Raw genomic sequence first — 72,089 nt, 5'->3', positions numbered from 1 at the left:
GAATAGTTTATTTGCTGTCTAAAAGTAAAGATCTGAGCAGCACAAATATTAGCAAAGAAACATTTCTTAAACAGCTTTATTTAATAATATATGTACAGTGTTGTGTAGCAATACGATGTTTAGTAAGACAAAGGTTATTTGTGTTTAAACACTCATTTTCAGATTTGCAGTATCTCCTAAAATCTTCTTGTGTGCATGAATGGCAACTGGCTAAGAGATGGCACATTGCAAAACTTATAGATAAATTATCTAATTCCAAAATGAACAAAAAACTGTATTGCTACTGTTGAAGCGAAAAGATTATTAGATATGTCAACAGCAATATGACGAATGACAGGAGAATTGTACCTTTTGCCAGAAGATGGCAGCAGCGAAACATGCTGTGCTGAGGAGAAACTAATTCTGCAGGATGCCCTGCTCGCAGCTCTTGGCTTTAGGTAACAGGATTTATGATATAAAATACAAAACTAAATGACTGTTCTACCGACTTTGCTCTTAGGCAGCCTGTTTAAATATGTGTGATGGAATTCAACCAGACTGTAAGCCAGCATAAATTGATTTCAATGTGCTTTAATGATTATCACCAAGTGAATGAATGGATGTTCCTGCTTCATTTGAAGTTTGTTGGAAGAAAATGTGGTCAGAAAGTTGGATTGGAATTGCAATGTCATTTGGCTTATATTTCATTTGAGAAAACTAAAAATCAAAATTAAATAAAAATTAAATAAAAATTAAAAGAATTCATTTTTTAAATGATTCAAAATTTAGAAAATAAAATCTGAAAAAAAAAAAGCTAATCAGTATTTTTAAAAGGAGAAGAGAGTAAAAATGAGTGAGAAACAAAAAGAAAATGAACATACAAGGAACCTGGGAAGGGGAAAGAGATGATATTTTAAGAAAAATATTCTGCAACTTGTAACACATCTACGCCATTTACTTGCACCGGCTGCTCTAAGGAAACCCATCTAATGATATAGTACTGGCCTTTCTGGTAAGTGTCTGGGTTTGTTTATATTTGGGATACATCAACTCTATTCACTGTAGAGTATTTCCTAACTTTGCAAACTCCCAGCTAATTTGAAAATCAAACTGTATGAAAGCCACCTGTTCACATCAGGGTTCAAAATATACCATCTGAATTCAAGTCCCAAGGGATTTCCATATACCTACATCAAGCGAAGAGCTATCGGGTCCCCTCACAAAATCATGCAAATGCGGGAATCTCAGCTTTCGGAATTGAAATATTTCTGTGCAGTTTTCTGCTGTATTAATTTCACTTGGGCTGGTACAACAAAGCACTAGTCTTCTTACAAGTCCAGTCTAGCAAGATTAGAAACGTAGATTCAGAAATTTAACAACACGTGAAGTTAAATACAAAAATAAAGAAAGTTGACATTAAGTTCAAATACCTGTGAAATTAACTGAAGTCCTGATTCAAACTGGAACATGCTAGGAAAACTGAATCTAGGCCCTGGGTTTTGATACTTTTTCACATTGTGTGGCCTTATTATTAAAATAAACCAGCTATCGTTTTAGGAAAAAAAATCCTGATATTTCTTGCAAAGGAGGAAACTGGTTTTATTTTGTTTCTGTATCCATGATGGCTTCATGTACAGCCACTACGGTGTGTAGTCCAGTAGCCTTCATAGCGCCAAGGGGTTTGCCGGACCTACCAGGCATTTTTCTGCTTCTTCCAGCAGAGGTGGATTCTTCTGCTTGCTATGGAGAAAATCCTTACTAACGGCAGAAATCCCACTGATGTTTTGTAGATTGGAAGCACACCCTGCACAGTGACAGCTTTGTCTCACCTGTGTCCCAGGGTGCAGGTCCTCTTCAGTTGCCCCTCTTGCCACCACTTCTTCATACCTGCAACTGTGGAGATGATGCATTCAAATTACACAGATTCCATTTGTTCTCTATGACCAGGTTGTTTTTTTGAGTAAAACACAAGTTTGTGTTGGGTCAAATGTAGGAGACATCCAGCTTCAGTGTTCATAGTTACAAATTCTAGGTGAAACTTAAAACCAGGGTTCACTCCTTGACATAAGATGAGCACCAGATGAGCATCAAACTCCTAGTAGGAATCCTTGGGCCTTTTAAAGAACTGAGATATTCAGTGATTGCAGGGTTTTTTTTTCTGTAATAAGGCTAGATTTGACTTTCTGCTTCTTTGTAACAAACATACCAATGTTAACTCATGTCTCATATTTCCCCTGCATCTCCAGATTTACCCTACTTTCACTTGGCTAAAAAGTTTTAGCATACTTGTAGTTGAGTCAACAATATTTTGTTATCTCACATCATGAAAAGTAGTAGGTGTGCATACACTCGATTAAGGTCAGATCTTTCCTGTGTTCTTTTCACAGAGTTCATACCTGTCATTTGGGGGGGCACATCATTTACCTCAATGATGTGCCTAGGATTAAGATAATTTTCCAGACCTTTGCCTCTAGGATGAACTGCTCCCTCTTCACAGTATTACAGCAAGTTACTCCTATTTTTTGGTAAGATTTGCACTTGAAAACATGAAACCATTGTTTGTTTTTCATTTAAAATGCTTTTTTGGATGCTGGTCTCAGAAAAGTATGTGCTGTCTGCAGTGGTGTGGATCTGTGACTCCTTACTCTGGTCTCCACCCTGAATCTTGTGACTGGGCTGTGAGATGCAGATTCAGAGCTCCTGCCTTCTGTTTCCTATTCTTTGGTTAAGATAAAACAGAGAGACAGCAGTCATTTAAGAAGGCAAATAAAACGTTAGCAATTTCATATACTTAGGAGGAGGGGTGATAAACTGAAAAAATTAAAATCACATGTTGTTAACTGTCCTTAATCACAATCTGAACTATTACAATGAAGTAATGTTAAAAATCCAAGTGATACAACAATTTTTGCAGACTTCTGGCTCTTGGACACACCTTTGGGTTTTGTACCTAAATTTAAACTAGCTTTTATTATAACTGAGCATCACCAAGCTCTTCTACTACATAAAACTTTTTGCCCGTTTATGGAATTTTCCAGTATCCAGAACAACTTTGTGGTAACCTTTTTTCCTTAACAAATAACTATTATGGCTCATTTTAGTGTGTATTTCAGAAGTTAAAGTCTGAGACTGTGGTTTATTTCAGATAATTTTGTAATAATGGAATTCCAGTTTCTGAAGAGCTTTTTTTCCCTATCGATATCACCGATAGTTTTAACCTGAGAATAGTCTTTTCTGTGCCTGTAACAGCAGACCACAGATATATTTAGCTAATGTCTATACACTGAAAGTTAAATTTCATAATTTATGAAATTCAAAAAATAATTAGCATGATCAGTTATTCTTCCTGATACTCTTACCAGAAAAAGTAATGGTTTGCACATTACGGAGTTGTTCCCTCATCTTCTCTTTGAGCAGAGTCCTCCGCACCATGGCATGATGTGGCACATGGAGGATTTTCCTACATAACACAATTAGAATCAAGAAATTCATTTACGAGTCATTCATTTGCTGTAGTCCATAACCATGAATTTTCCAAATTCAGTTTCTTACTCCAAGCAATCTCCATGATACTCCATAGCACTGGAAATTATCTCCAGGTACCAAAGGGCAAAACATTTCTTGCACTAGCTTTTACTGCAAGTGCTCCGTCAGGCAGTTTTTTGGGAAAAAGCAGAAAATACAGGGAAAGCAGACGTTGCATTCTAGGGTTTTGTTTCCTTTGACCATATTTTTCATTGCAGTTATGACAATTTCACACATTTCCAGTGAAATTTATTTTATTTGAAAAGTATGTTCTTGATTTCTCTTTTTAGCCATGACTCAAATGTTCTGGTGATCTTCTCATTAACATCCCTTTTTAGTGATGTTTCATGGACACAATCCAATAGCATTGCTTCAAATAAAGAGACACATAAAAGCTGATGAAAACAGGGACATCAAAGCGCTTGTGACAAGTTATATAAAGGCTTTTTTCATTGTGTCCTTTTCACTTGGAAGTATTTGGAATCTTACTAAACATAATGCTAAACTGTTAAATCATTTCAAGGTTTTATAACTAGGGGGATAGAGGACAGAAAACTCTCCTTAGTTAACAGTATCTGCCAGAAGATGGATTCCTGAGGGACTCCATTGTTAGATGCTGATTAGAGGAAAAAGATATTCTGAGGAGAGATACAAAGTTTTATTTATTCAGTTTACCTGGAAGAATGGGATGGGACATCTTGACAATAGCATGGAACAGAAAAAACAGCTGATCACTATCTTTAAAACATCTGCTTTATATGGAGAGACCACAACATGTCTTTTCAGTCTTCTATTTCTAGACTAAGCAAAATTGACTTTTGAACCTGTCTCAAGGGGCCAGGCTCTTGTTCTTCCCCTCTGAACTCTCCGGTTTGTCTGTTTTTGTCTCAAAACAACAATGCTCGAAGCAAACATAATACTCCAGCAGAGCAGAGAGGACTATTGCTCAGACCTGGCATACAGCACTTCAGCAAACATAACAGCATCATTTTCCTCACTCGCATTCAGTTTGTGGCTCTTTACGATGAGCAGAATCTTTTCTGCAGTGCTATTCTGTGCTGTATTCTGCTTTTCTGTACACTTTCCTGAAGGGCAAAGCACTAGACATTATTGGATTTATTGTTTGACTTCCAACTACCTCTCTGGCTTGTTATGATTATCAAAATCTTAAAGTGTTTGTCGGCTTTCTTTCATCTTGACATGTTCACAGATTTTTAACCTGTACTCTTTTCTCCTTCATACACCTAATGACATTTTGGACAAGAACCCAACACGGGATAGAATCAGCTTGAAATATCCTTCTGGTTTAGCACAAGCTGACTGATAGCTGCTGTCTATTTTTTTCAAACATTTATGCCAGTTTAATCTAATCAAGCAAGTGTTCAGTAAACTAGTGCAGCCTGTACTAATACAGACCTTTTACTTTCAATAAAGTCATTACTGTCATGGCTAGCTGCACTTCTCATTGCTCTCATGTCTCTCTGACACCACCCCATTTGTTGGTCATAGTTCTGGGTCTATCTTCACGTGATTCTCTTGTAGCTGGAGAGCACTGCATAATTCATTGTGTGCAGCAAATACTTACACTGCCTGTGTACATAGATTCTGTATATAAATCTTTCCTTTCACAAACATCATAGGGTCAACCACCCCTTTAAACAACGGTACCATTTAATGTTGGCACCATGGGTAAACTACAAGAAAAGGAAAAATGGTACAAAAAGGTATTGTCTTCGTACATGTTTATTTTATCCTCTAGATCACCTGAGCCACATGTGCCATCTTGGGTGCAGCTGTTGGTGACTGCAGCTCACCTGGAGCCATTTTCTCTGCTACTCCAGAAAATATCACCCCCTCCAGTCTCTTGGCATTTGTTGAAGTGGAGCAGCTTCCTAGCCCAGTCCTGTCAAATGACCTAGTTTAGCAGAAACACCATTTACACTCAAATCATACTGACAGAATCGGGGTAAGTAGCAGTTACGCATGCAGTTGTGCTGGCATACCGGGAAGAGCAGTAAAGTCCGGCAGCAGGACCCAGACAGCTAGCTAAGGGCTGGAGTCCAGTCTCCAGACCCCCTTCTTTCAGATCAGCTACAGCCAGAATGGTTGTGACCTCAAGCCATTTTTTCCCCCCTTTTTTTCTGATTCATGGCAGTCCAATTGATTTTGGCAAGAACAGTTGTACACAAAAATCAGAACAGTCACACATCAGCTACGAATTACATTGGAATCTTGCTCTGCTAGGTCCTACGTTGGAGCAGCTCCTGGCTGCCTTTGAACAAGTTGATCAGCAAAGTTGGTCAAACTCATCTTCCTAAAAAGATCTGTCTGGTATCTAAAAAAAAAAATGGTGTAACAATTGAAAAAAAGAAGGCTTGAAACCTGATATTTTATGTCCTTGTTTTCTTATGTGAAAACTGCTGGGAAAATTTAAGAGGAGAAGTGTAAACCCACTTACTTATCCAGAAAGAGATCTAATCTCTGCTAACATTTATGCAATTGCATATGTTAGCACTTTCTGTCTGCTTTGGCAGGAAAATACATGGAAGAGGTTGGGGTTTTTTTTAAATATAAGAATTGTTTCTGTCCTTTTGACCTTAGTCTACAAGTCCACATGGAGCAGAATGAGTTACATGTTTTCCAGCAGTAAGTTTGTGTGTTTGTGTGTATATATGTCATAAAAACATTTACTCATGCTGTCAGCAAAAGCAAAATAACAACTAAAAAGAAAGAACAAGTTGGCTCTTAGGAAATATGCGGTGAACTGCACGCAAGGAACACGTCACTTCCTAGAGGTCTCTGTTGTCAGTGCGCAAATGAAGCCACACTTGCAAAAGACCTCTCTGTCTTTCCAGAGGGGAGGAGAACATCCCCATTTCCTCTTTCTCTGCTTCCGAAGAAGCGATCTGTTCTGCACTGCCTAATTCCTGCCCTCTGTCAGGAACTAGAACTTGTGAACCTCTGTGCCTTTTGTTTGTTGACCCATCTTAGTCAAATTAAATGACATTAACTAATGCATGAAATGGCCACTTCTTCATTAAGTGTAAGATCTCCTCTTTTTACTTGTTTTGGTGTGTAACACTTCGTTGACTACTGCTATCCCACTTTTTGCTCCATGCTGCTTTCATTACTCTGCTATGGATTCCTCCATCCATCCATCTGTTCCTGGAGCCTTTGTCCTTCTTTCTCAGAAATCTCATTTGTTGCCATTCCAGTGATGTAATGACAAATGACAAATGTGTATTCCACCAGGACCATACATTCTTTTTTGGCTTTAATAAACTGAAAATGACAGAACCCCTGAAGCACATTTTTATTTCTAATTAAATAGTTAAATATTTTAAGTCACTACCTGTTGCTTTAGCAGAAAACTTTATTTCTTACAGTAGAAGCTATTTTATTTCATACTTTCATGCATGGGTAACAATAATATCTAAATCTTCAGCAAACTTCTGAATTAGGGTCTGAGGGCTTTTGTGGAGGTTATACAAACAATTTGCATCTGCCAAACAGGGCTCTGAGCATACAGTGCACAACTACATGATGATCTGTTGGGCCTACATCTTGATACCTTGTGTATCAGTCCTTCATCTGAGTCTCATGTCATGGCTGAAAGTAGCACAAGAACAGTCCTATCTGCACAGTTCTAGCTCTCCAGGCCACCAGCCTGGCTGGGAGCTAAAATACAGATGTTTCACTAAGTTGTACTAATAAAACCAGAGTTAGACACTATGAAGCTCTGTTTAATGTGACTTGACATGGTTTTCCCACATTAATCTCTTGAAAGTTTATGGAAATCCAACCTCCTCCTGTGTAGAGATACATGAAATGATATTACTTCTTAATGCATCTGGAATGACATTTGATAAAATGCCATGCAGCACATTTACCAACAATTAAGTAGGGGCTTTTCAGCTGAAGAAAGAAAAAGGACCTGATTCCTTTTTTGCTTTCATATGAACTGAATTCACAGACAGTTCCTGTGAGTCAGAGTGCTGTACTACAGAAATTCCTTCCAAAAGAGAGGATGGCTGGTCAAAATAGAAGCTAGTTTTAAAATAGAGCTGGATCCATCTGTAAAAGACACTCTTCAGATGCATTTTTTGTATGGAGGAGCATATGACTGCTGCAAATAGCAGAGTGAGAAGTGTGATGAGCTTGGAGACTTTTTCATCTCTGTTTCCTGAAAAGACTTTAAAGTGTTTCTCTTTCACTCAAAAGCCAATGATAGCTCAAGAACTTGTAACATGATATCCCAAAACCAAGAAAGAGAAAGGTCAAGTCACTGGAACAAGATCTGTCAACAGTGTTAGAAGTGGAGTTTCCTCCCACTCCATGTTTCCCCCATAATTTATTCATTAATTAACATGTAGGAAAAAAGATACATGGAGACCTCAGTGCTAACAGCAGCGCTAAGAGTTTCCTGCCTCCCTTCTCTGGTGGCTTGCTGCTATCCCTTCACGTTTCTCGCTCTGCCATGTCAACACAACCACAAACCATATCAATGAACTCATCTGGCTTAAAAAATAATCCACATTTTCACTCATATTATTCTTAAAGATTAATCAGTTCCTGGGCTGATATTACTATGTAAACTGATACTGCCTCTTATGCTGAATACCCAGCCAAAGCATAGATGTCTGGTTTCTTTGTGTCATGAGACTTCTGTTCTATTGATATGGGAATACATGTAAAAGTTACACATCAGAATATTGGCTGTTTTGAGTTTATACATTACAACAATCCAGCCCTTTGGTTGACAGTGGATCCGAGATGTCTGATCCCAACTCTTTTTTTTGAGAGACACCATAACGATATTTCTAACATTTCTTTTACAAGCAATATTGTACCTACTGTAGAGTTACTAAATCTTGAGCAGAAATGATCTTTGCCCTCTGAAGACTTTTAAGTCCTCTGGACAGAATTGTTGTGGTGTTGGTAAGGCACAGTAGAGGTTTGCATTTCAGCACTCGTTCCTTATCTCAAACTATGATGTGGTTCTTTGATGGACACAAATGCACACAAGGAGCAAGGTGGCCATTGTTCTGTGCACTTCAGCAGTGACCACCCAAGGCAGAACTGAGCCCAGGAAAGAGTCCAAGATATTTACATTAGTAAAATTCAAGGGGAAAATTTTGCAGGTGTTGTTCTAGGACGTGGAAATGAAAATGAAAGTGAAAATCACAGCATCATTTTGATCCAAACCAAGACAATTTATCCTTCTAATTTAGTTCAGTTAGCACAAAGGGTCAGTTCTATACCCAGGTATTATCTATGCCCAGATATTATCTATAAATACAGAAATTGGTTGCCTAAAGAAAACGAATATTTTCCAATGTAGCCTAGTCAGAAGAGGAAGGTGCATTTTGGAGAGAGGCAATATGAATCAAGAGTACTTTATAAGGTTACGCTTTTTAAAAAATGCAATAATTGCTTTCTAAATATTTCCCTCATCTCTGAAAGTACTTTGAAAAACAGAGCAAGTGTGAGGATATTTTGTTTAATTGAAAAAAAACCAAAAACATTACTTCTCTTTGAAATAAAAATTATCTTGAAGGTTTTGCTGTCAACTTATGATCCATGTGTCCTCCCATAGGCTTCAGTGGAACCATGCATGTGCTGTGAAAGACTGATGCCTAACATAAATAACATTTTATGTGTATAAAGCTGCATTTTTGCCATGTTTTATGCTGTCTGGGGAGCCAGGCAGGAGACAAGAAGTATTATTCCTCCTCGAAAGCCATAACAGGAAGTTTAATCTTTACTAATTGTGGAGGAGAAAGGAAAGATAACTTTCACTCTATGAAAATCCAACACTTACAAGGAGTAACCTTGTAGAGCTCAAATTAAGTCAGTGGAGACTGGTGAGCTGGCCTCTCATTTCTGTGGAGATGCACTTTGTTTACTGGAGGCACCTGCTTCAGGTTCAGCATATGAATTCCTTTTTTTTACAGAATGACAACACAACTTCTGCTGTGCACCACATTTCGCTGTTGTTTAGGGATTTTTAGAGCAAAAGACAAAACAGACACAGTTTTCCACCTAGCAATAAGAACTAGACAAGTTTTCATCCGAAGTATAATGTGGTAATTCCTTGTAACTCATCACTGCTCTTGAAGTTTTGGGCATAGGTTTAGTTCGTGGACCCATAAGCAAGGACCTTCTCTCACAAAGACTTTCAAGGAAAAAATTCCACATTTTAAAGGGCTTTTTAAAAATTTTTGTCTTGCTGTAAAAAGGTAGCACTCAACTGTTTTGTCCTTTTTGGGAATTCTGTTCCTTTTTTCTTGAAGTATGGTTGATGACAAATCACTTGCTCAGGCATAGCTTTCCAATTTACCACATTACGAAATTTCCAAGAGATAAAGCAAATCAAAATCCTGAACTTTGTTGGTGGTTGAATTTATATTTGGATTACACTTAGAGTTTTACAAGTAATGCCTATAAAAATAAAGAAAAAACTTAATTGACCAATGCCTGAAACTGGCTTAAAATTAAGGTCTCTATTTTATAGACTCTATTAACTGTTTTCAGCATCACTGCAAAGCAACTTTCACAGTACAGCATTGTGTTACTCAGAGATTTGCAATAAACCCAAAAGATCACTGGCTTTTGTTTGTATACGGTACAGAAATGACACTTGCACCACATCAATAACCGTGCTATACAATCCATGCACTTTTTCATTTGTGGATTTATGAGTAGTGCCATACTCCATTGCCCTTGAGGCCTCACCCTCTTATTTCCACTTGTGACCTGGGTTATGCTCAGCATCGTCATTCATTTCACATTTCCTCTTTTGTCCTTCAGGAAAGCTTGCAAGTGTTGCACCGCTTCTGAGCGTTTGTCCACATTGCCTGGCTCCGTGTTTGGCACCAGTTCAACACCGTGCAAGCTCTTCTGCAGCACAACACACACACACACAAGCCACCTGCTGAGTTTTATGGTGAGAATGGAATGACTTGCATTTGGATGGGTGTTCTTGGCTTTTCTTGGCAGCTAATAACCTTCAAAGTTGATGCTGGCAATTGGTGCTCAGCTGGTTCTTTTTAATAAGGCCATATTAACAAATAAGTCCATGATTTCTGGTTGGCCTTTGAACTCTCACACTTCTACTTGTTCTGTTTCTTGCTGCAAATATAATTTCAGAAGCTACAGTTTGCAGATGCTGGATTGAGATTGAGTTCAATTACTAAGTTCTCCCTAGCACGGTTTTATAATTAAAATACCAAGCAAATATAGCCTAGTTTGTTATTATTAATCAGAACAATTTCAAAAATTGGTCCAAACTGAATGTTGTCAAGACTGACTATAAAAGGTAAGGATTGGTTCCTCTTACTCTGTGTGGTTTTTTTTCCATGAAGCAGTGAAGTGCTTTGGGAAATCTGTGGTAGGACACAGGTAGGAATTGCTGTGCCTGGCTGTTCCCAGAGAATTGCCAGTGCTGCGGTGTCTCAGGAGAAGGCAAAAAAATCCCTGGACTATTCAAAGGGCTCCTAGTGTTATTTCTGGTACCCTCATCCAGCAGTCTGCAGCAGGTGAGGTCCCTCAAAGCCCTGGCCCAAAGCAAGTGTATTGATCCCTGTGGTGCTGCGTATATGCCATCGGATCACTGGAAGGGTAAAGGGCTGGAGTGGGGACAAAGCTGAGTTGCTGGGGATGGACAGTGCAGGTACAATGTGATATGCAAGCTGCAAGGGGGTGCACATAGGGGAGATTAAAATCTTCAATTTGCGCTGCTAACCTTTTGCTGTTTGTAGGAACACGAGTCTTTCTAACCGTAGAATTCATACCTGGATAAATGCAAACACATTTTCATGTGCCTGTCCCTCACGCACAGGGCACCCTCCTACCCCCAAATTGAAGGGCCAAAGTCAGAAAGAACTCGCCACAGTTTTTTTGTAGACGTAAGGCAGTGAATATTTCCTTAATCTCTTGAGAAATGGCCAACTTTTCCCACTGATGTTAGGATAAGAACAACAAAAAAATGCTGTGGTAGGCACATGTTCTAAAAACTTGAACCCGGACTGTTAATGTTCAACTAAAATGATAAGCAACTGAAAACAGTGTCAGTTTATATATAATGTCTGTGTGTAATGCCATTGTATAAAGGACAATACAGTAGCTAGAGCTAGCAACACTATTAGTGGCTAAGATATCTTATTGCTGTGTTTGTTGAAAACTATGGGCTTTTTCTGTAGTCATATTCTTTTTAGCTTTCTTTCATTTTGGAAATGAAAAGCATAGGTGTGGCAAACTTATTGTTGTAGCTGCAGACATGCCTTGACTGCAGAAGTACAGGTAACTGTTTTTTCATTAATTGTGGTCATAGGGAGGGACAGAAAAATATGCTTTGTAATAATCACTAAAGCAACTACTTGATTTGGAAGTGGTAGGACTACCGAAGAGAAATTAACTTCCAATAGAAGTACAATCTTGTGCACACTGGTCTTATTTCAAAACACTTCAAAAGACGATTTTTCCCTGTCCCCTGTAGAACTTGCAGTGTTTTTTCCTGCAGTTATCAGAGGATAACCTTCCTGAGGCAGCTGATGAGTTATTAGAAACTGAAAAATGGTGTGTACAATTGGTGACAATTTTAGTGGCATCATGGAAATGAAAAACTATTTCTCCATATTTTAAAATTAACATTAATCTGAATGAGGCCTGTGTTTCCTTGGCAACGTATCATGTATTTAGACACATTTATTACTAAGGTGGACAGTTTATTGTTCACCCAGACTAGAGAACTAATTGAAAAGGAAACATGGAATGTAATTCTGACGTGCTGTCTTGACAGGCTGCTACTGTAAAATAGGGTTATTCTCACAACTTCACAAGCAAATCTATTGCCTATCTTCAGCTTGTTTTTACATAAAATATGTCAGAGCTGATTTATCCCTGCTATAATGCCAGACAGATTGACTTGAAAAGGAGCGGGGGAAGAAATAAGGTGACTGCAAGTGTATGATGGAACAGCTAATGAGACATCTCTAGTTTAAGGTTGTTAATGTTGTTCCTGCATGCAGTGCAGGACATTGCTTCAGGGAGTCTCCAAGTTCTTCTGATGGCAATGAAGGTATGGATCCAGCTCCTTTGCTATAACTATATGGGGAGCAGAAATAAGACTGTTATAGGACACACTTGCTGACTGTGATTTATACTGCATCAGCCCCAAGGTGTTGATTTGGATCCACCTGAAGTTGTTCTAACTCGTACCAGTTGCCAATAATCTAATTTTGATAAATCAGGGTGTGTCCCTAACATGCATATCTATCATAATTGGTATGCCAGGCTGGGGCCTCCTAAAACAATTCCAAGCGCAGGATTTTTCTATAAGCCATGGCAGCTCTCCTGCATTTTACCTTGGTTGTTGTACCTCCGCAAAGATTTCCTGATTTGTTGTCTTTCACTTTATTACCTCACATTCCTGTAGATGTGAGGAAACATAGCAAGTACTGATTGGGTGTCATTGGGTTATAAGGCTGGGTTTTAGCCTGATAATTTGTATGCTTTAAAGTATGTGCTTTGGAAATACTCCCTAGGAACATGAACAGAACCTGTGACTAATTGGGGGAGGTCTGTCTTTTTCATCCCAGCATCTGCTTTCATTGATACATAATGAATGGCACATCTCTAGTGGGGCTGCTTGTCAGCTCACCTTTCAGTATTGGTGGGAAAGGATGGGTAGCTGTAGCGCTGTGTGACTCTTGGGGACCATCAAGCTGTGATTTGAGCAGCAGTAGTGACGATAAGCCATGTAGTGGAGGGATGATCTTGAGACAACCCTGGGCCTTTGGGACATCACAGTTTGCCTTCCCAGGTTCTGTTCTCCTCATTTGTAAAATAAAAATGACATCCACCTGCCCGCCTTTACCTTACTTTGTGCTGTGAAGTGGAAGCTGAGCAGTGAGATCTGCAAAGTGTTATTACTGTATGTATTTATGCGTGCTCATGTTTTGGAAGTGTGGTTTTGTCATCTTGTAGTTCTTTTATACATATCTACACAGAAGGTGGTGTCAATTAAAAGAAGAATTAGTAAATATGTCCCCTTTGCATTTATTTTTAGCATCAGATCAGCTCATCTTAAGTTTCCATGCTGTAATACTTTCACCTAAAAGCTACGTTGCATTTTTACATAATGTAAATATATGAGGGTGAGACCACAAAGCACAAAAAGTGACACCCAGACACATCATGTCACAGTTAGAAATCCCTTAGGTGTGTTGCAGAAGAGTATATATTACTTGAAATAAAGAGAGAATAGATTTCTCAAAAAACAAGGAAAGAATTTGAAAGTCTAAATAGCAGGGTAAGTTTGCAGTACACATGATGTTAAAATATTTCATCGTTTCCACCTCTAGGGGGGACTATGTTTTCAGCGAACCTGTCTGTGAACAACTTTCTTAATCTGCAGCAGGCAGTTCAGACTGTTGCTCATGATAGCTGGAGCAAGTCAAGCAATTCTTGATTTGTGTATGAGTTATTTCTGGGGGGAAAGTGGCCTGTGTCTGAAATGACCTTAGTCCTAAAGGGCCAGCCTGAAATCTCTGCTCTTGCTGCAGTCTACAGGCATTCTGCCTGCTATAGATTCACAACTGCAGGATTTGTTCCTACTAAAAAGCATTTATACAACTGAAAAAAATAATGTCTGTGAATAAATGCTGAATTTATACCTATAGAAAATACTGTAAGTGAACTAATGATGAGGTGGATTAAGCGACATTTTGAATTGGTGTTAACAAGTAAATTCTTGTGCATAACTTTCTGGCTTGGAAAAATAAATCAATCATAGGCTGATATTCTTCTTTATCAAACCGCTTAGGCTGAAGGGGAACAGCTGAAATATTCATGACACTTTGGGCCCACAGAGTCACCACAACTCCTGTAAGGCTGAATGCAATTGCTCAGGTAAGTAAGGACTGCATACTGTGGGCCAAATCTTTTTCTAAAATTGGTCTTGACGCTACTGCTGCTACACAGGACTGCCTAGATGGCTTTTGTTTCTTTTTCCCCTCATGTTGGCCCTGCTTCTCCCACTTTTATTCATTCCCAGCAGTACTTTACCTCACAAGGAGCAGCCCGTGTGGAGGGATGGCAGCCCTGTGATTTATGAGCATACTATCTCTTCCATTGTGTTTAGACAGCTTATGCTCAAATAAGACAGCTAGGAGAGTATGGAGCTCACACATAAAATGAAAAAGATATTCTGGTGGGGGAAGGAGGGAATCAAGAAAGATCCATCCAGATTTCGGTGTTGTAAACACATCTGTAGGGTCACCATAAAGCAGTGACTACAAAGGTCAGCATTTCAAAATGTGTCTTAAGAAAATGTTTTTGCAAGCTTTGTGGTGAAGATGGCTGGCGTGTTGTATATTGTAACATTCTGCTTAATCTCCACTATGTTATACGGAGTCATTTACAACAAAAAATGCCTGACATAACTTACAGTACAGGAACATACAAAACCAGCTTCACCAGGGTGGATGTTTATGTAATCTTCAAGAACACTCTGAAGTTCAATTCAGTAATCAAATAAAACTACGTGAGAGACACATTTCTTTCCCATCTTTGAATTTCTGAGCTTCTTTATTTTACCAAGTCCCGTTAGATAAATGCTCTCCCCCAAAAATACTTTTTTGGCTATTATTTCTATACATCATGTTGTCTGCTGTTTTCATTCCACTTCTCGCTTGTAATTGCACAAGTGCTCCCAGCTTTCTTTTCTTTTTAATTGAAGCGTCTTAAAGGTGAGCAGATGGTCACCCCAGGAGCAGAGCTCTCCCACTCATAGACTGCACAGTGAAGGCAGCAACAAAAGTTTACACATACTGCCCTGACAATGACCTCCGTGCTGAACTAAACAACCCCTTCTGTAAAGCCAGGAGCAGTTCACTCACCTTTCATATGCAAACCTGGCACTCTGAGTAACTATAAAACATCAAAACACGCAGCCCTGCTCTGGGTTTGAGGATGTGTGCAGTTACAGGACACAAAAAACTCCAAAGATAGACATACTCTAAGATTTTGCTGTCAAAATGCACCAGATATTCCAAAGCCTCTTCCACAAATCATGTTGCATATTTCACATTGACTTTATTCTTTATCCCAGAATAACAAAATCTTAAGCATAGCAACTTTACAGACAGTACGTAGAGCTGAACAGGGATGCATTTAACAAGCTCTGATTAGGCAGCGGTGTCAAGGTAATTTTAAAAGTTAATTTGCTTTTCTTTTTTTTTTTTTCTTTTTTTTTAATTTTTACCCCCAAGAAAACAATCTCAGAACAGGACTAATTCTCTGCTGCTCAGGGCATGAAATTGTGCCTTTGTGACAGAGTGGGTGGGAAGTGACAGAAAACTGCATCTGGGCCCTTTTGGCATGAGGGTCTAAGACGCCAAAGGGATACAGGCAGGGGCCAAGGATCCAGTGCAGGCTTCCCCATGGGGCTGTGCCGACCCTGAGCACGGGCACCCTTCTGGGTGAGGAGGTAGGAGCCGGGTAGTCCTGGTGGTACCCTACCACAGCGCCCTTCAGGGTGCTGCCTGCGCCTCTCAGTGCTGATGCTGCGACCCCCCACACCCCCAAATCCCCCAGTCCTGCCGAGCACCGACCCCTGAGCCCTCGGGGGGGGGCGGCTCAAATGCTTCTCTTATGCAGTAAAGTGCAGCTTAACCAGGTTGAAGCAACCCCCCAAAAATATATTTAAAAAAAAAAAGTCCAATGGGATCTTTTACTCGCGACCCTGCTTGCAGGGACTCGCTTGGCAGGGAGGGCAGCAGCCGAGCAGGAAGGTACATACATGCATTACATACATAAACGTTATATATGTGACAAGGACACCCCCGCCCCGCGGTTTCGGCCGTCTCTACGCTCGGAGCCCCGGCGGGCAGCGGAGTGCGGGGGGGGCGGCCGGAGGGGGCGGGCGGGGCGGGCGGGAGCGGCCGGGCCGGCTCCTCCCTGCGCACAAACCCGGCCGCGCCGCGCAGGGCGTGCGGAGAGCAGCCGCCGCTCCCGCGCTACTTAAGCGGGGAGGGCGCAGCCCGGCAGCCCCAGAGGGGGATCCGGCCGGAGGGGCAGAGGCAAAAAATAATGATAATAACCTCTCTATAAGAAAACCAGAAAAACAGAGCCGAGATGCTCCATCCGTAACCCGCAGGTTGGGGCAGGTTGTGAATTCGCCCAACACCTGAGAAATAAAGCACGACCGAACAATTTCGAGGCGGGCGGGGAAGTGGGGCGAAAAGTTTGCCGGAGCTCGGGCGCCTCGGGGTGGGGGGCGGGCGCGATGCCGCCCTGGCTGCTCGGCGGCCTCTGCTGCGTGCTGGCGGCGCGGGCGGCGCTGGGCGGCGGCTCCGCGAGCGCGGAGGCGGCGGCGGAGGAGGAGGAGAAGCTGATCCGGGTGCTGGTGCTGCTGCCGCAGGACGACGCCTACCTCTTCTCGCTGGGGCGGGTGCGGCCGGCCATCGAGTACGCGGTGCGGAGCCTGCGGGAGAGCGGCGCCGGTTTGCCGCCCGGCTACGCCTTCCAGCTCACCTACGAGGACTCGGCGTGCGGCAACCGCGCCCTCTTCAGCCTGGTGGACATGGTGGCCCTTCAGCGCCGCCGCCCCGACCTGCTGCTGGGGCCCGTCTGCGAGTACGCGGCGGCGCCGGTGGCGCGGCTGGCGGCGCACTGGGACGTGCCCATGCTGTCGGCGGGGGCGCTGGCCGCCGGCTTCGGCGCCAAGGGCGGCGAGTACTCGCACCTCACCCGCGTCGCCCCCGCCTACGCCAAGATGGGCGAGATGCTGCTGGCCCTCTTCCGCCACCACCAGTGGAGCCGGGCCACGCTGCTCTACAGCGACAGCAACCCCGAGCGCAGCTGCTACTTCGCCATGGAGGGCGTCCATGTGGTCTTCCAGGAGGAGGCCTTCCACATGGCCGTGCACAGCTTCGACGAGAACAGCCGCCACCTCGACCTCGACGACATCGTCCGCGCCCTTCAAACCAGCGAGAGAGGTGAGTGGTGGTGGTGGTGTGCCTGGCGTGGCTCCTCAGTGGCGTTTGGTGGCCGCTGGGGTCAGGGACGGGGCGCTGGAGCAGTGGGGGCACCGGAGAGGAAAGGTCCAGCGGGAGGCAGGAGTCACGTCATGTCCCCGCCGCCGGGGAAACCTACCGCGGTGCTGTGCTGGCATCCCCTCGTGGCTGCGGGCCAGTGGCCCCAAGTTAAAGCTGAGCCCAGAGAAGTCCATTAAAACTTTTCTTCCCATGGCAAGGAGGGAGGCTTGCCCTCAGGGACTGCGCTAGGAGGGTTTTGTGGCATAGTAAGAAATCAGCTTTCTGCCAGCAATCTGGGTTACTCAAAATTGCCCGCATCTGCGGAGCAGCAAATCTGTTGCCTGTTCTCCAAGATTTTTGAAGTGACTCTCTGTACGTTCAAAGTCTAAGCAAAGATGTTTTTTTCTAATCCTGCTGTGACTTGCCATGGGGATCCTTTTCCCCACTCCTGCCGTTGGAAGCCCTGTTGAGTACTTCATAAATAATATGCATGTAGGGGAATTGAGGGGGATGTGTGGATGCAAAACCCATGAGTGTGTGCAGTTATATTGCCACCAGCTGTTAACAAAATACCAGGGAGATAAATTACTTGTAGAACATCTTGGAAAGTCACACCTGGGCTGGCTGAACTGACTTTGCATCATGAAGTAGTAAAATGCTCAAAGTGCTTTGGGACATGTAAATTTGTAGTTAGATGTGTTTTTGAAGTGAGCAATGCATGGATACATGGGCTTATCAAAAAGGCATTTTCTGTTAGAGGCTCTTACCAGCCATAGGCTTCCCCAGCAAGTTATTGCAAAAAAAGAAAAGGCGTATTCCGGGAGTGGATTGCAGGATCAAGTTCAAGGAAGTCCATTACTGTTTTCCAAAAAAGGTGTAGACGTACAAAGTATTGTGTACAATTTTTATATCCCTGGTTGTAGAATGTTAAAATAGCATCAAACTGGACTGATACAGATCATGCCGTATGTGAATGGCACAACTGGTGTTACAGTGCCATAGTCTGCGGATGGAGCAGCCTTGCACTGCTGATGTTGTTACGCTGTTGTGAAATCTTTAAAGTGTGCAGGAGCGTGTGTGAGATAACTGAGGTCGAATAGCATATGGCTGTTTAATTCTCTCTTCACTGAAGCAGGTGCTTAAAATAGAGCTTTACTAGTAAGTACCATTTGGGGAAGTATACTGCATGTAGAGAAAGAAATGTGTAAGTGCTAGAGAAAGCCACTGTGTGGGGAAAGATGCTTTTCTTTTTTAATCAGCCTAGCTTGTGTGTGTATGTTTGGCTTTCCTGATGCTAGGAGCATAACAGCATGTTTACTGAAGAAGGAAAAGATGAGTGTTCGCCCTTAGCCAAAGGTAGCAATGGCTGTGCTGTGGGAATGTGACATATGGCTAAAGGCAAACTCCGCTCTTCAGACCATGCTGACGGTCGTGGAGGAGAGGCTTGCTTTCAGCCTGGGCTTAAATGCTTTGCTGAGCTGAGACCTTTGGTTTGCATCATTCTGCAACTTGCAAATGCCTGGACAAAAGCAGCCCTCTGTCTTCTTTCCCCTCCTTCTGCCCTGTGGGGTCCCTTCCCTTTGTCTTACCTCTGTTTGTCCTCTGGCTCATGCTGCTACTGTGAAATGCAGCAAGTGGGGCCCTTCAGCTTCCACTTGTGCCTTTCTGACTTCAAATACTGACCGCAGGACTCACCTGGCACATTCCTCTGGGCCTGAGGGGTGGTCTTGCTGCTCATGTCATCTTTCAGGTTGTCACGTTATTTTAAAAGTCATATATCATGTGAAGGATGCACCACGTGCCTTAGATGAGGTCTTATTTTCTCCTGGGAATTCCTTGGAGGTTCCCCCCATGAGGCAACTGGGCTTGTGGGCAACAGGGCACTGTCCCAAGCAATTTCTAGAAATGTGTTTGGTTGGTTTTCTCACCATTTTTTAAGGGCACCTGTGTTGCACCTACTGTGACACTGTCCTGTGCTTGGACCTTGCATCTTCTCTGTTTCCAGAGGTTGCTGCTGGTGGTGGTCCCACCTGAGTGTTCAGGCTTCCCTGAGCCACTCTGAGTGAGAGTGGGATTTCCAGCAGATCAGGATACATGGTCAAAACCCTCCCAGGGCTGAGTAGGAAAGCTGCCCCATCAGCTGGCCCACGGGGACCCAGGGCAGAGCCTGGCCCCATGGGTTTGGCTGCTGCTGGATGGGGTTTGCCGTGAGGTCTCAGGGACCTGGAGGACACGGGCACACTCAGCCACATGCCCATGTTTGCCAGCTGCTGCCTGTTGAGTCCCTGGAGCCATTTCAAAAGGCTCAATTCCTGGAGCCACAATGAAATTGTGATGAAAAATACGATGATAGAAGTTAACTACTTGTCTTTAATGAATTTCATTAGTAGCTCAGGCTCCCTTGTAGGCTTGGTTAGCCAGGCTGCAGAATTAATGCTGTAGGCTCAGGTTTACCATAATGGTCACAAACCCAGGACTGCGTGTAAGTATGTTCTGCATAAGAACATAGTCCAAGGGATGCACATAGCAAAGGGAACACTTACTCCTTTAACTGGAATTAAACTATAAAGTATTTGTAGGATGAGTCATTTATCCTAGTCAATAAATTTAGAATATTAATATTAGAATCACTATGCTCCACATTTATTATACTGGAGGGAAAACACTTCTTATGTGTTTGCACGCACACATTTGCATGTACACGGTAGTAAGGTACAGATGCAGATTAAATACACATAATTTATATTTTTGGAAGAATGTGAGAGACATGCCCATAGCTTATTTGCTTCAAAATCCTGAAATATGTAGTCTTTGCTCTCCTACTGGATTAAAAACCACATCCAAATAGTTAATATTACTTTCCTTATGTTCCTTTAGAGGCTTACAAAATATGATTTAATGTATTCTAAAGTAGGGTTTCCCCCTCCACGCTCATTTTTAATTCCTTTTGCCCAGTGTCTTTTACTGGTGTTGTGGCAGTCTCTTTGATTCCATCTACAGATTATGATTTTATTATAAATGTGAATTATAAAGGCAAAGTCACGGGAGAATTGGGAGGGCAGCAAGGAAACGTTTCAAAGGGAAATCTCTCACCTATACTGAAATTAGGAACAGTGAGACAAATTTGTTCCTGATGTGCATCTGGAAAAAATTGGACCCAAATTTTATTTTAAGAAATTTTTTTTTCTTCTTCTCCTCCTTCATGCTAATATACTTCACAATGGTCATGAAATATGTCTTGCTCTGTTGCTCTGGAAATTATTATATTACTCTGCTATAATCAGTGGGACAGAGCTATGCATGGTATAACTCTCCTGAAGCGTGGGGATGTACCAAACGTGACTCACCCCGGCAGCGCATCTGGAGCTTTATGCCTGTGATGGCACCCAACCAGAAAAGTGATGGGAGAAGATTCATTGTGTGCAAAAAGATTTGGCTTACTTGGCCTTTGCTGTTCTTGCAATAACACTTCTACCCAGAAAAGCTGAATGTGGTTTTGATTCTGTTTTGTTGTTGGGGTGAAAATATTTGCGTACATTATTGTAGCTCTTAAGCCCTGCCATGTATGACGGCGTTTTTGGAAATGTGCGTGCAATTGGTTTCGAGTCATCATCCCAACAGGATCTCTTATGACTTTGCTGTAGGATATAGCCCTGAAGCATGCACTGCTACAATACTTTGCTGCTCCCTCTGATGTCAGTAGCTTCATACCCGTAGTTTGGTGAACCTATATAAAATTTATAGTATAATGTGTTGGGCGTGGGAGGTGTCTCCCCATGGCTTAAGACCTTGCCTGAGTTCCTGCTTCCCTTTTGCAGAGGGAAGGGGTAGCATGGGGAGAAGTTCCCCCTGCCCAGCAGCTGGGGAAGGGAACTCTCGACCACAGTTGTCACAGTGTGGATCACAGTACCCGCATGGAGCTCATCTGTGGGCTTATAGGTCCCCTTGTAGCAGCAGACCCCCTGCCTAGCTCTTGGTCCATGATAAATGGTGCTCTGTGTTGCTTAATCTTATAACCACCTTTAATCTTACACTCAGAAATGGCACTTGCTTTTCCCACTTCTGAATATTAAGTGTCTCATCAAAGGTCATTGCCTAGGATTACTATGTGGTCTCTGTAGAGAGATGCTGCTCTATGTTAACTGTAGAGAGTCAACAAATTCTAGACTGGACACCTAAGTTTTAGGGGAGTCTGCACCAAACTGTTCAATGGAATGGAAATTAAAATGGTAATGTCATTGTATCATCTTAATTCTCCGTCTTCAGATTGTGTTACATCCACTTAGAAGTAACAACAGAGGCTTATGGTTGCAATCAACTCTATGAATATATGCAGTTGAAGAAATTTGAAGCCAGAACTTATCACATGTTGCAGGGGTAAAAAACTTATATCACACACAAGCTTCATTTACTTATTTTCAGAGGAGACAAAGGAATAGGAAGCCTGTGTTTGGTACCTGTCTTCTGTCAGCTGTTTCGGAAATCAGCTTTGTTTGCCCTCTGTGTTGTCATGTTTGTTGCAATACTGGGAGGACAGCTGGAGTCACTGTCTCTGGCAGCGTTCATGCTTAACAGGCTGTTCCCTGAAATTCTTGAACTGCTTCCTATCTGTGTTTTCCATTTTATTCCACCAGTTGTTATCATGTGTGCCAGCGGTGACACAATCAGGAACATCATGTTGGCTGCTCATCGGCAAGGAATGACCAATGGAGACTACGCTTTCTTCAATATTGAACTCTTCAACAGCTCGTCATATGGTAATGTTTTTCCTGCCCAAGTATGTTGCAAAGTCTTCTGTAACCCTGGTAATATTTTTAGATTTGTTAGCCTCAAAATATGCCTCACTGAGTCCCAGAATACACCACCGTCTCTCCCTGTTGTTGCAGTTACCTTCCACTTGGGCAGTGGTATTGCAGGAAAGGATCTCGTGGCTATAGTTGCCACTGGATGGATCACAAGATGCCCAACACACTGTGGGCATTACTTATTTAGTTACTTGTAGGGGAAGCAGCACCAGATGGAGACATTGGTTATAGTTGCCAGATGTGGATACCCCATGCTGCAGTGTGTGAGCTCAGTTCTGGGTGTTTTGCACCATCCCCAGATTTTTGACTGCCCAATCTCAAGGCAGGGGGATTCCTGGCTGCCCAGTGGTCTGTGCAGATGGCTGGAAGGAGGCACTGGCAATGACTGGGGCTGTGGGCAGCTGCAAGGTCTGGGTCTCCAGTAGTCGTCTCTGTACTGGGGCATCACATGTCTAATTCATTGCAGCTTTTGAGCAGAAACTGCATCTGCAAAAATACTCGTCAGAGTTGTATTGAAGGAAAAGTACTGCATAGGGTATGGACAGTTCAAATGTACTAGAGTAAGTGGCTGATTGCACCCCCAAGTAAAAAGGAATAGATTTGTCAAATTAAAACGTGACTTTAAAATGTAAATTAAATACGTTTGATTTTTGAAATATACCTGCATTCAGTTATATTTGATATTATGGCAGTACATGGTGGGGAATAAACCTGCTCTCAGCTGCTGCAGCTGTGTCAGTTAAATTTCAAAGCAATACTGGAGCAACATAGGATCATTCCAGTTGGAAGAGACCCTCAGGATCATCGAGTCCAACCATAACCTAATGTAACTCTAGCACTAAACCATGTCCCTAAGAACCTCATTTAAACGCCTTTTAAACACCTCCAGGGATGGTGACTCCACCACTTCCCTGGGCAGCCTGTTCCAATGCCTGACAACCCTGTCTGTGAAGAATTTTTTCCTAATATCCAATCTAAACCTCCCTTGGTACTTGGCCAACTTGAGGCCATTTCCTCTTGTCCTATCACTTGCTACTTGGCAGAAGCGACCAACACCCTCCATGCTACAACCTCCTTTCAGGTAGTTGCAGACAGCGATCAGGTCTCCCCTCAGCCTCCTTTTCTCCAGGCTGAACAGCCCCAGTTCCCTCAGCTGCTCCTCATCAGACTTGTGCTCCAGACCCCTCACCAGCCTCGTCACCCTTCTCTGAACTCTCTCCAGCACCTCAATGTCTTTCCTGTAGTGAGGGGCCCAAAACTGATCACAGGATTCAAGGTGGGGCCTCGCCAGTGCTGAGTACAGTGGCATGATCACTGCCCTGGTCCTGCTGGCCACCCTATTCCTGATACAAGCCAAGATGCTGTTGGTCTTCTTGGCCACCTGGGCACACTGCTGGCTCATGTTCAACTGGCTGTAAATCAACAGCACCAGATCCGTTTCATGTTTGCTGAGTTTTAAACAACATCAGGTGGCTGAAGCTGAGGTAAGTCCATGTCTGGAAACTAGGCTTTGTTGAAGTGTCAATGTGGCTTTTGAGAGAAGCAGCCTCTTTTGCAGGTGCTGAGAAAATAATTGCCCCCCTACAGGCTGCCTTAACTAATCTGCTACAATAACAAATTCATTTCAAATTGAAAACCAAGTGGGAGTCGAGAAAGAAGAAAACCTTTTTTTTTTCTTTCTTTCAAGCCTCAAAAAGTTCATCAACAGAAACAACTGAATTCCTAAAGTTTGATGTATTTAGTCTAGTAAATCAGTTCATTGTAAGTTAAATTCTTTTGCATAAATTTTTTGTTATCCATCTACCACTTCTGAGATTATTTCACAGTAAACAGTGCTGTTGAAAAGCTCTGTAACGAATGTATGTAACTGTTTAAATTCAGAGATGCAGATACATAAAACATTACAGGTACTGCTACATGTATCATCTGGGTTAGCTAAATAAGTGCCAGGTTTTGCCAGGTAATAAGGAGATCACTTAAATAACTTGTTCTACAGAAGAAGAGCAAAGCCAATGTTTCCAATCAAGATTTTATTTTTATTGAGTTGAATTTGGAATGCAGGAGCAAAACTATTCGGCATTGCAGCCTCTACCAGGACCAGAGCAAAAAGCCGAAGGCCTACCCACATCAGCAGTCACAGAACCCTGAAGTTTTGGCATTTCTGTAGACTCTGGGAGCTTTGCAGGTTTGACTTTACTATAAACCACTGATCAAATAACCCCTCTGGCTGCCAGTGGGGGCTCGTTACCGCTGTGCTACTGCTGCGCTTCATCTCAGAGAGCAGAAATGCATCCCAAGTGATTCATCTGGCCATAGGTACAAAGGCATGAGTCTGTGTGTGAGCTGGGCTCCCTTTGGAGAGACAGGAGAGAAGTAGGCACCCCTGGACAGTGATTCACCTCATCCTTAGGTGTCCATTGTTGTGCAGATGAATCCTCGCCTACAGCTGGTGGTTTCCTCACCTTGGCTGAGATGGGCACAAGGTGCTGATGCAGCTGGGCAGTGCTGATGCTGGCTGGGATGGATGGTACCCAAAGCTCTCCTTGAGCAGGGGACGCTCATGTAAGAGCAGCGACTGCTGCAGGTGAAATGCTGCGTTTTGTGATGGTTTTGCTGTCCAAGACGGTATGTGCTAGGAGGTGGTGGCAATGGCAGGAGGCAGTGTTGCCATCCACTGTCCCAGGAGGGACCCTGTCATCACAGCTGGTGTGGGGTGAGTGTCCCCAGTGATGCAGCCCCCAGCAGACAGCACTTTGTTCAGCCATGGACAGGGCAGCGCTGTGCCGTACCGGTGTGGGACCTCCACATAGCACGGTGATGCAGGCAGTACCCGTTTGCCCCATCGTCATGTGGGAGCCTCAGCAGAATCCCCCTTTGCATCACAGGTAGTCCAGTCTTGTAGCATTTCCAAGGGATTAATGAAAACTACCTGTTTTCTGATGAAGCGTAGTTAGAATGTGGCATTTCCTGACATTTCTTAGTAATAGTTCTTTTAAAGCATTTTTCCTGTTTCTTTGTGGATGTGTTTCCCATGAAGAGTGAAATGGCTGTGCGTCAAAAGTTGACTTTTGTGCAGATGGTCATCACATGTGAAAAGCTAGCATAAAAAGAAATACAGAGAAATTCCCCCGAAATTCTTTGTTCACAGTGCCTGGTAATAATAGATTTTGCACATTATAAAAGGTACAAAATCTAACAGTGGGTGTGATTGGCAAACTGGCACTTTGCCTTTAAGTTCAGATGACCATATTGCAGTTTGTTGTTGCCCTCTGTTCTGAATATTTTTAATTTTTCAGAAGAGCAGCTGTATTAAATGCCAAGGCTGCAATAATTGCACATAAGTACTGTGGCAAGACAACCTCCCACAAAATAATCCATGAAGGAATTAAAATATGTAAATTATTCTAGGAACGCTGTTATGCAAGTCTACCTTCCCTGCTCCCAGTGTCAGGATTTTTAAAAATAACTATGTATAGTGTCCAGGACAGAAACTTATTCACATTCTACCAGCACTACCACTTTTTCTGTATATAATCTCACTCTTTTTAGCCATCTCCATTTATAAATGCAAAACTGTAGCAAACCCCTTCATGCCGTAGTCTCTGCTGTACTTCTTATATATCACACCTGTGAAATGCAGGCACCCAGCGGGGGCAGAGGCTTTTCAGCTTCGAGGCTCTGGCAGGGCTGATGTGCTCCTGCAGGGAAGCTAGCAAGACATGCTAGCTTACAATTGTCAGATGTACATTTCTTCCTTTTCGAAAGCAGTTAACAAGGACAGGGTGCAGGCATTGAAGGGAGGAGTGCTACCCCTAAGGGTGAAATCAGACAGTGGGATGTTAGTTGCTCTCCAGGGTTTCCGTCAGGTCCGATATGTAGGATCCTGGCATAAGTAATTTTGACCAGTTAAACTTTGTGTTGGGAAAGAAATCCCGAAATCAAGGTAGATATATCTAGAACTTCTTAAGAGAATTAAATAGCTGGGAAAAAAAAAAAGTTTGCAGTCGTATTTGGTGCTGAGCTGTGGTAAATAGGACTTTTCTTGGGTGGAAAAGTGAGGAGAAAGGACTCAGGTATTCCTGTGTCTCCCTCCCTGTGTTGGGAGTGATGAGAGCTGCTCTGGAGCCAAAAGCAGCACAACGAAGGACTTGTCCTCCAGAGAAGTGCAGGTCCTTTGTTCCTTCCCCTGTGTTGTCTGAGGACACAGAGCAATTCTGCAGTTACCTTTATTGTCAAAAAAAAAAAAGATAAGGGGAGGGGGCAGGGCAGGGAATCCCAGCAGCAGTGCCAGGATACTGGGAGGGTAAAACGCAGGCTCTGTATTCACCCGCTTTGGGGGACTGGGGTGGCCCGTCTGTGAATTTGCTCTTGCAGGCACACGATGCAGCTGGTAGTGCTGTGCAAGGAGCACCTTGGGTGTGATGCCTGGGCCAAACTGCTTGCTTCTCTTGGTCCAAATGGCATCGTGGTCCTTGACCCAAGCAAAGCAGCCACATCCTCTCTCATCTCTGGGTCCCATGTGCCTCCAAGTCGCCCTTGGGAGCTTAGTGTTAGTCTTTGTCTTGGCTCATTTAGTCATGGTGGAGTTTGTTACTGTTTGAAAAATAACTGCCTTGATTTTAATTATTTGTAAGCATTTAAAGGCACACTGCTTAGGGTTACCACTGTTCCCTCTAGGCCTCCTTTTATTTATTGCTTACACAGGGTAGCACAAAACCTGGTCCAGGGCAATGTGAACCTTTCCACTATCTTGTGAAGCTTTGGATTGGGGTCTCAGGACCTGCTAAGTTCAGGCTCTGGTAGGCAGGACTCCTCTGCTAATTAACAACCACTCACCTATCCTGCTTTTTAAAAATCTGATTACTGGTGGTCTGAGTTATATTGTTCCCCAGCTATGACACAAAACATGTAAATACAGCATAGGCACAGGAGGATCCTATTTTATTTGTTAGTGTTTCTTTTCCACTAAGAGCAAGGCTGGTCTGGCAGCCACTGCACACATGGTTTTCTCCTTGACCACAGTGGGAGAGCTGTGGGAGAAGCAGCTGCACCATCTTTCTCCCATTCAGGGTGATGATCATACTATTGACTTTACTGGTGCCTTTCTGACTGTCCAAGAGTGTCACTGGTGGAGTGATGTGTAACAAAAACTATGTGGTCGGATCTTCCCTCATTTGTTCTAACTTAAATATCTCTGCATTTGAGATCTGGCACTGTTTTCTTTTTTTTTTCTTTTTTCTTTTTTCTTTTTTATTTCTTGTAGAGGTCTTCTCACGCTTAGGCTTCGTCCCACCCTTTAAAAATAAGCAAGAGCAGCATGGGAGTGAACTTGTCATTCTGTTCACACATTAACTTCCCACCAGCCATTCCTCCCTGCCCGGTTTCCTGCTCATCTTGGAGCAGGTTCAGTTCTCCCTTCTATTCTGCCATCTTCCCATGGTGCAGAAGAGGGACCTTTTGGGTGGAAAAAGGAAAGCAGTCCTGTAGTGGTACCTAATTTGGAGTTGGAAATATGCTTGGTTTCCCCTTAGGAAATGGCTCTTGGAGAAGAGGAGATACACATGACCTTGAAGCCAAGAAGGCATACTCATACCTCCAAACCATCACTCTGCTGAGGACTGTGAAGCCTGAGTTTGAGAAGTTCTCCCTGGAGGTGAAAAGTTCTGTTCAGAAGCAAGGTCTGCATGAGGATGACTACGTAAGTACTTGATGGCAGGCTTCAGGTCTTAGCATCTTCCAAAATACGCTCTAAATTAAAGCAAAAGTAGCAGTGAGCCCTTCTAAGGACAAAATCACTTTGATTCAGTTGTAAAAGCCCACTGTTACTTATATAATTGCCTCTTTTTTTTTTTTTTTTTTTCCAGTTTTGTGGATAATGCAAATGGCAGCAAGAGTAGGCTTGGTCTAGGTGCACTAGGTTTATATTCCACCAGAAATGGCTTGTTGTCCTGTGCTTTCCCCCTCGTTCATCAGCAGTAAGGCTGGGGAAAGGCAGATTGCCAGGTCTCTCCCTCTCCCAATAGGCAAAAAATGAAACTCTTCATTTTTCTTCTCTTCCAATACCTTTTTTTTTTTTTTTTTTGGTAGAATCAGATCTCAAAAAGTTACAGTCTCTGTATTAGATCTGATGAAGTTTTTCTTGATGCAAATGAGAAAAGTGGTCTTATTTCTCAACTAAGCATATTTAGAGTGGTGCTGTTGTTTATTTTAAACTGTATAAAATATCACTGTAGTCCTTACGAGTTTTTTTTTAAACCTAGAGGAGTGCCACTGTCCCCTAGAGATGGATATGGGAAAGTATGTCATTTTTTAATCTCTCAAAATGTAGGAGGAAGATGCCTCTGAAAATTGCATTTGAGCTGCAAACCTAGGTCATTAGAGATTTTCATAGGAAAGTGTTCTGTGAAAGCAAGAATGTATAGCACATACCTATAGGGATTTCTGCATGCTGATACGAGTACTTCCCAGACAGTCAGCCTTCCCCATGATGGGGAGTAAACTGTTCGAATATGCTTAGAAAGAAAAGAGGCTTGAAGAGAGTTTGGTCAGTCTTTAGCTGTAGGAAACAAGAGCTGTAATACAAACAATTCCATAGGAAAAGTGGCTATCAAGAAAAATGTCGATTTCTTGCAGTTAAGAGCATGAGACAAAACTTCTCCTGTTATCATTTTATTTGTTAGTGTTTCTTTTCCACTAAGAGCAAGGCTGGTCTGGCAGCCACTGCACACATGGTTTTCTCCTAGACCACAGTGGGATAGCTGTGGGAGAAGCAGCTGCACCATCTTTCTCCCATTCAGGGTGATGATCGTAGGAATAATGAGGAATAATGAACCATAAAGATAGAAGAAATTTTGGATTTGTAGACTAAGGTGGTATATTATGTTGGTTTTCAAGAAAATTCAAATGTTGCTGTGAAGTGTGCTCTGTAAAATTGAGGTGCTGCAGCAAGAGTAAGTCTTCTTGAAAGCTGTTATCTTGGGTAATTGGAAAAGAACTGCTGCATCCAGAGCACCTGCTTTAACTCCTGAAGGAATGTTTGGGAAAATTTGTGCCCAAAACTCAAGAAAGCAACTCAAACCCCTCATTTACTAGATCCCACTTAGGCACTGGCCTGAGCTCTTTGCTTTAAGCAATGTCCCCCTCATGTGGAGGCATCATCTTTAGTTCCAAGCACAAGCAGGTGAGCGTAAGGTTCTTGTAATAAATTACCTTTCCTGGAGTTTATTGCACAATCTCAGCTGTCTACAGAAAACCTGTGCTTATCGCTTAGATATATTTTATTTAAATATTTTATTTAAAACGTAATGTTGAATCACATCAGTAGCTTGTATGTTTCCTGTGAAACTTTAAAAGTCTAGACAGGCAGAAATAATCTTTTGTTGGCGTTCTTTGCCTTGGGTTAGTAGAGAAACCCAAACTGAGTTCAAGCTGCTGCTCCCTGAACAGCACGCTAAATGAGTTGTGAACAAGGTGTGGGACTGTAATTTGTGCTATTCCTCCCTTTTCCCCTCTGTGTGCCCTTTTTGCAGATGTCACTTAGCAAGGTACGTACCTTGAAAATCTACTACCTGCTTGTGGTTGTGGTTGGTGAGAAATGTGATTTTGAATATTAAAGATCCAGTCATCCCCAGTTCTGTGGCTTTTCTAGAGCAGCTGGTGTGACATTGCCCCAGATGAGAAAAGTGTTAAACTGCTGAGATCTCAGGATTCTGTCTGTCCAGCTTGTGAATGACGGGTCATGTTATGGTGGGCAGTTTGGAGGTGGGCAAGGGGATGCTTTGCTGTTCTTTAGGATGGAGACCCACTGTAAACCCTACGCAAGTTCAGTGTTGGTAGATGCCGAATAGATGCAAGCCCTGTTATGGTCAAGTGGAATTGGCTCCATGAGAGAGCAAATCCCCCAGTGTCAGCAAGGTGGAGATTTTGTAGGCTGTGTTTCTTGGGAAGATTCCTTGCGCAGCTGTATACCTGCTGCCAGAAGTCCTTTTCTCTCTTTCCTCACTCCGTGGTTGCTTGTGCAATTAGACATCCGTGCCTCTGGCTGTCCTAGGGCAGCTGTGCAGATGCCTGGCTCCCTACTGCCTCGTCCTTGACCTTCCTCTGCCTGGCTCTGAGGGATGCCACTCCCTGCATCGCACTCCCACCTGCAATCCAGAGCTTTTCGTGTTGCTCCAAGCACTCCCTCACCCAAAAATGTCAGCCTGTGCCAGGGCCAGGCAGCAGCATGAACCCCTCCTGCCGCTGCTGCTGCCTCTCCCGCTCCTCTTCCTGCTCCCTCTCTCCCACCTGGCTTCCCGCACCCTTCCCAATCTCTTCTTGTTGGGGCAGAGGGAGTACTTGTGAGCTGTCTACACCCACGATGGCTTTCTGCCGTCTGAAACAGCAAACCTTGTCTCATGAGAGGCTCATGGTGGAGGCCATAGGGATCTGGGTCTCCCTGTGGAGGAGCTACAGGTCATGGCTATGGGGGAAGGAGGTTTGGTTTCAAATGCAGAGTGTCCTCGTGTAGACTTACATAGATCTCAGCAGAGCCTCTCCTGCCTGCTTTCTCACAGCCTCATAAACCAAGGGAGAATAAAACTTCTTTAAGAGGGGTAGCCTTGGGTTGAGCATGGCAAAAAACATTAGCTGTTTTACTTTATTAACAATATGTTAATTTTAACTACCTGGTTTGCTTTTCGTAATTTATGATGAACTTTGCATTTCCCCACTTTGGACAGAGGGACAGAGATGCTTCTTATTCCTTTAACTGATTGTTCTGCTATTGTGTTCAGAGGAGAAACATTTCAGGACAGCCTTCAGGCTTAAGAAAAAAAAAATCCACTTTAAAAACTAATAGGGAAAACTAAGAAGCCAAACCAAGGGCCATCTCCTATCCGTCTGAAAGACATGTGCGTAGTGGGCACCTCATTACCGATCCTTGTTTTGGCAGCATGGGAAGAAAGTGGCAACATTGGCCTGGGTGTGTGCTAGGCAAGGCTGTGTCTTCCAAGGGAAGCTTGGGAGGGGGAGGTCCTTCAGCTGGCTGGGTGGGAAGCAACAGAGATGGATTTTTTTTCTTCTGGATTCTGCTCCTGAATACAAAAACTCTGTGGAAATATAGTTGATGGTATGGTCCATCTCAAGTCCTATCCATGGGTGTTGAAATATAATCCTCATTATTTTCTGCAAGCTGTGTCCCAAGATGATGAACTCGGGGGGATTTGGGTTTGAAGCATTCAGTGTTTCTGCTTTTCTGTGCATATTTTTCCAGTGTCGTGGGAAAATGGAGCCCCGGGTCCAAGGTCTAAATTATCTTGCAGTGACCCTAACTCAAACACAAGTCGTTAGCACTGCCATTTTGTCCTGGCCTCTTGCCAGCACTAATCCTAAAGGCATTATTATCTACCAAAAAAGAATATCATAAAAATGGAAAATAAGCAGATGACAGAAGGAAAGATAAGGGAGACAGAAAGGGCAAAGTCCTAAAGAAGCAGCTGTCCAGTTGCCGGATGGAAAACACATATGGCCCTTGGAGGAGTTACAGGTCAAAGAGTGTTGACCATCTTCATTTCCAGCTGTGAAAGAGAAAAACATGTTCTGGGTATGTCTTTCCCAGGTCAGAAGTTGCTGTTGTTTCTGCATGGTTGTTATGGTGTGGAAATGGAGAGGGGGGAAGAACTTGTGCCTTGTGAGTGTGCAGGAAAGCGTGGAAATGGCAGTTTCTCCAACTCCTCCAGGAATGTCTCTTGTGAAGGAAGAAGCTTCCTTAAGCACCTTTTATCTAAACAGCATCAAAAATAAGAGTGGCAGAGGGCTTCTGAGACAGCATCTTAGAAGTGTTTGTGTAGGTAGTAGTTGCACAGGATCAGGCTAAAAATGGTGATGTTCCCTGTCTGCAATGTCCCATTGCAACATCCCGTTGCAACAGCTGCCTGAGTCCATTAGCAAATATTATTAGTTTGCTTGGTCACTTCTTTTTTAGAGTCCGAAAGCAGTTACTGTCATGTTAATGTCACCCAAAGAACTGTGGACTGAACCATCAGATCTGCTCAGTCCTTGTTTCAGCACTTAATAGTGTCATGATTGTTTTTCAAGGAACACCCAGTAGCTCTGTAGGACACCTGACCATTTTATTTCGTGCCTACCTGGAAACTGACTTCTCTGATAAAACAGTCAAAAAAAGAGGAATTTTTTTCAGAAGTCCATTCAGATTTGGGGCTCGGGCATGAGGCCAGTAGAATCACTTTAATGCTATTACACAAATAATATCAGTTTTCTCATTTCTGTAATGTTAATGCATTACCAAGACATTAACAACAACATGTCCTGGTCTCTATAAACCAATTGAGATCCTTGGTTTAGTTGCAAAATATAGGACAAGCTCTGCTTGCAGACCTGTAGCCTAGGTGAGGCAGTTAGCGATGGGAATTGCAGCATTTACTTGAAGAAAGAATTTGAAACTGTCTCTGAATTGGCGTATGACTAACTCCCAACAGATACTCTGGTTAAAAATGTTTATGAATAAATAGTGTTTCAGTTAAAGTGTATGCATGAGCCATTTTTATTAAATAATGCCAAACACTTAATGAATTGGCGGTAGGGTGCAGTTTGGAAGCTCTTAATGAACCTTCTGTTCCCAACTCAGGCCTAAAATTCAATAAATGCTTTTTTTTTATGTCCAACACAGTATTCTGAGCTGGGATGATTTTACAACCTGGGATATTTGCTCTTCTGAGGTTACGGACCACCCATGGCTTGTTTTTTCTTCTCATGTAAAAGCTGAAAATGTAGCTAATTAAACAAGTATTTCTGCTGTGTTAACTACATGGCAGCATCATTCATGAGGTGGATGCATGGGTTTTATCCTATCCACAGCCCTTTGCACAGCGAAAATGAGCAGCAGGAGAAGGGAACTGGAGTCCAATTTGCCTGTAAAGTTATCTCAGTGGAAGAATGAACTACGTAGATTAATTAGATCAGTGAGATGCTACTAACTATTAAAAAGGGCAAATGTTTTATTTAATGTTTTCAGCCCTCTGAAATGAGAAATGGTCTGCATAAGAGCAACTGCTCAAGCTCCAGCAGTTAACTACAAAAGCTATGTGGGAGGTAGCCGTGCTCATAAACTTTATAATCTCATCCATAACATCCGTGCCAGACTCTTCCCCCTGTGTATTCCTTACGTCAGCCTTTTAATTAGGATTGTACACCAGCTAAGATAAGAGTTGGGAGAAGCGAGCAATTCAGTCGTGTCACTGGGAGAGACGCTGAAAATGTGATGTATTCAGCAGTGTACGTCCCACTTGTCTTTTCAGGCACAGGCAGGCGAGATTAATGACAGGCAGGCTTTTGTGTCTCTTCTGACTACATCAGGATAGGAGAGAGTTTTGAGGAGATTTTAAAAAAGAACAAAAACAAAAAACACAAACAAAAAAACCCCCCCAAAACTCTGCCAAAGAATAATTTGTTCAGATGAATAGGTCTATTCAGCTGCTGGAGAGCTTTGCTAATTGTGTTCAAAAGAATAAAAGCAAACCACAAGCTGCTTTCAGCAGCCAGAAGAAATGGGTTCACATGCCAATTTATTAACAAGATGAATTCTATTAGTAAAACATATTTAGGATTTTCACAACCAGCCCTTCACCCCTTGGAATTAATGAGAGTTTCTTCAGTTTCTGTAAGAGCAGTGTTGAACTCTGGACTGATAAATTTGGTGAATGCAGCAGATGCTATTTTTTTTCTGAAGTTAATGCTTTCTCAGTGATATGAAAGACTAGTGTCTTCCACGTTGGGCTCTAAGGCAAAACTGCAGCATAATAGTATGTTATTTGCAGTTAACAGATGTCATAAAAGACAGGAAAAGAAAGAAATTATTCTTCTCTCTTCCAGTGGATTTCTGTTTAGTTTTCTAGCCTGTCTAAGCATATTTTTGAAGCTGTCTTAAACCACGGAGGAGATAGTATAGAACTGTAGGTATATCTGAAAATAGTAACATCTGAACTCTTTGGGAATGTAGAAGTTTGGAGTTGATCTTCATATATATGTTGTATATTTTCCATAGCCCCATGTTTTCACTTGGGTTTCACAGATATTCACATTCCACTTTACTAAACAGGCACTCAGACATTTATGGGCAAGGCACACTCTCTGTGAAGTCCTTGCTAGAAATACACCTTATTTTCCACTAATAAAGTGTGAAAAATATGTCTTCCAGCAAAGTTTATAACCTGTTTTTGTTTTTAATGCCTCTCCATGCCATGTACATCGCTAATGATCCAAAAGCTAATTTGTCCCATTGGGGTCTTGTTTTCATGTAAATTCATAGGTATGAAATGGTCCTCAGGCTTGGCTCCGAGGTGTTTGAATTAAGGCAGGGAAAGACTATATGTGTCATTTTGCACAAAATGACACTTAAAAACTGAAAGAACTTTGCCAACTGACTTTTTAGCTGATAATACCTTCTTCTGCGAGCCTTGTTCCCTGAGTACTTATGAAAATGACACTGAATTGAAAGTTTTCTTTTGAACTGGAAAAAATCCCCCGCTCAACAAGGCATGAGGCGGGAGGTTTGCGTGAGCCTGTCCTGTGCCAGGGTGCCATTGCAGCCAGCAGCAGGGTGGTGGGCAGGCAGCTGGAAGCTGTTTTCTGGTGGGAAGGGTGGACTGGTCGGATACCTGGTGGGTTCACCTGTGCTGGTGGCTTCACGCCATGGTAACATAGGCTGGGTTGAGAGTTCAGTGTTTGAAATCTGTCTGAGCCAAACAGTTCAATCAGAGTTTGATCAGGACGGTGGCAGGGGTTGAGGGGAAGAAGCCACATTTTGTTTTCTTTGGGCACATAAAGGAAGGACAATTCTTCAAGGCCAGAAACGTGTATTCCTTCTTTGAGAGCTCCAGGGCAGGAGAGATGTTGCCTCTGCAGGGGCTGATCCCAGGCTGAGGTGGTTCATGGAAGCTTTCCTGTACTCATTTGAGCTACTGATGTGATGAAAGCAACCCTGAATGACGTCGGGGCGAGGTCTAACTTTATGACATTCAGGTGACAAGTCTTCCTGAAAGAACCGTATAGGTGGCAATCAGTAACACCTCAAGTCTGATCTCTTGCTACATCAGCACATTAATTTCTGATGGCTGAGTGCTGGGGGGTTAAGCAACCAGAATGTAGCCCTGAGAAAGACTTGCTCTCCATAGGGACAAATCCTTTAGCAGGAGGGCATGCTGGCTTCATGGGTGAGTCAGGTTACCCAGGTGTATGAGCGCTGGCAAAGGCTCAGTTGTGCTCCCCCTGGACTGTGAGGGAAGATCAGAAAACCAGGCTGACAGCTCTGGGTTTTTTCAGTGGATATTTAGCAGTTCCCCTAACATGGAGGGGTTAATCTAGTCAGCCTGTGAGGATGGGCTGTGTGAATAAAGGCAGAGGTGTTCTCCTGCATGCAAGGAGCCTTAGGAACACACAGGTGGATACTCCCAACTTTCTTCCTCTCTTTAGTAGATTTTTTTTTTTTCATTAGGAAGGGAAGCCTGAGACAAAAATCAAAAGTTTAGTCCCTTCCAAGAAGAAATAATACATCAGGGTGGATTGAAAAGACAAGGACTGTCTATGTCCCAGAGCAAATGAATAAGAGGGGCATGAGAAAGGGGCGTCGGACAATGGGAGAAGGGTAGGTGAGGAGCTCCAGGCGCCCTTTGCTCCGTGGCTGGGAACAAGGCAACATTCAGTAGGCAGGAGGACGTTTACATTTGACGGGACATAGGTTTGTACAATGCATCCGGTTAGACAACCAGACTTCAGACTATAAAATACATTAGAGAGCAAAATCAAGCAGAATCTCAGAGATCAGACAGTCAGTAAGGAAGCAAGAAGCTATAAGAATGAGGTTTTAGACTTTTGGAGGGGCTGTAAATCCTCAAATTTTGAGTTGTTAACTACCATGCTGCTGCTGAAGGGTGGGAGAACGTGTTCCAGGTGTGTAGCTGGAACATTACTGCCTGCTGACAGGTACACATAAATATTGTCTGAGATAGCTGCTATACCTCTCCTTTCCCGTGCCAGTTGGATCCTTGCAGATATGCCAGCAAAGGCATGGTTAATCAGCCATCTGAATGCCATTCATCAGATATCCAGTATCTGAAGGAAAATAACAAAAACAAGTCATTAATTTTTAAATTATTTGGAATGGAAGCATGATTAATAGCAGCCTGAGGGTTTGCATTGTTTGCATTAGTTCCATGCCATTAAGGTTTACAAGCCCGTATGCCCATTTACCTTGGTAATTAATAGAAGGATCATTTGCCATGGCAACCTCAGCCTCAGGTGGGTGTTTCTGGCAAATTATTTACTCCCAGCCCACGGGTACCCCAGTGTTGGCAGCTCACCCCTCACCCCCAGGGCCTGGGATTCAGCTCGGGGACACGCTCACCCCAGGATGCCCTGCAGACAGGGCAGGGGAAGGGTGGAGTTCAGACTCCAGAGATCTGAGCCTGAATTTCTCTCATGCTAGCGCAGCAGCCACCGCCCCCGGGCTTTTAGATGAAAGGGGCAGGGGATTTTAAAGGACTGGCTCCCTGTGAGGTTTTTGTAAATACTTGACTGCATCTGCATGCAGCAGGGAGTTCGTTACCTGCCTGTGGGAGAGTTACGGGGTCACATCCTTCCCTCCTTCTCCCCCTTCTCTGCTGGCAAGGGTGAAGTGGGGTCCTGGTGCTTATGAATCCTCGTTTTGTGTGCCTAATTTTTGCCTGGTACTGAGTGAGGAGCTTAGATGACTAATCCCAGCTCCCAGCATACTTTTGCTAATCACCACTTTTGGCTGTGCCTAAATCATTGGTGTTTATCCAGCTTTTAAAACTGTATTTAAAGCAAACGCTCTGCTGGGTGTCCTTTGCTAACCTGCTGCAAAGCAGAAATCAGATGGTTCTTTCATCAGGTGGTCTGTTATCCCATCAAAGATTTCACCAGTCCACCCTCATACTATTTCTTTACCAGCTAGTATAGCACAATTCAGTTTGAATATGTCAGTTTTCCCCTAGTTTTGCATGAGACCTGATGTACTCTTGAGACCTTTTAGTATAGAAAATAAAATATTTCTGTGATTTTTGTGGTTTGGTGATAATGTTAGAAATCCAGAACCCGAAACAATTGTACCTTGTACAAGCATAAACATATAACAAAAAATGTCCTTCCTGTTTATCCTTACTCTGCATTTATTTAAACCAGTTAGCTTATTTTAGCAAGTGGAACTGATTTTTTCAGATGAGTGACTCTGTCATCCTGAAAACTGAAATATGTTCCTGCTTGAAAAACAAACTTGCTCACTGGCATTTAAAACTTAATATCTAAAGAAAAGACTGGTGGTTTTTTTTTTTTTTTGGTTAGTAGGTGTTTATCTGCAATTAAAATGTCCCAACGGTTGCATAATGCTAACTTAAAATGTAAGCATTCATGACAACTGTATACAAGTTATCATCAGACTACCAATGGGGTTCTTAGAAAATCCTATTTAAAACAAGCATGCTTTAATTTCTCTGTGTGTTCAGCTGAAAAGAGTGACTTCTAAGAGTGACTTCTTTAATATTTCTTATGTTTCACCACTGTGACTAGAAGCATGATTTCTGAATGTAGTTTTGCAACTCATTACATGAATGACCATGTAGTTCGTTAGAAGGCAGGAAATCAGAAAAGGTAGAATGGTTCATTTCTAAATGACAGCTGTATATTTTACAGTTAAGATCCCTTTGGTAGTCAAGCAATGATAATATAGTGCTACATGCTAGAGATGCTTTGCATTGGTCTTTTATTTGGAGTTAGAGATGTATTATGAACATTGGGAGGTGGATTTCATCTTAACTGCAGGAGCACATTAATGCATTCTCTGATTCTGCCTTTTTCTTTTCTGGGTGACCTGGAGCCCTTTAGAGCTAAATTACATAGATGCATAGTATCTATGTAAAGTATGCAAAGAGAAAAAATTACCCTAAATGATTATTCTGTAGGTAGTTCACTTCTGGTACAAAATAGTGCTGCTTCTTAGCTACATCAATTGCACTCCTTTCAGAACAATATTAAAAGGTAATGCAGGAACCAAAACCACAGAGTGGTAAAACAGCTGGTACCAACTTGCAGAAGGAATCACTGAGTGCGTTGGATGGAGCCAAAAGTAAATCCCGTGCAGGTTTGCAGGGGGAAAATCCAGTCCCAGAGGTGCTCCCTGTTCCTGGAGCAGGGCAGTTTTTACCTCGTTGTCCTCCTGCTTTGGCTGCACCATTCGAGGTCTCGGGAGTCGTCTGCAACCCAGTGGTGTCAGTCCGTGGGTTTGGTCCAAAGTTTGTGCAAATGGGTGACAGTAAGAGCCTCTTGATGTGAGCTGGCTGGGTAAGGCTCTGAATCTGCTGAGGCGGCGATTCCCGTGGCTGTGTTCAGTGGAAGGAGAGGTTCTTGAAACGTTTCTGCCTGGCCTGCAGCCAGCTGGCACTAGGGATTTTAAAGCTGTTTTCTAGATAATCATAGGAGAGGGTTGCAAGCAATAAACAAACAAAGAATGAGCAGCTCTCACAGGCAGTGGGGTGGAAGGGTTCTTCTGTGCCCTTGCATCTCGGTTGTCGCTGTGCCCCGTCATGTTTTAGCTGGTGTTTCACAGCTCAGCTCCCCTGCAGCCTGGGACTGAATAGGTTTCTGCTTCAATTCACCATTGAAACAAAAGAGCAACTTGTGGCTGCCCCAGCTGGATGACAGTGAGTACATCTACCAGTTTTTCAAGAATGGGATATTAAGAAAAACAAGGAAGAGAACCTGAAGAATGAAGAGGGGATACAAGAGCAAATGAGCTGGCTTTATGGTTAGTTTTCTTTCCCTAGCAAGAAAATAACCTTCGCTGACAAAATCCCTTAGGTCCCTGAAACTGGCAGCCTTTTTTAAGTAAATCCCAGATATTGGTTGTGAATTTATTTTTATTTTCTTTTTGTAAATTTCTTTTAATTCAGCAGACCTTCTTGTGGAACAAAGGGCTGGGTTCTGGTCCATAGCTGGCTTTGAAGTGGATTGGAGTTTTACACTGGTGGTATTTCAGGCTTGTTGGAGTAAGCATCCTCTTGTTTAGGTGGGGCAAGCGTAGCAATGGTTTGGCACATCAGCTCCTGCAGCAGCTGGTCAGATGCACGGCTGAGCAGCACAGGCAGGTGTAGGCACAGTCCCACCCTGAAGGAAGAAGGCTTAGCTGCAGTAGAGCCTCTTTGTGTGCAAATCAAACAAAAAATTCAGTAAAAGCAGGGATCTTTCTATAGACCTCATATCTCAAATGGTGCTTGCAGGTGGGCAGCTGATAGGCTGTGACCACCGCATGCTCCCCAGACATAATCGTCACCCTGGTTTTAATACCTATGTCTTCTCTCTCAACTTGCACTTCAATTGCAAAGTCCTCACGCGAGGGCCACATCTCCTTGTGTGCAGAGTGCTTGGGCAGACCTGCACGTCTGCATCTCCTCAGTGCTCAGCATTACGCTGTACCAGTAAATACCGGTGAGGAGATGGAGGCAAGCAGGCAGCCTTGGTGGAAAAAGCCTCATTAAAGTTAAAGGGCAGTGATGTCTTATTCGAATGCAGTGCTGTGTTTTTAAACTATATTTTTAAAGCAGAATGTAAGCCTCAGTTTGCAGAATTCACATAATAAAGTCACATGCTCCCCTATAAGGAAAGTCTCATATGGGTTTGCACAACCAAAGATACGTGTCAGGAAATGCATGTAAAAAAGTTAGCCATGTCAGGCTTTCTCGGAAAAGCTCATAAAGGAAGGACCATAATTATAATTGGCTTGGTGAAGAAAGATTAAAAAGAGAGAAATGGCAGTTAAATTACAGCTTCCTAGAAAAAGACTGTTTATTCGAGATACATTGAAACAGCATGAGATATTAGGAAAACACTACCTAGAAGTAAGATGTGCTGTCGTGCTGGAGAAGTCCATAGTCATGAAGCAGGTGAACCAACTGGGCATGAGATTGGTTTGAAGTACATCATGGCATATATATATTTGAAATATATTTCTGTATTTGAAATTTGTTGCTATATTTTTACTGTGTCATGCTGTAGTTTTACAGTATAACAGACTATTGCTAAAATTCGTAAAGGTTCATTCACAGTATTCATAGTCCTGAGGTTAGATGAGCTTCATGTGTTTATAGGTTCAAATTTCCATACTGGATTGCTTCAAGTTTCATCCCTGTGGACTAATCTGAAAGAGTATATACATATATCTATATATCTCTCTCTATATATAGTATACCAGCGGACTTTCAGTGGGTGTTAGCTCACCTAGGCCTCATGTCAAGTGTATAGATTGGTAAGATTTTTTCAAAAAGTCTGAGTACAACCAATGCAATTCCCCCAGGGTCCTCACTGATTTTGGCTGGGACTATAGTTTGACAACTTGAAAATCATCGTGAGTGTACTGAGAAGTAGATGTAGAGACCCAGTTTGGGGTCTCTGTTTGCTATCGCAGTAAAAAAAACGTGACAATGATCTTCCCCACCTAGGACTGAAATGGTATCAATTGCTGTAATTGCTGTCATTCAGAGCTAGGCAGTTCCAGGTGGAAGAGAATAAGTTTACTTAACAGTCAGTGGGCAGGATTTGGAAAATGTGTCCTGCATAGCTGTAGCTTGGCCGTCTTCCATGTGTATGCTGTGTATGCTGTTAACACCTTGGTATATATGAATAGTGTGGTCACACTATAGCTGCTTGGGGAACTGTAACTTTGAACTGTGTAAAATTTATTCATGTGATTTCCATGGAGAGAGTTCTTCTCCTGATGGAAGATGGTTAATTAGAGTAGAAAGTTAGGAAAATAAAAGGCGCAAATGCATGCATATCTCATCCAGCTATGCAGTTCACTTACCTGTTTTTTAATTATATGATACCTTGAATGGGATGTGAGAGTAATATGGAAGATATCTCAGCAGGGGGGTTTCCCCGTATTTGTATTGCAGCCTCCAAAGATGTCCAGCAAACCTGGCAGCTTCTCTGCTGCCGCTCGCGTTGCTGACGGCACACAGTAAAGAGCAGCTCTGCTGTGCAGGGTCAGGGACAGCAATATTTTGGTAGACTTGACATGCAAACTATGATCACAGCATTTGGAGCTCAGCTTGCACCTGTAATTAAAAAAAACAGCATAAATACAAATGGATTTTTTTTTAGAGCTCTACTAAAAGAACTGTTAATTACCTACAAATTAGTGGATCTTTAATAGCTTTTATAATCTGCTTAGTTTTGTCCTGAGGGCTGTATAATGTTGAACCACAGTTTATTAATTACTGTGGAAACCTATAAGCAACCTGTGAAGACATCTTCACATTTAATCTGATCCCTATTTGACACATTAATGGAACATATACTTCTGCCCTTTTTAACCCTGCAGCAAACGAAGGATTTTTTTTAAAGTATTACTTATTCTTACTGTCAGGTATTCTAAAATTTAAATAAAGACAACCCAAAAAATCTAAAAACTATTGAGAAAAAATCTGGTGTCAGTCCGTTTCATCATTTTTGATAGGTGGTTGCTTCGTAATTTCTGATAGGACTGAATGTAGAACAGAAGCTCTGTTAAAATAATAATTAAAAAAATAATCAAGAAAAACCCATGAGGTACATGAGATATTATTAACAGGCTTATGTTGCCTAGAAAGGAAGTCCTGGGACTATATGGCTTGGGACATTGTTCCAGTAAGTCAAGAGCAGTATCAGATGGAAGAAATTTTGTACTCTTTTTACTCAGAGGATCTGTTGCAGACAGTCCCAGGCAACAGAGCTGCAAAATGAACCTGAGTGAACTCTGGACAGGTGGAAAATGGAACAAAGAAAGAGCAATCCCTTCAGAATTACCTGCAGCTGGTAGTTTGCATTGTAATATTCCTCCCATCTGCAATGTTTTCTGCTTTCTAGGTTAGTTCTACACATTGTGCAACCCATTCTCTCTGTATGATCGTGGCAACTTCAAAATGATTGAGCAAGATGATTTGCAGGAAAACTTTATGCCCTTCATGGTATCCTATATCCCCTTTCATGAACTGGTGCTCGTGGCATGTTCCTGGAATAATATGAAAAGTAGCCAGTGTGCCCAACTAATGGTTTGGCTGGAAAGTGTAGGTGCAGTCTCACATGCAAACAATAAACATTACTCTTTTAGAAAAAGATTTCAAATAGCATACATTAACAGGAGCTTCACCTTCCTTGACAATGTGAGATAAAATGCTGAGGTTTGTGCATGAGTAGCTGAGAGATGGCGTGGATGATCTTCTGATGATTTTCTAATGTGATTTTTCCTGTGCAATGTCAAGGGCTTTTGGCCAAGAGGTGAGGTAGGGGCTGCAGCAGTAACCTCCCAGACTGCCAAGTGAGTTTTGACAGGGCATATCTGGCAAATCCTCAGTGTCTGCAGGAGGGTTTTCAGGCTGGTGGCATGGGTAGGTTTCAGATTGAGCAAATTAGCTGACAAAATGGATTTTGAAGGTTGCTGTGTTAACGCTGAGAGGTCTTTGCCATGGACAAAGGAAGTGACAAATAGCTTTCCTTGGAGTGGATGCCAGCCACAAGCTGCAAATCAGCCAGCAGGAAGGTAAAGCAACTAGAGAGACTTATTTCTCTCCTGAGAGAATGAGTGTCACATCAAGAAAGCCCGTGTTTGATCATCCACAGGCCACTTGGACTCTAACGCTGGCACATAAAGCAGTTGTCAAGCTTTGTGGTTTCGTGGTTTGGTTTTTTTTTTTCAATTCTGAAAAATTAAACCACTTGCTGGCAAAGCCTGTCCTAGTGTGCACTCTGTCCATCAGCTCTTGTTATTGCACCAAAAGCCTGACTTTCACCTCTTCTTTCATGCTTTCTCCTTAGGTCAAAATGACTGCAGCTGCCTTATAATCTTTGGCTGTCAGACTGAGCTGAGCTATTCTGTGCCTTCTGTAGCACTGTGGGCTCTTCCCCTGAACTGGTGGTGCATTTTCTAAATGAAGCATAGGTTGGAGTTATCTGAAAGTCCAATTTTAAATGTAAACTTTTGTATTATCAGTAAATAATTCTGAAATTCTCCTTAGTTCTGGCAAATGGTTTAAGAATGAAGGAATGTCTTGCATGTAATTACATTACCAGAGCCTTGGTTAGTTCAGCTTAGCCAATCAACTATGTAATAGTTTTTAACTGTGGAGCAGTTATTTACTTAACTGGCTACATGGTTTTGTCTTTTAACATTTTAAATGTCCAGCTAAAACTGTGAGAGTTAGAGTAGCACTTTACCAATATTTTAAATTGTTTAGATACACTGAAGTGGAAGATAAGCTAGATGTTGTTTCTGTCCAGAAGAATATTTGTAGAACTGGATTGTTCACTGGAAATGTCAGTAAGAGACGCCATAATGTGGTGTAATTGTTGATTATGTCTTTGCTAGGATGTCAAGAGCTTTTCCATTGTAATGAAACTGTGAGTGAATGGAAACATCTTTCTTGCAGCTGAAAAGATAATTCACTCTGAATTATTGTGCATCAAGCCATTACAGAAGAGAAATACCTGTGCTGTTCAAGCCATGTGTGTCTGCTTCTACTGTTGGGTCTGCATCTGAACTCAGCTCCTAAAATAATTATTACTTCATCACTGAAGCACACTAGGCTCCTGTGAACAAACTTGTAGGGTTTCTGTAGGACTCTGCTTTTAACTGTTGTTGTTGCTCACAGTGATGTAGAGCAAAAGCTGCAGGTTGCCTATGTAGACTCAAAGGAGGCAGGGCTGGCTGGCAGCAGTCTTATTTTATATTCGGATTAGAAAGCAACATTTCATCCATTGCATGTCACTTACTGAAAAAACCATAAAGGAGAGGGAACTGTTCTCCTTGCAGTTCCAGAGAACACATTACTGTTGAGGGTAAGTAGTTTCCTCCATGGCTCATTTGCTAGTGGAGAGATGCTCTGCTGAACATGGGCCAGAATTGGAAGTGGTAATCGTTAAACAAGCAAATCCACCAGTTGGGCTCTCCAAAAAAAATCATGGCAGAACGTACTTCCCAATCCTGAGAGGTGCTGAGTCCTCTGTGCAGGGGGAGGAGGACACACTCGGTGCTGTGGGATGAGGGTGCTCAGCACCTGGTGGAGTCTCTTGTGGTCAGCTGCAGAACTTGTGTGTCTGGGCATGGAAAGAGTGATCTGCAAATTTCTCCGCTATCTACAGAACTATTCAGACACAACATTAAAGTGTGATTTGAATGTTCAGAATAGCAGATAGTAGTTAACTGTTTTTAAAAGCAGGCCAAAAGTTGCCGTTTTGCCTCTGGGTTTTTTTGAGACAACATTCCTTTGTGTTCCAGCAGTTGAAAAAATAACCCCCCCAAATTAGTCATTTTGGTTAATTTGAAGATCTCCTGTGGTTAATCAGTTCCATAAGGAGGAAAAGTTTTTCATGTGTCAATTGCCATTGCTTTTTTTTTTCCTTTTTTTTTTTTTAGGTGAACATGTTTGTGGAAGGATTCCATGATGCTATTCTTCTTTATGCTCTAGCTTTACAGGAAGTCCTGAAGTTTGGTTTCAGTAAGAAAGATGGGGAAAAAATTGTTCAGCAAACACGGAACAGAACATATGAAGGTGAGAGTTAATATGGAATTCCAGCTTTCCAGTCAAAAAAATACTGGTCTTTGTTCTGTGCAGAGCAAGGACTCATGCTATTTCCACTCTTAAAGGAGGCGAAAATCGCCATATGAAACCATACATCTTTAAGACTGGCTCACATACCTCAGAAGTCTGACTTTATTCTGCACCAACCCTTGATGTCTTATTCAGGTCAAAAAACTGCTAGCAATTTAATGACCCTCACTGACATTGTAAAGAAATACCAATAATTTTCTCAGGCTCCTTCTTTGTTTTTGAAAAGATTACAGCTGCTTGCCTTACTCACGTGCATCTATTAGCTCTGAGATTGCCTCATTTTTTCCATTTGACGTTTTATCTTAAAAGCCTGGGAATGGATAGAAGCAAACAGGTGCCAGCTTTTTTGTTTTTTGGTTTGTTCTGGGTTTTTTTTGCTTCTTGATGGGGCTCCTTTGGGCCCTGGAAGGATTTACCCCCTGCCTCCTTTCAGGATCCCTGCATGTTATCTCAGGGGCAGCAGCTGAACAGCTCTGTGCCTTTCTGTACCTAATCCTGGAGGCTGCAATTCCACAGCACAACTGGCACATGTATGTCACCCTGCTGATGCAAAGCGACGTGAGTGCTTTTGCCAATTAGGGATCATAATAAAGAAACCAAGGATTATTGGATTAACCTGTCATCTCATAGAATATTTCCATCCCTCTCTTTATAATATTCCCATCCCTCTCTTATAATACTCCAATCATCTGGTGTAGGATTGGCAAGATTTCCTATGGAAATGCTTAAGAGAAGGAAACATTTCCCCTAGAAAAGAAATGAATGATTAATCTGAATGTGTAGGAAAAACCTCAGTGGCCAGGTTCTCTGCTCTAAGAACTCACTGGACGCAGTGGATAAAGGCAAGAAGGACAGCAGCTCCAAACCTATTTTCTGTTCTCAAATTATGGCCTGAACACAAGGCAAAAGGATCCCCAGAGCAGCTTAAGGCAACACAGGAATTGCTTTAAATTATGCTGGTTGCAGTTGTCCCATAAAGAGCCCTGCACCAGTTTGACATTGTGATTGATGTCCCACTACCTCCATTCGCATTCATGGCTTCACAAAACACACTGTTTTAACAGAGGGAATCTGGTGTGTAAGGATTTATCTCACTGGTTATCCTATGTATGAACAAATGCCCCAGCACAGCCTGTGTTTTCTCTGCTGGTGCTTTTCTGCTCCAGGAAGCCGCCAGCTGGTGTGCCCATGTAGATTACATGGTTGATTCTCACACCTTTCTTGTAAAACCAGTCAGGAAGAAAAAAATCTTCTCTTTCCCAGCTTGTGAAAACCAGTTTGTTGTTGCTGACTGCCCTGTCACAGCTCTTCTGAAAATGTAGCTGTCAAGTTGAGCTGTGAGGGTGCAGTTGGAAAGGTCAAAATGCCATGTAAGTCATATGCCATCTCCTCCCTGCGGCGGTACTCTGCTGGACATAATTTACAAGGATAAACCTCATTTTGAAAGAGACCTTTAACTTCTTGTCTTGAAGCCAGTACGTTTAGGAAAATCATGTCCCTTTATCCTGCCTGCAAGCCCCTTTCTGAAGTGGATGCAGCCTTGCAGAGTATGGTCCATGCATACAGCCACCAGGCTCTACTCCAGGACTGAAGCTTTATAATTCACTTAAACTTTTGCGAGCCTTGGTGATGAGAGCTCCACTTTAATTAACGACATTAATTTAACTCCTGACATCTAGATATCTGATTGCCTGGGTGCCTCGTTTTACAGCCTGCTCTGAATAGGTGACCCATCAGAACTCCAAGGGATGTGTTCACAGTCTACCAGCCACAACTGCACAGGCAACATCATGTGCTTAGGAAAGAATAAGGCTGAGGTGATCGAAGGATTTCTTATTGCTTGGGTTGTTAGAGAAACCCTGGTATGACTGCAGGGCACATTTTGTGGAGAATATTTTCTATTCATTGTCATTTCCTCTGAAAAAGTAGCAACATTTTCTGTACGTATCTGACATAGTAGAACAAAAGTTGGATAAAATCCTTCCATCCTCATCCAAACACGGTGATTCTTTAAGGTTGTTTCAAAATTTCCTAAATATGTATCTTAAGGAAAAACATTGCAGGAAATGTCAACATTTCAAGCTCTTTTTTTTTTTTTGATTCCTATGGAAAATTTAAGAATGAGTCTTTCTCATTAAAAAAAAAAATCCCATAGGAATTCTGAGTTACAGCAAATTTTAGCACCTGCTTCCAAAAATTGAGTTATGGTTTTCTTACACCAGGAAGGTGTCTGTTCCCATTAATGCCTCCTGTCAGATCCAGAATCCAAATTGCCGTGTAGACAAGGACATTGCAGCTCTTCATAGTGGCTTTTTCCTGTGCTTTCACAGCCAAGTGGTTGCTATACCCACTCTATTTTCTTGCAGTAATCAAACTGTCAGTTGTTTGATTACTGTATTACAATGAAACAGATGCTTGACAATAATCTTTTGATACCACTACATGTTTTGAAAATCAGCGTAGGTTTAAACATGGGTAACATCACTGAACAGGAACAGAGACAAGGTAAATGTAAGTGTGTTAATCTGTTGCATTTTCACTATCATTAGGTATGTTGAGGGGAATTTATACTCTGGCTGAATATCTGCATCTCTCTTCTGATTTACAGTTGCTGAGAACCTGATTCTCTACTGCTTTGTGCCTGGGCTAGTTATGTAGTTGGTGTAACAGGGATGTAAAATGATGCCTGTTTGATTTGCGCTGATGTAAATGGCTACGTTTGGTCTCAGGCAGTGGAGGATCACATTTGAGAATATCTGAGGTGATAAAGCATATCAGTAAAATCTTACAATGTCTTCGTCATAGTTAATTGGTATTGTTTCATGGGTTTTAAGAAACTGTTTGACTTACACCACAACAATTGGAGCAATACACTTTGTACACAAGGCCATAGATTGAAAGAAGAGCTTCAGGCTGAACACAAAGAATTATTTTTTCACCACGATAGCTGGAACAAGTTGCCTCAGAGAGGCTGTGCAGTTTCCATCCTTGAATGTTTTGAAGACCATATAAAACCCCGAGCATCCTCCTACTCTGACCTCCTGGCTGACCCCGCTCCGAGCAGGAGCTTGGATTTGAGACCTCCTGAAGTCACTTCAAACTTGAATTATCCTATGAGATAATGTTTCCCAGTTTCCCTAAAGTTTCCTAGAACTTCTAAGGAAGTGAACTGGGGGTCTAAAAATATAAAACAAACAGCAGCATATTATGCATATAATCCTGTGTAAATGAATTCAGGACGTATTGTATACGTAATGCACATGGTGCCTTCTCCAGTTTCCTGTTATAGGGAAACAACACTGGACTGGCTGTATGGGTGCACGATCCCCATCAGTCTGCAGGGCTTAGGGCTGTGCCCCAGTGTCCTCTGCAGCACACGAGCTGGACTCTGTAAATAATTCACATTAAATATATTTGTGTTTTGTTCTTGCATACTGGATTTCGGATTAGATTTTCTCATGTATTTTCCGAACAGTCTCACACGTTTGATATTTAAAAAGGAGAAATGTTAAGAATTCAGGAATGCAGACACCGAGATGAAATTACAATTTCTTTTGGAATGCCAACAAAAATGCTGGGAGACTGATGAGATTTCCTGTCATATCGGTCTGTGAAAACCTGTCCACTGTTTTCTTGTTTTCCTTGGAAAGGCTTAGTATTTTAATTAATTAATTTTCTAATTCCTCACATGCCATTCTTTAGGCATTGCAGGGCAGGTGTCGATTGATGCCAATGGAGACAGATACGGGGATTTCTCTGTGATCGGAATGACAGACCCAGAGGCAGGCACGCAGGAGGTAAGGAAACAAACACCACTGCAACTGGCCACTGATGAATAAGGCAGTGTAAGGTAACACCATGTCATCTGCTTACTTGGTGGGCATCTATTTGTTTAATATATACATTTAAATGGTATTGCTTTATCTTATCAACCTGGAGACCAAATCCTTTCTGTTAAATAATTATCTTGAAGTAGTTATCCAAAGTTTTTTTAAAACTTTCTTAACTCTGTTTTTTTAACAATACATCTTTCTTCACATGATGCTAGAGTTTTCAAAATTTAAAGGGTGAAAATTAACAAGTTAGCTAAGCAATGATAAATTCTGAATATGAGAAATCATTGTTTAAAATGAGCAAGACCTTTTATTCATTGATAAGAAGATAGATTAATCCTATAGTGCCAGGGATGCACAAGTTATCCTGATACATAAACACAGGGGTTTATATATACAGGTATTTTAGTCTTATCTTGTGGTCTACCACAGGCAGGAGTGCAGACTTTGCTTCACCTTGTTTATCAGGCAGTAAGACCCAAGTGCTTTTTTTTCCAGTGTTTCAAGAGACATTTTAATCAGACAGCTCCATATACACCACATGGGTTATTCCACTGGACACAGCAGGAATGGAAGCAGCCAGACTGGGAAAAACAGTGTGTGAGAAATAGCACCAGCTGCAGACAGAGAATAGCATGACTGGGTTGAGTTTATTAATAAATACATTGTCATAACTTCAGCTGCAGCATAAAGATGCTGTTAGTTGCAAAGTCAGCATCACCCTGAGCTTTGCAGGGCTCCCCTGTTTCCTCAGTTTCAAATGTAGAAGAGCAGTAAATCTGAGCTGGACATTTCTATGTCTGGATTTGAATCCGGTGAAGTTATATTGTTCTTGTCAGTGCTGCAGCAGAAATGAACTCAAGAAGCCTTTTTAAAAGCATGAGGATGTCTAGTGTGTTTTGGTGTGTAAAAGCGACTGAAAAACTACAGCAGTAAACTGCAGACGCTGCCAAGGCTAGGAGTAATGATCATTAGTTGAAGCTAGGACTACAAATTGTTTGGGATGACTTTGGTTTGAACAACTTGTATCTCTTCTGGTTGTTCAGTCGGTTAGCTTTTTATCTCATTTATCAATTTAATCCCCCTACCCTTCCTTCCATTGCTCTTTCACTTGTGATTTAAGCTGTTTTATTTCTTTCATGTTACATTTCTCCTTTTAACATATTGCTCATTTTAATTTCCCTCTGCATTGTTGATGAAGTATACAAATATATGTGCAATTAAAATGTTTTGCTCATGATTGCTTATTACTTGTCCCTACTGCATTCATTTCTACCCCCATGCCTCACTCTGAAAACATTCTTTCTTTGGTGCCCTGTTTTAGTCATTTTGCCAGTTTTTCCTATGTCCGTACAAGAATGTTTCTCAGCTGAACTGAGCCAGATGAATGGGTGTTTGGGCAGAGCTGTTGTTGCAGGTCCATTCACAGAGTTTAAAGCTAGAAGAAAACACCAGATTTCCTATTATAGTTTGAGCTCTGCTGTATTACAGTCAGGCAGGTTTCTTACCCTTATGTGGAGCCCTGTAGTTCACATGTGATTAAAGCTCACACTGTAACAGGAATTAAATTTTCATTTGGAGACATCAAAGAACAGGGACTTCCTCACTGGCTCCCTCGATGTTTGTTCCACTATTTAATCACTCTTCCAAAATCTATATCCTACTTCTAATCCAAATCATTTGGTCAATGCTTATAGCAATTTGTTCTTCTTAAGCCTTTCTGCATGCTTTTATATTTAGTAAGCCCTGCTGGTAGAGGACTCTCCCACTCCTGTTTGATAAATTAAACAATCTCTTAATGAATAGTCTGCTGCCTGCAAATGGTCTGTGAGGTTTTTTTCCTCTACTTTTTCCTTTATTTTTGAACAAAAGTTTTCTTCTAAGGATTTGTCTCCTTGTTGCGGAACTGGGAGAGAAGTTAGCTCCTTTAATTAGTGTGAAATCTACTGTATCTAACAGGGGCAAATGTTATCTTTAAACTCTTTCTCTTCAAAACGAAATTCAGGTGAAAGATTTGAACAGGCTATCAGTGACTTGAATTCTAAACCCACTGTATTAATAGATTTTTTTTTAATCCAAGTATAGAGACAAATATGTCTCTTGATGTGCTTCTGCCATCACTTCTGACTACTTCAGTGTCATGATATTGGGTTTTGTAGATGTTTTTAACTATTTTCATATGAGTGACCTACTACTGTTAGCACAATTTAGTCCTGCAACTTTGCAGTAGATGCAACATATGTTATATTGAATAAAGTCTGGATTTACTGTTGAGGACAGGACTGAAATTCTAAAGAATCTTGATGAATTGGTCTGAAATAATAGTCCATGCTACCAGAACTATAACCATGAAGGACTCCTTCTGTATACATATCAACAACTGCAGAAATACAAAGTGTAGAATGACAGACTCTGTCATAGTTGTTCAGAAGATTTAAAGATTGTAGCTGAACATGATCGAGTACCTCCAGTTCCTTGCAGAATTGAAAGATCCAGCCTGGAGTATGTACTTGGGAGCCTCAACACACAAGGTATTTGAAAGGATGCTTTCACTTCGCTGGGTGACAGTCCTGAGCACTGAAACCATTATGGAGCAATTGAAGAAAGCCCAAGGAGAGCAGGAAGAATAAGCAGAGGGTTAAAAAAGCTTGTGTAAACTGGGTTTATATAGAAGAGAAGCCCGAGAGCAGACCAGATAAGAATCTGTGAGTATGTCAAGGGATGTTTCTGAAGGGAAGAGTCTCTGCATCCACTGGCAGTTGGATAAGCAGTGATGGATAATTGCAACAAGGGAGATATAGGTTACGTGCTAGGGAAAACCACTGACAATAAGGACAGCCAAGTTCCAGAATAATTGCCTGCAGGAATTGTCAAGTCTCCCTCTTTGGAGGCCTTTAAGAACAGGTTAGATAAGCATCTGCCAGGAATGCTTTTGTTCAGCTGATCCTGCCCTGGGGCAGGGCATGCACTACGTAACCTGCCACAGACCCCTTCAGCCCAATTCTCTGTGATTCAACATCCTGCCATAGGAGTCCAAGTGAGTGATGCTGCTCTCCTGTTTATTTTACTTCCCTAAGTTGACAGGAAAATCTTTTCATTCCTTTCTTTTCTTTTTTTCTTTTTTTTTTTTTTGCATAGGTGATCGGGGACTACTACGGAAAGCAGGGGCGTTTTGAAATTCGATCAAATGTGAAATATCCTTGGAATCACGGCAGGCTGCGACTAGATGAGAGCCGAGTTTCGGAGCACACAAACAATACACCGTGTAAATCATGTAAGTTTAGTGACTAAATGCTTCTGCCCAGGCTGTCAGAGAGGAATCCATGTGGTGATGCAACTTAGCAAGCCATATTAAATTACCTAGCACAGTTGTCTAGCTGAGACATCATGACTATGTCTCTCTGCTGACTGTTTGAGAAGTTAAGGTCTGGCAGCCCTGGGTGGTACGTGGTCTGAGTCACTTCCCCTGAGCTTAAACATGACAGTAATCATGATGCACAGCTCAGGGCCCTGAAGGTTTTAGGACTTTCCAGGGACTAAAAGGTAAAATACTTTTGGCCAGGAAGAAGGATATAACTGAAACTCCAAAAAGAGAATAATCATATTGATAATTAGCAGCTGGGGAGGCCAGTGCTGATGGGAGCAGTGTTCTCCCAGTGCAGAATGATTTTAAATGAGAAGGCACTGCAAGGGGCCCAGTAGGCTGAGAAAAAGTGAAGCCCATTGAATGGAACAACATGTGAATCCAGAAGGCGGGGACTACCCTCCACAGAGAATGTGTCCTCGTTTTCCAGTGTACTGACTTTGCAGACTGTTGTAGTGAGCAGGACATTGAAGGGAGATAAGGTTAGGAAGATCCTGGAGCCTCAGTGACAAAGGGTGGTCTTAGCTTTTCACAGGAAACAAATTGCTAGTCCCACAGTGAAAATGTATCTGCAGCCTGATAATTCTTCAATCCCTGAAAAATACGTGTGTACACACGTGCTGTAGAGAGTATTTCCAGGCCAGTGTTGTGTAGCTATGCACCTCCTTGCTTCCACACAACCTGATGTACAAACAAAATACCCTCAAAGGGTCAAGGATAAATGAAGAAGAGGATGAAATTCAGTTTCCTTAATATTTCTGTTCCTTTCCACAAACCCAGGCAGGCATGGAAAAGGGAGCAGACGGTACCCACATGAAAATGCCATTGCTCTTCAGCTGCCCTGCACTTTGCAGAGTGGCAGACCCTGCCTGGGCTCCCCTTCAGCTGCTGTGTCCTTGCTCTGGCTCTGTTGAGATTTGGAGCAAGGCGAAGCTCTTTAACTTCAAACAGCATAGGTTCAGAAAAAAAACCCGAGCTGTTGGGTAATCATACAGTCACTTTAATAAACCTGGCTGTTAGAGGATCATGATGCTAAACCAGGTGAAATGAATTTGTTTCTGTTGTAATGACTTGATGCAGATTCAGTGCTGATTCCTGTTATGTGCATCATTATAATCCCAGTCTCTTATGATTCAGACTAAGCTGTCCAAACGAGTTTCTTAACAACATTCCTGTGTATTACATCCTCATCTGACACTGATCTTGGGGGCTTTTTTAACCCCAAGGAAAGCAAGGACAGAAAATAAACATGCAGAAACTGGAACTAAGCAAAGAGGTTCCCATGGAGTCCTGAGCTGTGAAAGGCTTCAGTTATTTTCTGATGTTGGTCACTCATTTCCTAGTTCTGTGTATTTTCCAATATATGAATGCAAATAGTTCTCAATATGAACCCTGATTGTTTATTTTTCCCCTTCTCAAGCAGGTGGTCTAGGAGAATCAGCAGTTACAGGAATAGTTGTGGGCGCCTTGCTTGGAGCAGGATTGCTGATGGCTTTTTACTTTTTCAGGTTAGTCCAATTCATTGAAAGTTCTGTAAGCTCTTTACTTGTCATCCAAACCTCTCAGCTCCTGGCCACAACATCCTTGGTGGGAGACAGAGGAGTGCCATAATAGTCTGTGTTAACATTTCCACAAGCAACAGTGAACACATTTTGATGATTGTCCTTTTGTGTACATCAGAATAATTTTGTTCACTCAGGGCCTCATCCTGTAACCACTTACATCTCCAAGTAACTTTACCCATAGAAGTATTAATAGTTCCAGTGAGCTCCAGTCATTCATGGTTGCTTTAGTAAAGTTCCCTGGCCTTGAAAGCCTTCTTTGTTTGGTACTCCTTGCCAGCACAATTGTGCAGGCCATGACTGTATGAGAGATTTATATCTCCTGCCTGGTACTATGCTTAGTTTTTGAGTATTGAATGGAATTGTACTGGAAGCCAGAAAGAGATTTCTGTTTTGGTATGAGAGCATTTGGATTTCAAAGCTGTGAATTTAACTCAATAAGCAGAGGTCAGTGAGGGATGATCAGTGTTTTATTCTTGTTTAAGTAAAATAATTCTTACCCTGCTAGTCAGCAAATCTAAAGTCTTGAGAATTGATTCACCACTGACAGAATAAATCAGTTATATGTGTTCAGCATCTTATCTGTAATATAATTTATCCTCTTATGCAGTGGAAAGGGCAGATAGGAGAACAGAATTAACTTCTGCATATGAGAAACAAATAATTTTATTGAATAAATATATCTGTTTGTAAAAAAATTTAACAAAATGAAACAAGCAAAACCAGCTTCAATTCACCAGAACACTTCCAGAGTTTTAAAAGAGCCTAGAACCAATATATTCATCCAGTACTTAGAACTGAAATTCTGCAGGGTGGCTGTATTCTTGCATGTATTTGGTGCTTATGTAGTGTGTTGTTTGGGTTTGAGACAAGATAAGTTAGCTCAGACTGATTAAAGACTATATTTAAAAGACAAAAGAAAAACAAAATACAAGTCTGTCTTCTCTGTATGTCATCAGAGGTTCTTGCATCTTTTATACATTCTCAATCTGGGATGATAATTTTTAGGTGTGTTTTTGTAGTGTTGCTGATACTGGGAGGGAATTGGTACATGAGGACAAGAAATGAGGCAAAATACATATCCTGAGCTGGTATAAAACTATGCAAAGTATCATTGTAAGAACAGGACTTAAACTCTCAGTCATCTGACACAAAGATTTGGATTGGAAGTCCATGTGAGCAAAGGTGAGTGTCTGTAAAAGTAAATGTAGACACCTGAGCTCAACACCTGGTCTTTGTATTTATGGCCAGAGGGGAGAAATCAGCAGTATTTGGGGTGCAATTTATGACATCCTCATGTAGAAGTTAAACCAGGTCAGAAGAAAGCCTCTTCCAAATGCCTGTTTCTCTCCTTTGACTGAAGGAGGCAGCCAGTGCTCGGTCAGATAGATCTGCACTTAGGAAGCAGGTAAAGACACAAGTGAATTTCACCCTGGAGATCTGATTGCACCCACTCAAAGCACGAGTAGGGACAGGTCTCTAATTCCACTGTTAGAATAAACATACGAAACAAAATAAATCAGGATCTGCGGGTAAGATTTTCTGAAAATGCAGGTCTAGGAATTCTGTGTCTGGAAGTAATTTGTACCTGCTGTTTCTGTACCTTTCAAACCATGTATGTATCTTCTGATTACATCTCATTTGGATCTTCATTACCACAAATGAGTGTGCTAACACAGTTTTGAGTATGCATGCAAACTGTTAAAAGATCTGGGTAATAGTTCTAATATGTAGCTTTGAAAGGATTTAAACTTAAGAGTGATATATTCCTGAAATTTGGACCTGTCCTTGTGTATGAGCTGTAACTGTGTGTGCTGAGCTGTGGAAGGATCTGGCTTGAAAATACATAAATGAAGTAAAGAACATTTTTCAAGTTATTTGGACCCTACTGATACAGACACAAATGCCTAGGGAATCTTTTTAGAACTTGCAGGTTCCCACTCTCTATTCAGCAATATTACCCAAATTGAAACCTTGGTGGTTTGAAAACCATTCTTCTATGGCTACATATCTAGCTCTGACTCCTGCTACACATGAAGTGGGACAGAACTTTCCTTGGCCTACAAGCTTTTTGTCATGCATCTGCACAAGCACTGCTGTATGCACATGGGGCTGGACTGATGCCCTTCTGAAATATTGGTCCTGAATTTATGCATAAATGCATAAAATATAAATTTGAATCTTATTATGATTCTGAGGGGAGATTAGGGTACTAAAGGGCAAACTGAAAGGCAGTCAGAGGGCTTGTTTGACGTATAAAGTACTGTAATAGAATTCTTCAAGGGCTCTAGAGGAAGACACAGAGGAAAAACCGTGTCTGATGCATGAGCAGTTGTATTTACTTCTTATCAGTCCTCTACATCCCTCTTCTTAATTCATCATACCTCCTCCCAAACAGTGTAGCTTTCTCAGAGGGAGATGGGAGGATTAGTTAATACGTAGTTTCTGTGAGAAATGAAGCTGAAAAAAGAGTTGGATCTGTTGTTTGAACTCTCCAGAAAGTACACCCCTTCCCTATCCCCCCATATACTGGAAAGAAATTTGGCTTTGATCAGTATAAAGCAGTGATGTGACCCAGTTCACAACACTCTTCACAAAAACTTCCTCATCACTTAGAACAGAAATTTTCAAAGAAGCAAATGTCTGTGTCTTGGTGCTTTGAGATTGCCATGTAGAAATTAACAGGCATTCTTCAGTCTGGGTAAAATGTTTCGAGGCAAAATAATCTTTGACCAGGGGTTCACATTCTGCCACATTTCATTTTTCAACTGGCACCCAGCTGTCCCCTACAGGCATTCTTTGTAAGGGAAGTTCTGTTATCCTATAGCTGGAGACGGATTTCTCACTCTGTTCCTCTCCTTTCATGCAGAAAGAAATACAGAATAACTATTGAGAGACGAACTCAACAGGAGGACTGTAACGTGGGGAAACATCGGCAGTTACGTGAAGACTCCATTAGATCTCATTTTTCTGCTGCATAAAGAAGAGGAAAAAGAATCCCATTCTTCCTGGGGGAAAAAGAAAAAAAAAAAAAGAAAAAGAATTAGGGAAAAAGACACAACCAAAGACATCAGTGGAAAAAGAAGAGGCTCTTGAAGAACTCACTCTTTTAAGAAGTATTTTTGTCTTAATTTCTTTCAGAAGCTCAGGAATGGTTTACTAATCACATTATGCCACATGGCCTTTCATCTCATGAAAAAAAGAAAATGATGCAGTTCGATGTTATAGTATGTACTTAATATGTAAAGACAGTACAGGCGCAGATCCAGGTTTAGTTGGTGGGGAATGCCTCATTCTGTTCCTTTTTTTTTTTTTTTAGCTCCTACCACCTCCTTCCTTAATTGCGTCTCACCCGTGGGTATCAAATATGGTTTCGCAGGCACAGGTGCTGGTTTTTGTCAAAATAAAAAAGGGATTAATTTGGGGTATGATCCTGCATCACTGAATCATTTATTTACGGGGGATATAAGATGGGGCGTATGGAGTTTAGTTCTGGGAGGGAACTGGCACTTGGGTGTAATTAAATCTACTGAAAAAGTCAGGCAGGTGGAAACACACACAAACCGTTCTTTCCTTGTTTGTGTAGTATCACAACCAAAAGCACTGATTCCCCCTCTTAGGTGCTGGGAGTTGGAAAAAAAAAAAAAGGATGAGGAGTTTCACTGCTGTGACAATCAGGCCTCCAGAGAGGACTGGCTGATTCCTCAGTCTAATATGTGTTTTATCTTGCTCTTTTTTCTCCACTGCCATGACTTTTCAGAAGGGCAAATATAGTCCATGTAGAGCCTGCTCCTGTTACCAGTGAAGTCAGTGGCAAAACCTCATTAACTTCAGTGAGCACAGGACTGCATCTAAACTTGTAAATATGAAAGTGTTTGTATAGCTGACACAATTCAAAAGGGGATCTTTTTTTTGTGTAAAAATGACATTCCATGCTACCATTTTATTTTTAGGATATTTTTATCTTGTATTTTTCTATTAAAGTATCTATTTTTGCTTTGTTAGGATTAAAAAAATTACACGAGAGGATGTTTTGGAGACATATTTTTATGATAGGAGTAACATGCAGGGGAAGTCAACAGCTGTAAATACATTTTAGAACCAGTATTTAGGGGAGGAGAAGTGACTATATGGACAGTAACACTTTTTTCCCCACTTTCTTCTCCAGGCATGTGCAACATCAAATAGTTATTTAAACAACAAAAATGCGGTTATTGAATTGTCTAGTGATGTTGGCCCTGATCCTGAAAATAATGAACTTCTAACATGTTAAATTAAATAGTCCTACATTAGTTGGTGAAACTAACTATTCGTGTGTGTAAAATTAAACATGCAAGGAACTGCCTTCAGGAATCGAGGTGTTAAAACACTGCTCTAGGGCTGACTTTAATCCTGCTGCCATCAGTATCCCTGGGACTTCTGCCATTGACATTACGAGGAGCAAAACTGAATCTGTGATGAATTAGCTACTGACAGGTTATTTTATACTAGACAGAGGAGAGCTCTGGAGCTTTCTAGTCCACAAATGGAAGTGAACAGTACATATTATAAATGTGGTGAAGAAGATCCATAAAAATATTGTCTGGAAAATCCCAGCTATGACTATATTTTTGTTTACCTTATTCTAATTTCATAAGCAGAATTTTCTGGTCTCAGCAGTCATAGACTTAAAAGTTAATCTCAAAACTGGCACTGAAGCCTCTGTTCTACAAAACTTCTAGGTCTTGAGAAGCCAGAGTACCAATTCAGAGAAACCGTTTTGGGGCAGCTGGAAGTGAATAAAGAGCAAAAGCTGGCTCTGTTTTCTTTCCACTGTCTTTTATTTCTCAATAGGGAAGCATTTCCTTGGACTTTTTTTTTTTCTTATGTTTCACTTGTCACTTAGCGTATTCAGGGGCTCATCCCATGCCCTTGTGAAATACTGTCCAATGTCCCATGCAGCCGGAGGGCAGGGTTTCCTGACTGTCAGGGCAGCTCCAGTATAAGTGGTGGCTGTAGACCAGGTAGTTGCGGTGGTTTTAGGACTTACTGGAATAGCTGTTCACATGGTGGATGTCCATCATCCCATTTCCCAATTTGGTCCTCTATGACTTCTGCAAAGGTGCCTTAGCCCAAGTAACACTATGGTCAAGGGACAGTTTTCTGAAGTAGCCTCCTTATCTCCTGGGCACCAGGGAAGAACATAGGCTAGAGCTGCATTCATACTGCTGTGGAGCTGGGGAGAAAAAAAGACTTCCTCATTAGTGTTGCATTTTTTTTTGTTGAGCAGTTGAATTTGTCTAGCCTCTGGGCATGCTTAATGTTTGGAATTTTAAAATAATTTCCAAAGGAATTTTGATCTTGTTTTGCAAATATGCCTTTCAGTATTTCCACTTTCTTTTATCCATTTGACTACTTTGCCACAGGAAAAGGGAAGGAAAAGTTTTAAATATGTAGAGAAAAATGGGCATGATTTGAAGCATAAACTTTTTTTCAAAATGATGTTTGTTATGACTTGCCTTGCAGTAGGAACCAATACCCAGTCAGTACTTAGGAAGCAGGACAGTAGTGGAGATCTGTGTTTTTCCTGTGCCATGCACAGTCACGTCAGACCAGAAGACCTGAGCCAGGAGATCTGGCTGGGACAATAAATTGCGAAGACAGCTTCTTTTATTTTGTCATCTTACTATGACTAAACATATATATTAAAAAGGTCAATTTTTAATTAAAAGGATGGTAATTCTGTTCCCAAGTTTTATGTGGAGTTTTAAAACATGACCTCAGGAAGTGTTTTTATGAGATGTCTGTTGGTGGGATGCTGTTGGAGGCATAGCCACAACTTTACATCTCAGCACTTCCCAAGAAAGGTGAACATTTCTTGCATATTAGAACATTTCAGATCAATGGGCTTTGGTCTTCTTAAGTTGGTGCACACCTATCTATGCATTTTTCCTATGCGAGTGTGGAGATCATTTAAGACATTTCACGTAAGTAGATTCCTGTATAGCATAAATAAATTTGCCCTTCTTAGCTGCCTTTCACAGGCTTCTTGCTAATAGTTCCCAGATCTTCTATGGACCATAGATCAAAAACTGCCTTGAGTTTAGATTATTCAGCAGAGAGATTCTTTACAAGCTAATGCACTTTTCCTTTCTGGTTCATCTGCATTAGCTCAATGCCACAATGTTTAGGCTTCAAACTCTGTAAGGGAATGTCTAATCAAAATAATAATAATTGATTCTCAAAAGAGTTTTCAAAACCTGCATTTTTGGCTTCAACAAATTGCCCGTATTACAAACATATGTCTGTATTTCAGAGCAGCACAAGGGGGGCCTTGACTCAGCTCAGCACTTTAGAACACACTTAAAATATGCTCAACTTCAGCTTCTAAGTGCTTTACTCCCTTGGGACCAAAGGGTATGCTCCTGGCCATGGCTGAACTGAAGGGAATCTTGCCATGTGCTTGAATCAGAGAAAGGTTGTCCCCACAGACCATACTTTTATTGCCAAATCTTACAGTTGTGCCTGTTAAATTGAAAATGAACTAGTGGCTTCCTAGTTGGTTTTTGTCAAAGTTTGAAAATTCTGTTAAATTAGCATTTTTTAAAAATTATCAAATATTGGTCAGCTTAATAGCTGTTTCACCTCAGAATCCTCTTCTTGAAAATTCTGTGGACAAATTACCTGACTTCTACCCTCTTATTTCAACGCATAGACTTCCCCTGTGAGTTGACAACAATGAAGCAAAACTTTCAATAGTAACTGTGATTTAGAATGCTGAGACCCACAACTTTATAGTCAGATGCCTAGAGGCTTTGTCTTGGGCCACTGGTAATTCCGGAGGTTTTGCTTATGGACAGTTTGTGTGTCCTGAGTTGTCTATGACATAAACCATTGCCAGTTATTTACCATTTCCTTCTGTGATGTGTTTCACTGAAGAACAAACCCAGCTAAGTTCTGAGAACATACAGTCATTGCTGAAACTTTTGGTTGAGAGTGCTGTGCGCCTTGCAAGATTGTGGCCAGAATTCAGTTTATAGTTCAGAGCTACATTCGTTCACTTCTGAAAATAAATTTTATTGATCTATTTTCAATTTGTTTTAAAGAAATGCTTTATTGCATTATTGAAAGTATTTTGTTGCTTTTTTAATGGAGAATTATTAAGGTGTGGCTAATGCTTTGAAAACAGTTGTGCTGGACAGAGTAAGAGTGTGTTCCCTGACAGAATGTTTTACTGCGAGGTTGATCTCTGATTCATGTTTTGGCTTGTATATGCAATCACACTCTTATTAAGCTGATGAAAAAAACCTCTATTTGATTCAGTGGAAGTAAACTCAGGCCCCCAGTGAAGTGTCTTCAGGCTTTAAACTCAGCATCTTGAAGCAGTTCAGAGTGTGTTTCTCAGCTTTGCAGTAGAACAGGCTGCACCAGCCTTAGCTGACCTTGGCTCCGGCATGATTTTGACCTCATGAATGCCATAATGCTCCTGGAAAGCCAAGAATAGACATCAAAGACAGGAAGCTAATAGTCCTGGTCATAAATTTCTTTGGCAATTCAGTCCACCTTTTCCAGAGCTCAAGACAGTTCCACATCCTTCACTACCCTCCTCTGTGCTTCAAAGTAGCCATGTAGCTGTTCTGGTTCTTTAAATAAAGCAATTGAGATTATTTTTCCTCATTTTCTCCCAGGGTAGAGTGAAGACTCTTGAATTTCCTCTTTTTTTTGTGTTCTTTACTCTAGCTTCAGCAGTGCTTTGAAAATAGCCATTTTCCATCATTTAGTCAGAAATGCTTCCTCTTCACTGCGGGGTGGCTTTTGCACAATTTCAGCCATTGTTCATGGCTGCTGTGCTGCTGAGCTGCCAGCACACCTCGCGTTGACCACACCAGACGTTATCGAAGATCTGGGTCCAGAACTGTCTGATGTTGTTGGTCTTTTAACCAAGCAAAGTTGAAAAATTGGATTGACCAACAGCTTTCTGAAGTTTGATCTGAGTTTTGCAGCTGTCATACTTTCCTTTTAAAAACACCCAAGGCTGACTGGTTATAGAAGCAGTCTCATTAAAGCTAAAATGATTACTGAGCACCACTGGGCCCACAGAAAGTCCAAGCATGGTGAGGTGATGTCAGATGATACCAGCCAGTCTTTTTTTTCGTTTTTACCCTACTTGCTGTTGCTATAAAATGACATCAAATCTAGTGATCACTCTCCCCAAGGCGGGTCATATGGGAACAGAAATGTAAGTTTCTAATGGAACATTTACCTTTAATGTTGGTCAGGAACACGCCCTAGTAGCTTGTATCATAACAGTGAGCAATGAAGGGACAAATTTCAGCAACGTGCATGTTTTGCAGGAGACAGTTTTAGCCCTTTTTAGAAACACATAAATACAAAGTAACTTTTAGGAATATATTTTTGAGGACATGCTGTAAAAACTTTAGCCTTCAAATGTGCTCTGTGTGTCCCCGCTCCTTCCCACCCTTTCTTTCTTGCTCTTGAAAGCACAAAAAGATTTGTGTGTGCATGAAACCTTTCAAATGGGAGAAAAAAAGTGTTTGCACTGTGTATTTCCCTGCTTAGAGGCAGAAATTAATTCAAATGGCTTGAGGCCTGGACTCTTTTCCATTCTCAGATACCTTTTAACATCCGAGTTCTGAGACTAATGGAAAATGGTTGTCGAAATTAAAACAATTAGCTGTTTGTGAGAGACCTCAGACCTGACTGTCTACAGGGGTCAGCAAGCTGTGCGGCAGACTTTGATAGTGTCCTTTCTCTTCTAGAGAAAGACAGGAAGCTCAAGCACTGTGGTTTGCCCCAGTGAAGCCTTGAGTCTGGCGTAAATGCAGCTCTCCATTTATCTCACCCATAGAGGAAGAAAGGATAAAGGTTAATGTTGGTGTTTTTATGAGGTTATTGCTAGTTTTGATCAGGACGGTAATGTTGCCACGGCTTTGAGGCTTTCTTGGGCTAGTGTTTAATTATGTCTGGTGTATCATTACATAGACTGTTTTATTATGCTATTACTTCTTCTAGAACTTACCTTTCAGAATGCCTCCTGACATACACCGAAATTACAGCATACAAAAGGAGAGGCTTAGAGTTCATTCCTAATTTCTCACTAACCACTAAGTTAATATTCTGCATCAAAGGCAAAATATTCTAAATATTAAAACACTGTTAAAGTTTGTATGTTAAGCTATAGTAATTCAGAAAACTTATGTGGATTCATTAGGTGTTAAGATTTGAAAGGTTAAAATCCACTCTGTGTGAACTATTGCTTGGTGTTTATGTCATGTGAATGTTTCTAGAGGACACTTGAACAAGCAAACAAAATGTGCCAAAAAGAGTATTTTAAAAAATAACCTTGTTTTAATGGTTTCTTTTGTAATCTCAGCTGGTATGCACAGGGAACACACAATTCTTTCCCCCACAAACTATGAACAGAGGTTTTGCTAATGTTACACTGGACTGTCAGCAGATATAATGAGCACAAGTATGTTGGTTCATACTTGGTGATGATCTGGAGGATTGAGGAATGAGCTGCCACTGAAAAGCCGATATCACGGTTACTGATCAGTGGTCATTTATCTCGGTGCCACATGAGATAACAAATGTTTCCTCCAGTATTTAGTATCTCCCTGATGTAGCTTTGTGACATGTTGTGAGGACTTCTGCAGTATGGGATACAAGGGATGAAAAGATCTGTTGAAAATGTAGGGAAAATGTGCATACAGTTGAGTTAGGGAGAGACAAGAGGAAAGATGCTCAGGGATTGATTATATTCCCATGTGATACTGCTGACTGTATGTAGAATAAGGAATCCAGCTCATTCTGCACAGTACACTGTCTCTACTGTTCAACATCAGCTTTCTTAGACTCAGCAGAAATCTTATTCTCCTTTTAAATCTGACATAGCCCCCTTACCTGAAATTTAAATGGGATTTAAGTGGTGCTTGGGACCTGCTCAGGGTGCACCATGCCCTTAGGTTTGTTATTTGTTATAAGTTATAACAATGTCATCTTTACTGCGCAGGTCTGAAAGTGCTGAGAAGACTTGGGTAGAGGGGCAGGATGAAGGCAAGGGGTAGAAGTTGCTGTGTTTCTTGTGCATAGGGTGTAATTAACACAAAACTAAGAGGACTCAGGATAGATACTGTGGATGTTAACTTTGTCCCCTTTTTTGGTTATACTGTTCATTATTAATGTAAAAATACTGGACAACAGAGAAACCTAGTACCAGTCTACTAGAAAACAATATGGAAAGCTGCACAGTATATTGTACTGATGTAAGTAGAACTATCTGCATATAATGTGATTTTATTTATTGTTGGTTTTGTGTAGAGGAGAGTGCGTATTCATGACTGTGGATATAACCTTTGTTTACTTCTGTAATGTATTTTGATTCTTTTATGACTTGGTCATTTAAAATATCAACATTGGTGTCCTTTGTCTTTTTATTCTGTGCATTTTATTTCACACATTTTAAAAATGCAAGAATATCACATAACCTAAATTGTAACAAAATGTTTCCATTAAAGACATAGGAATATGTTATCACCTGTTTCTGTGGTGTCTTTTGTCACCTGTTTACTGCATTCTTTATCTGTTTTATACAGAGGGTACAATCAGATGGTATGGAGTTAATAACGGGAAGGCTATTCTGGGTCTAAGACACTGTATACATATCTGATTTTAATTATGATTATCAGCTGATTAAATCAGGAATCCATCTAACCTTTCTTTAGGAAGAAAATTCCACCTGGTATATAAAGATCTGGAAAAGGTTTTAATCAGGATAAACAAACTTTGGATATTCTTCTATTTATTCTCAGTCCTCCCCAAATGCAATTAAATAGGAAAATTATTTAAATACATTGGAACCTTAACTAGTAAGCATTAATTTTTGCAGCCTGCAGAGATGCAAAACCTACACATTTTACTTAGCTACAAGTTCATTTCTTTGCAGCAATCTTATCAAATTGGGGGAATTTAATTCTGTTTCTTTCCTGTGCTTTTAAATACAGTCTTCAATTTATCCTGTTTTGTCTAGCCTTCTGCTTTCTGTATGCATGTGTATGTTGTAGCAATGTTGCCAAATATAAGATCTGTGCTTGAGAGTATGCCAGGCCTTTATAATCTAAAATAACTTGGAAGTAAGTGGGAGGAAGAAATATTTGATCACACTCGTATCAAAACTACAAGTACCAAGAATTCACTGGAGACTTGATAGAGAGGTGGAAACATCCTCTGAGTTAACTATGGACCTAAAATACTTTTTGCAGCCTAGGAAAGAAGAAAAAGCAGAGTAAAAATACAGGCTTGTAGAGGCCCATTCAGTTGGGGAGGGTTGGATTACTTTCCTAGCTGCCATGCCTTTCACTGGTAAAGTTCTAAATTTGTCACTAACTTTAATTCAGCCAGTACTGCCAACAGGGAAAATAATATTACCAGTTTGTAGAGATGCAAAGTGCAAAGAGATGCAAAGAGATTAACTTTCTGAAATTGTAGAAGATATTACTGATATATATTAGAATTGAGATGAATTTAAATCTGCCTCCTCAGAGATACACTTCTAATCGTATGAAAGTTGTGAATATAGAAATCACTATTGTTCCTGCTTTTGCTTGGTGGTTATGCTCTTATGTCTTCATCCCACTGCAAACAGGAATTCTTTGTAAGTACTTAGTGATTTTCCGGTATTTCTGTGTAAAGCATTGTAGCAAAATTATACAGGTAGTGTTTTGTGTTCCTGATAACTGCAGTAATCATTAAAGGTGTCTTGTGATCTTTTCAAGAGTGCACGTTTTACATGACTCATTTCCAGGCTCTTCTAGCAATATACTAGTGTTTACCAATATTCTACATTTGTTAGAACTGAGACCAGTAACAACACATGCTTTATTGCTGCTATATTATAGAGATACATTATCAGGGAAGACAGCGGTAGAAACTTTTGACATCTTGCCTTCATTGACAGCAATGGAAAAAATTCTCATCAGCTTCAATAAAATGAAGTTTTCACTCACGCTTGGGAATATGGCATGAGGGAGTATTGACAATTTATGTTCAGTGTATGACCCTCAGGCTGTTACTGCATGTCCAACATGTCATTACCTTCAAAGTGGCAGGACTTTATTTCACTGTCAGTGGATTTTTTTCTTCTTTTTTAGTAGCTTATCTTTCAAATGGCATGCTTGAGATATGTGTGTTGAATTGTATGTATGTATATATACATAAATATTTATGAAACAGCTCATCCAAATGCGTTGGGTATCCTTTTGTCAGAGAGTATCAGCCTGGTGCTCATTTGGTGAAATTACTTACAGCAGTTGATCTTCAGTGGCAGCAATTTTTGGATATCATTCTAGATATCCTGTGACCTAGCTGCCTTTGTTAGGAAACTGTTTCTTGAGGAGCATTCATCACATTGCTCAAAAATTATGGTGGCATTTGAGACAAATCTTGGTCTTGAACCTCAGCCAATGTTTTCTTGACTTGAGAGAGCACTGCCAATAAAAAGTAATTGTACAACTGACAGAACCTCTTTTGTTGCCTCCTGGGACTAGCCATAATTTACAGTCTGTAATGCCAAAAAGACTCTCCCTGTGTACATATGCTACCCTTGGTAAATTTTCCTGTATCATCTTAGGTTTGGTTTGATGGTCTTCAGTCCTCTGCCTCAGAGAAAAAAAAAAATTTAAAAAAAAAAAAAAAAATTTTTTTTTCCCCCTTTTCTATAAGTAATTACTCTGCAGTACTTGTCTTGGTGTGCAGGATGAAGCCTCCAAAGGAAGAATTCACAGCCCCCGACTGAATCCTTTCATGCAAGGTTTCTTCAGAACAAAGGAAGGGATTCCACTTGCTCCAATTTGATACTGCAGTGTTTCATGGGATATCAATTGAAGTAACAGCTTAAGAAATATCTTTCTTTCTTTCTTAAGAAAAAATACTGAAGTACCTTTCATGCTCAGTCAGTAAAGCAATGCATACAATTAAAAGGGATTGAGAAATCCTCTCAATTATGTCAGAGAGAAAAAAAAAAGCACAACAGCATGATGAGTACAGGAAATTAAACTGGAGGAATTAGGCTACTAGGTAATTACTAGAAAAAAAGTATATTATAGATAGAGGAGATCAGGGCTTTAGTCTGTGTTCTCGGAAGAGATTTGCCAGAGCAAAGGACTGGCCAGTAGCCAGCCTCCTACCTTCCTGGGAAAGAGAGAAATGAGGCTTTCTACTGGGTCCTGGGCAGTTTTAGGGAAGAAATAATGGAGTCTGTCAGCAAGGCACCAAAAGATTTAAAGAATGTGGACTAGTCTTGGCCTTTTTGCGTGCCTTATTAAACAGAAATAAACCTCAGAACCACCTGGGATTCACCCAGCACCAGTTATAAATAGGAATAATGGAGTAAAGACATCAAACAAAGGAAATGTAGGCCCTGTATCAGGAAAAATTGCGTAAGAGTGTGATCTATTAGCCCTCAGGCACCCCTCCCACAGGGGGTGGAATTTCTATTGCTCAAAGCATTAAAACCCCAAGACCTTGGGAGTGTGCTGCGGGAACAATCCTGCACTGACTAGAGGGAGGATGAGGTGATTTAACTGGTGGTCATTTCCACCTCCAAATCCCTTTTATGTACATGCCAGGATGCCATTAGTGACAAGCTGCAGTTCAATGCCAGAGCAGAAAGTAGCCTGGACACAGCTTGGGAGAATGATTCAGAAGAAGTAGACAGGAAAGGAGGTATAGAAAGAGGGGCGGGGGGATTAATTTAACTGAGACAAGCCAAAGTCCATAAAAAATTTTCCAGTTTAGTTTGGGATGGGAACTGAGGCTGAAACAAAGAGTGGTTAAGTGATCCTGTCATTCCTTGAATATTTATAGATGCATGTCACATGTCAGTGGCAAGTATGTTAAAGCCTCATTAACATTACTTTCCTTAGTTGAGGCTTTATAACTTAATATAGATATTAAGGGCTTCTGCCTCTGACACAGATACCACTGTTCCATAAGCCTTCACCTGGGTCTGACCAGGGGAAATTCTTCCCTGCCTGAGCTGCAGCCGAAACAAAAATTTCCATCGGCACCAGCACCAAACACTTAATTTCCTCCTCGCTACAGCTCCCCCTTCTCTGCCAAGGAAATAAAAGTGAAGGAGAAATAACCTTTCCTAATCATGAATGTCTGCATAAGAGATCATCTTTTATTTCACCCCTTTACCTTGTCAGTCCTTTCTATAGTCCCTTCTTTCATCACTTGTTTTCACTTTGTCATTTTTTCCCTTTATTTCCTCCATTGTCCTCTCTAGTCCCTCTACTCCATATCAAGTCTCCTTCTTTCCCTCTGCCTGCTAGTTTTCCTAAGTGCTTGCTTTCTCTTTCTTTAAAGCTATTTTTAAAATTGTCGTCTTGTTTCAAAGAGTCCACTCGAATTGTCCCCGCCTGGAGAAAAAACCTCAGCCAAGCCAGCAGCCAGAGGAAACAACTCTCTGGCCCAGGGGCCTTTACTTTGGGTCCACCAGGCTGTGCTGAAGAGTGCTGTGTTCTGCTGCCTTGTCACTGGTCTGCTCTTGATGTAATTTCATCCCCTCACTTCTATAAGGACTGCCACTGAGGGAGAAACTGCCTTTCTCTAATGCCGTGGAGCTCTGATTTAATTTCTGGCTCACACCAGAAATGTAAATAAACACAAACAACTGCATTCCTTCAGAAGGCATTACTTATGTCACCTGCCCATTAGCAAATACCACACAGTGTCATGATTATTTTTTTCATAAAAGATTAGGCAACCTTCCTTAGGACTTTTTTTTTTTTTCTTTCCCCCCAGAAATAACTGGTTTCCCTCTGATTTCTGAGACCCTAACCTTCCAGACTGGAAAAATTATCAAAACCCAATGGCAATATTGCAGCCTTCAATCCCATACAGACCCCCTGTTGAAAACAAAGTTTATTGTCTGTCAGACGAACATTATTAGGAGGCTATGTTCTGCTAGACCATAATGTACCTAACTTGGCAGACTAATGTTAACAGGATAGTACCACTGTAGAGGTAAAAAGGCAAAGATGCACCTAAGGCTTTACAAAAGTAAGAACGTCCTATGCAGACATTAACCACCACATGCTGCACAGCACAGACAATGAGCCGTACTGCCTCTCAAAGAATGTTTTAATGTCTTGGCTGAGTGTCAGCTTGATTTTCCTCATAGGATAAGTTTTGCGACTGCAATTCTACATAGATTGGTGTGTCCCGTGACAGATGAGGCATCTGATACAGCCTTTGCATTTCTACTGTTGATTTGGCTAAATATTGAACCTGATTATGGAACAAAACCCCTAACTTTCTTGCATCAGTGTAGAATAAGCGGATTGGGTTAGAATGCTTCTAGGTGCAGTAGCCCAGGCTTTGAAAAGGGCTGGTGGTTTTAAATGTCTCAGTTCAGGGAGTGCCTAATTTGAGATATTTTGATGTAATTTGACTTTTCCAGTGGCAAAGCCTTGCTCTGAGAAAATCAGACCTACTTTAGATTGACTCAAGCAGGCCCACATATAAACAATGCATCCAAAATCACTTACCATTTGGAAAACAGAAGTGTTAAAAAAAAAAAAGTCAGTTTCCAAATCATCTTCGACCCTCTAATCCTTAGTTACTACACTAAAAACCTGATTATTATGTCTTTTTTTTTTGATAACTCGTTTCTTCTCACTCATAGTTTTACAAATGCACATATAGGGAAAAGACTGAAATTGAAAAGTTTGAAGTACTGGAAAAAAAAAAGAAATTATTTTTGAGAAAGTTAAATACCAGTATAAAAATACATGTGCTCCTTTCATTAGAAAGTCAAGAATGATTCCAATTCATTTCCTTTTTGCTGTTGGGAATTGACACAAGTATCTCCTAGAATTCCAGAAGCTCCGGCAGCCCCATGAATGTAACAAACCTGATATTACTCGACTAACACCTGTATTCAAAATGCAGTCTGAAGCAGGGTTTTCAATCAAAACCACCAACCCTCAGGTCTGCAGCTCTGGTAATTTTAAATGCCCACATATTTACATTACATTTACACTGCTCCAGAGCTCTGTTTCACATGTTGCTTAGGGTCCCTTGTGGCTACAGAGCAACTGGATTAATTCATGATTGCCAAGGTTAGAGTCCTAGGTGGGACACAGTAAGCTGGGCAGTTTTGCAAACTATTTGTTATACTAGTTAATACTGCATTAACCACAACTTAATAAATCTTGCCAGATTCCATTAATACATTCTCACGCACAAGACATTGTCTTCTGTTAGATCATGCCATATATATTTCGGAAATAGTAAAAGCATGTATTAACTACATAGTGGAAACAGGTAGGTTGTGTATCTGTGTTATTTTCAAAAAGTCAGGGATAAATGCTCTGTATGTCATAAAAATCCTGCCTCCTCTGTAGACACACAGATTTCTCTCCAAAGTTTGGAAATAAAATTAACAGTTGAGAAGCAACAGTTTTAATGGGATTGAGGGCCCTTTTCCCTGACTATCCTTATTTGCACAACCCTCTTTAGGATTTGTAGAACGCAGAAAAGGAAAACACAACTCTTAGAATACAGGACAAGCTTTAGAAATTGTTCAAGACATGATCTAACAAAATGAATTTGGTAGAATTATTTCCACTGTCCTACCACTGAATTTAGACCATAAGATGCATGTGCAAGATTTTTCACGAACACTTCCATGTAATACTGTCAAAGCAAAATACATTGAAGGGTGAAATACTTTTCAATGCCTATCCGAGTTATGAAACTTCTTGATACATTTTCTGTTTGTTGCCCTTCTTAATCCCAATGTGACAAACACATGTGGAAGCTTTACACATGACTTTGACTGAAAAACTTTAATCCACACTGTGAAAAATGCTGTTGAGCACTACTTATTACATCACAATACTCTTTCCTTCACAACCTTTGAAAGACTGTTACATCTTCTTGAACTAAAAAAAAAAAAATTGTCAGTCTTTTTTTTTAAATAAAAGAAGTCCTTTTTCCTTCTCATTTTGAACAGCTCTGTTTTCAAGCAGGTAACACAAAGAAATTACTTAAAGGTAAGGTTACCTTCACTATTTTTCACTAAGAAATATTGAAAGTTTCAACCAAGAATTTTGTAGCAAGGTAAAACTTAAAGTTAGTTAGTCAGTTAGTAATTAGTTAGTTAGTAATTAAGGGACTCATTATGCCTGCCCCCTGCTTGCCTGGTTTACTAAAGGAATGGGATTGTGCTCTCCTATAGTTTGTCTCTCAGTGGCAAGTTTTGAAAAGCTGGCTAATTTCAATTACATTTGGCAGAAGGGTGTAGGGGTCTGAAAGATGTTTGGGGTTCAGAGATTTCATGCAAATACATGAGTAAATACGGGGAGGCTGTAAGAGTGAGCGGGAATGAAACAAATGAGGGTCTCTACTGCTAGAAGGAATGAAAGTTGGGTTCTGCATTTTTCATCTCTGCTGGCCTGATGCTGGTCAGTATAAATCCATGCACTGAGCGGACGGTAAAGCATGTTGTCCCAGGCACATTTCACAATAGCAGTTTTGAATGGTAGTATAAGTTGGAGTCATTATTTTTCATTTGGCATTGAAATAAACAGAGGAAAAGGACAAGGAAAGGGAAGGATAAATATTTTTGCAAAATACATCTACAACACTAATGAACATTAAATCATTTCTACAGGAGTTTGCAAAGCAAAGGAAACAGGGAAGAAACCCTCCTAAGTCTGTTAAATTGAGAACGACTCTTATTTGCATTTTTCTATTATTATCTGGAATTTCCTTCTTCCTAACTTTATCATTATTACCTTACATTTAAGCCTATACTAAGTGTGATTTAACACAGGAGACAGAAAAACAGAGAGGTCTGGTTTTCAGTATCAAAGGTGTCTTTGTTGTGGAAAGTTGTCAGCCCCCAAACGTTGTCTACACCACATAGATCTGTGTACTTTGGCAGGTTTATAGCTTAGAATCTAACTCCCCAGAGACTTGCTGCAACTTGTAAACCCATAAGGAATTTTTCAGGCCAGTTCTATATCCTAATTCATTCACTTATGAGAACAGATCCACTATAAGATTTTTTTAAAGGCATTTTCAAATACTTAATTTCTTTGTTAGTCTTGCAGTAACAGCAATTTGAAACATTGAAAGACATGTCAGATTAGCTCCTTGTACCAGATAGTTTTAACTCTGGATTTCAAGGTAGAATTCCTAAAGCTTTGGTTTTGTTATCTGAGATGCAGAAAAATAGAAGGGGCAGAAAATATTTCAGCATTTGTTCCTGAATTTTTTTCTTGGAATTATTTCTAAATGTACTCTAGGTCAAAATGCCTG

The 72,089-nt window shown here is 41.3% G+C and overlaps 1 protein-coding gene across 1 annotated transcript; it reads left to right on the top strand.

Annotated features, from left to right (window-relative positions):
* The first annotated feature begins 16,792 nt into the window (after positions 1-16,792).
* NPR3 (natriuretic peptide receptor 3) lies at positions 16,793-64,174 on the top strand. The gene is made up of 8 exons (XM_065657122.1): positions 16,793-17,504; positions 22,178-22,300; positions 27,880-28,046; positions 44,805-44,940; positions 48,703-48,797; positions 51,972-52,107; positions 53,618-53,705; positions 56,629-64,174. Exons 1-8 carry the CDS (start codon positions 16,793-16,795, stop codon positions 56,738-56,740), a joined length of 1,569 nt encoding a protein of 522 aa, XP_065513194.1. The 3' UTR covers positions 56,741-64,174.
* The last annotated feature ends 7,915 nt before the right edge of the window (positions 64,175-72,089 follow it).

The sequence above is a fragment of the Caloenas nicobarica genome, chromosome Z, assembly GCF_036013445.1.
Source record: "Caloenas nicobarica isolate bCalNic1 chromosome Z, bCalNic1.hap1, whole genome shotgun sequence".
NCBI classification, from domain to species: domain Eukaryota; kingdom Metazoa; phylum Chordata; class Aves; order Columbiformes; family Columbidae; genus Caloenas; species Caloenas nicobarica.
Note: the sequence above shows the minus strand (reverse complement) of the source record. Positions and strands in the feature narration are given on the sequence as shown.

Excerpts from the sequence above, each read along its gene's own strand:
- NPR3 (XM_065657122.1), top strand. The coding sequence starts at position 16,793 with ATGCCGCCCTGGCTGCTCGGCGGCCTCTGCTGCGTGCTGGCGGCGCGG. Across the intron at positions 17,505-22,177 it reads CCTTCAAACCAGCGAGAGAG|TTGTTATCATGTGTGCCAGC; the intron begins GTGAGTGGTGGT and ends TTATTCCACCAG. Across the intron at positions 53,706-56,628 it reads ATGGCTTTTTACTTTTTCAG|AAAGAAATACAGAATAACTA; the intron begins GTTAGTCCAATT and ends CCTTTCATGCAG.